The sequence below is a fragment of the Eubalaena glacialis genome, chromosome 1 (assembly GCF_028564815.1).
Source record: "Eubalaena glacialis isolate mEubGla1 chromosome 1, mEubGla1.1.hap2.+ XY, whole genome shotgun sequence".
Classification (NCBI taxonomy): domain Eukaryota; kingdom Metazoa; phylum Chordata; class Mammalia; order Artiodactyla; family Balaenidae; genus Eubalaena; species Eubalaena glacialis.
The window spans coordinates 18,709,308-18,781,396 of NC_083716.1; positions in this window are offsets into that span (position 1 = coordinate 18,709,308).

The following is a 72,089-nucleotide window of genomic DNA, read 5'->3' on the forward strand; positions in this document are numbered from 1 at the left end:
TGGAGTTTTTTTGTTGTTGTTTTTTTGTTGTTTTTTTTTTAAATATGGGGCAGAGCCTTTTAATTTATTTATTTATTTATTTATTTATTTATGGCTGTGTTGGGTCTTCGTTTCTGTGCGAGGGCTTTCTCTAGTTGCGGCGAGCGGGGGCCACTCTTCATCGCGGTGCGCGGGCCTCTCATTATCGCGGCCTCTGTTGTTGCGGAGCACAGGCTCCAGACGCGCAGGCTCAGTAGTTGTGGCTCACGGGCCTAGTTGCTCCGCGGCATGTGGGATCTTCCCAGCCCAGGGCTCGAACCCGTGTCCCCTGCATTGGCAGGCGGATCCTCAACCACTGCGCCACCAGGGAAGCCCAAGGCTGGAGTTTTTGATGGTCTGCGAAGGCCAGCGTGGCCCTCTGCTTTCCAGGATGAGGACAGCACAGCTCACGAGATGAGCCAGGGAAAGCTTTGCTGCAAAACCATCTGTCACTGTGCAGAATCCACTGCCTCCTTGAGAGCTTGGTGTGTGTATCACGGAGGTGTGGTATCTCTCACAGCACTGCAGTTTACAGCAATTTGGCGCATGAAATATTTTAGGATGGCTCTCAGTGGTTTCATGTTTAAATAACGTTTCTAGAAATATACTCCTTTTTGATATGCATTTATAAATGACAGTATAATTATTTCCTCTCTGTTCTCTCCCTGTCTCCACACACTCAAACACACACACACCTTTTTATAAAATCGAAATATTTGGAAAATAAGCGAAAAAAATGCCCCAAGTCCCATCACTCTAATACTCTAATACAGTATTTATTTTTCATTCACCAGGTCTTTTTTAATATGAATTTTTTACAAAGTTATAGGCATGGTTTTGTGTACCCTGATTTTCATAGAACATTCCATCATAAAAAGATGTCATGTTCCCAGACAGACGGTATAGTTCTTACTTTTGTTAGCAGCATAGTATTCCATGAAGTGGATGCCACCACAATTTTCTGCACTGTTCACTCGTGTTGGACATTTAAGTTGCTTCCAAATTGCTTGTTATTGTAAGTACTGTAGCCCTAGGCATCTTTCTCAATGTGGTTTTTCTACCCTTTGGGCTCTTAGGAGAGCTTTCATCAGTTGGATGATAAGACAGAATGTAGGACTGTTTTAGAGGATGGAAACAAAGATGGAATCAGTGAAGGAGACTGAGAAGCAGCAGCCGTGAGTGGGGATGGTGGCCTGAGAGTGTGGAACCCCAGAAGTGGAGTTAGGAAGGGTTTCACAGACAGAGTGGTCATCTGTGTCAAATGGTGCTGAGAGGGAAGGAAAGGAACGCAGAGAACTGACAACTGGGAATTTCAGGCCCTGCGGTAGACACCGGGGTAAGCAACGGGGAGCTCGGACAGCCACGTTCCTACTTTCCTGGAACAGACTGTCTTGTGGGAGACACAGGATTCCAGAACCACCTAGTGAGCATTTAATGACAATATGAGACAGTTGGGCTGATGGAAAGGAATAGAATTCTATGAGAGTATATTGAAAAAAGAATCGGACCTAGACTTGGAATGCAAAGAACATGCTAGACAAAGGAGACAGCATATGCAAAGGCCCTGAGGAGGATGAGAATGTGACACAGTGGAGAACAGACTATCAGTGAGTCCGGAGCCATGCAGAGGGGAGAACCGTGCTTGGTGGGACTAGAGGGGCAGGTGGGGGCCAGACTGCATACAGCCTTGCTGACCTTATTAAGGAGTTTGACCTTTACCCTGGGGAGAGCCACGGTCAGATGTGTATTTTGAAAAGCTGACATTGTTTACAGTGTGGAAGGTGACAGGAAGGTGGGCTCAGGATCCTGTAGTATTTCAGTAGCAATCATAGAAGAACCTGGGTAAAGGTAGTGCCATATATATGTCCCAAAATATCTTCCACAAAGACTAAAGCTGAGGCCACTGGTCGTTTCAATACTATAACGATCATACAGTTGCTGTTACCGGGCAGCACGGGAAAACTGTGTGTAGAATGAGATCTTTGTGGAGAAAGTGCTACATATGCTCACAGGATTCTTCACTTCATCTGAAACTCCAAAGCAAGCATTGAAGCTCATAACCAGCGATTTGCAGCATGTCGATTTGAAGACAGTATTTTTTCTGTCTTTAAGTTTCAATTTAAGTTCAAGAAATTTGGAAACGCAAGCCTTATGTAAATTTTTCTCAATTAGGATCCGCTGACTGCAAGGAAGTAGTCAGGCTGAAATAATGATGAGGAATGTTAGGGATGCCCTGGAGGAGATTGATAGAGACGCTTGACCACTTTGACTTTTCAGATTTCTTTTTACTTAATATTTCTCTTTATATTCAACAAGAGAAGAACCAACCGAAATATTAGATCTTGGGATGGAATAATAGGCAGAACTCCACCTGTTGCAAATAACGCAAATCAACTTAAATGAAAAGGGGGATTCATCATTACATAACAGAAAAGTCTATAAGCTGACTGATTTGACTTTTAGGTGGATTCAGGAACACAAAGAACCTTGCATTGAGATATGTGTGTTGTTTTCTCAGAAATGTACATGTCACACGAGGTGGCAAATGGAACACGTGATGACTACTGCGTTCCCATAAAAGCCTCTGTCCAAAATGGTGTCCCCTTGCTTTTCCAAATTTCTTCCAAAGAGGAAAGAAGGCCCACCCACTGAACCTACCCCAGATGAGATAAGGAGAAGGATTGGACCCCGGCACTGCCAATCATCTTTGCCCCATGGACGATGATGACAAGGAGCCAAAACACCTCCCCCACCCCCCCAGAGTTGTCACTGAAAGGAAAGCAAAACCCTTTGTGTCCACTCCAGAATAGGTGGAAGGTCCATATGTGTTGAGACTTTGACTAAAAGAAAAAAAAAAAAAAAATCTTAGAAGAAGACAGCTGAAACCAGTGAGTGCTATTGCAGATTGCAGAGAAGAGGCAGTGGAGTAAAACCCTTGCTGTCCGTTCTTAGTCTCTCAGACTCATCATTCTGCTTCATTGCTCATCCTGAAGAACCAAAATTGGGCCCAAGCCAAGCGAAGGGAGTGACCTCTGATTTAGGCCAGCCCTAAAGCTGTGTGCTTTTACTCTGATCAGTGAGTGGAGTATTTGTTTAGAGTCACCAACCGGATGGTGCCTTTGTTTATTTTTTTAGCAACATCTTTAGAAAAATCACAAAGGCCCCCATTCCTTCACTGGCCACCACACTGCTGAAACAGCATTTCTCTGTTCACCACTCTCAGAGCAAGCCTAACAGAAGGCAATAGGAGACGTCAGTTAAGCAGGAGGGCCATGACACTGTGGTCTGGTGTTGGTGTTTTGTTCTTTTTGCATGCCTGTGTCATTTTGACCCGATATAGTGCTGCGGCTAAAACCATTCTTGTTCTGGCAAGTTTGCTGCTATCCAGCAAGAGAATAAATTGAAGGTAATGGAAGAGATAAGAAATAATCATACCCTTGACATTCCAGCTTTTGTCTGACTTTTCTTTTTTTTTTTTTTTTTCTGTATTTTATTTTTACAAGAGATAAATAGACTGACACCAAGCATTGTACATGGATGACCACAACAAAAGCAACAATGATTGCAATTATCAAACATGAAACACACTCATACTATGTCATAATATTGACATTCAGTCCAGTAATCCTCCACTGTAACAGCTCCTTTACTTTGCAGTGAAAATTGATTTGTATATTCTTTGCCTCTGAGTCCTTGTTGGATTTTTTCTTTTTTTAAATTCAAACAGAAAGTCACAAAAATTATACTCATCCTCATCAGTTCACTCAGTCCCATGTAATTAATTTTTTTTTTTTCATCTTGATCTTTTGTTAGCACTTTTATGAGCTCATCAGTTTTTCATTAGAGTTCTGAAAATGCTTATTCATTCAGTTCAGCAGTACAGTCAGGTACCAGAAACCTGTACTTGTCAGAGTCTTTTCCATGAATTTCCTGAAGATGAAACCCTTTTATAGGAACATATTTACAAAAGCATCAGAGTACACCCAGAACTGTCTGTAAATGACAAAAGACTTAAAAATGACCATGGTTAAAGATTTGATGAAAGTTCATAATAATGCAGTTGACAAGAAAATTAGTTATTTCTGAGATATACATTTTAAAGTATGTCTGACTTTTCTTAGTAATTTATTTAGCTGAGCATTTCGTGGCTGGTCAAGAGTAAAATTATGTCCCAGCCTCTTCTCATCCATCTTCAGGAACATCTGAAGGAAAGCCTTAGTCTTTGCTTTGTTCAAGAAGTGATTTTGCCTCCTGATGTTTTACAGTCTTGCAAGGTAATTACTTAGATGAAGTAAGGTCTGCTCAAAGTTTGAATAGAAGAGGAAAGGGGAATTGATTAATTGGTCCAGGAGTATCTCTGCAGCCAAATAAATGTTATGGTCATTTAAAAGCAACAGGCTTGCACCCAGTTTCTCATTCCTTTTGGATCCTTGCCCAGTAAACTGCTTTAATTAATGACTGATCTCCATTTTCCAGATCTTTTCATGTCTTTAAAATATCCTAAGTCCAACTGCTGAAATTTATGGTTCACTACAGAGGAAAGAAAAAACCCCATCCTTTAAAACTACCCAAAGTCACAGGGGAGCATGTGTACAGCATCACACATTTCTTCTTATAAACACACATTGAGAAGAATGGTGGAGACTTTATTTTGTGGAATGCAGGATGATATGGTTGTAAACCCATGTGAGTTGCGGCCAGACTAACCTAGGTTCAAATCCCCATTCTACACTTAATGTTTGACAATGAACAAGCTATTTTCACAACTATCTGCAACGTAGTTGTCACCATTGTCATTGTTTCTGATATAAATAAACCTATAAAACCTGGCATATAATAGCTGCTCAACAAGTGGTAGTTGTTATCATATCTTCTAACATTTTATTTATAAAGTGTGATTGACCGAAGACACAATAAGAAAATTCCCAAGTGGTGTTAGGTAATACCCATTCTTTTAATGAGAAGGAGTTTCTCTGGTTATCCCATAGACCTCCATGTCTGAGGTATAGAATCCCTGGAATTGATTACTTGCTTCCTAACACCCCCCAAGACCAGGCATAGAAGTGAAAATCTGTTCTGCTGGTTTACCTAGTACTATCCTTGCTTTCCTTCTCCATAGAAATTTCTTGACCAGTTTAAGAACTTGGCATGCAATCATATATGCAGGAAAACTGAGTAGTCATTAGATTTCTCTGATCATTAGACTCAACCCTTCTCTAGGTTACAACATTCTTCTTTCCCCCTGGTGACTCCCCTGGGAGAGGAATGGTTGAGATGCTGCTTTCTGTTGGTTTTGTTTAAACTGGAAGATAAGGGGTTGGATCCTCAGCCCCACAATCCTCCAGAGTATCTATGTTGCCAGAACCTAACAATGAATATTGGCTAGCACAATAAATATAATCTATTATATGATTATGTCTGTCTGCATTTGTGTCGTTTGTGTGATCTGTCCAACCAAGAAGGAGCTTTGGGATGGGAGGGAGGAGATTAATGGGTAGCCATGTTTTCTGATGGGTCACATGACCTTGGGTGGACCTTTGCTCTTGTGGAGACTGTTTTTGTATCTCAAAAATGGAGATGATGATAGTAATGCCTGCCTTTGACCTGCCACCATGACCCTTAAATAATCACAGATACTTTAGTCTCCTCCGAAACTGCTTGTATGATTCTAGCCATTGGTGTCTTTCATGGTAGTTTTTCAGATTCATATGGCCTGCTTATGACATTTTTGGGGTGGGTTTTTCAAATGTCTCTGTGACTGCTGATAAATGCATGCTGAGGGAATTCCTTGGTGGTCCAGTAGTTAGGACTCGGTGTTTTCACTGCCGTGGGCCCAGGTTTGATCACTGGTCAGGGAACTAAGATACTGCAAGCAGCACAACGAGGTCAAAAAAAAAAAAAAAATGCATGTTGAGTTGAGTTGAAATGAAATCAAACAATTTATCAGGACTCATCTTTCTCTAACACATTGCCTTTGATGTCCTTCAATCATTTCTTGAAAGTCATTTTTAACCCATGTGCATGTCTTCCTCCTTCTGGCACCCTTTCTCCATTAAGTGCTTAAAAAAGATGCCTTTGTGCCACAGTAAAAGATAGTGCTTATTGCTGTGGTAATTTCTGTTCATTTACTTAATTTTGCCAATTAATTGTTAGCTCCCAGAGAGTATTTATAGCTACCATTAGGTTGTCCTGGCTAGGTATGCTGAAGGCTAAGAACTTTCATGATATAAAAAAAGTCCCTTGGGGGACTTTATTTAATGGTCCTTTCTTTCTTTTTCTTTTTTTCTCTTTTATTTTTTCTTCTCAGACTAAGATAAAGTAATGAAAGTTTGTATTTTCATGCTATTTGTCTTGTATCTCTTACCTTAAGCCAGCTCAAAGACACTCCATGACAAGTCTACTGAAAGCTGACAATCCAGAATCAATCAGACTTGGTGTGAAATCCCAGCTCTGCCATTTTCTTCTTTTGAAATATGGAACATGTTACTCAACCTCTCAGGAACTAATCATTTCTTCATCTAAGAGCTGTTTTCAAAAATAAAGCACCAGACATAAAATGTATGGCATCTTGTAAGTGGTCAAGTGACATTGGTTTCTTGAGAAATTTTTCTTGGGAAAAGTTGAAGGTATTTGACTGACTTGATATCTATAGCTTTTGAGGGGTTGATTAAGACATGAAGATCAAATGGCTGTATTTTTTGGGGTCAGAATTTCTCCACCCTCTAATTTTATTTAGGGAGGATTTGTTTTACTTTTTAAAGAAAAGGCTCTTTAGAAAGCTCAAGTATCTTTAGCAGTGATTCTAAAAACTTTGTACTGAATTTTCCTTAAAACATACATGTGATTAAAATTTGAAAAGGAGAGGCTATTTGGCAATAATGTGTTTAGAGATTTGATCAAAACCCCAAATATTTTGAAGCCTAATGCAACCCATACCTAGATTATTTTTAGCTCTCAAAAATCCAGTTATTTAATCTCTTAATCAAACTGCTTGAAGTTTCCATTTCTAAATAAATGAAATGATAATAAATAATGAGCCAAAAAATAAAAGGCACCCATTTAAGGGAAAAAATGGAAATTTGATGGAAAATGAATGTACGTTTGAATAAAATGAAAATATCATTTGTCCCCTTTGATTTTAAGCTCTGATTAAAGGAAGGACTGAAGTAGGAGCCAGCAAAATTGCCTTTTGTCAAATTCCTCAGTGTAGAGTTCTTCATTTGTGTCAAGTAGATTACATTTGTTCAGGGATTAAGGGAGACCTGGAGAATTTAAGGTCTGTTAACCTGACCGTGATTGCCTATATTGGCATAGACTCTCCTCCCAAGGGCCATCCTATTTTATTTCATGCTGCCATTATTTCTTCCTTACATGGTTTAATAAAATGTAATCTGGATAGAGTGTAGAGTAATTGATCGTGGTTGATTGAATCAGCTAGAGGGTGACTATGGAAAAGCCTAGTGTGTATCAGGCCCTGGGTCAGGTAAGGTGTAATCTCTGTCTGGGAGAAGATTGATGTGTTGTAGGGTGACAAGTAACATTTCAGTAGGGAGTGAACAGCAAATCACAGAAATTAAGTAACGACTGTTGCAAGATCATAGAAAAACCCAGTGCAGTGAAGAGAGCACAGACTAGCAATCACAAGAATTGGATTTTAATCTGAGTTTCCATCATTAATTGGCTCTCTGGATTTGATACATTATTTTCCCTTTTGCTCCTCTGTCACCCCATCTTGAAAAATGGATAGCCAGAGGAATGAAAGACCAGGCAATCGCTAAGGTTTTTCCAAGTGTGTTTTTTCTATCTATCATCTATATACCTTTTTTCTTGACGGAAAGAATTCTTAAGTAGCCTGGGAGAGTCAGTGAAAGTGGGATTGAAACTTTTCAAAGGATGGACTGACAAGAAGGGGAGATTGTGCAGGTGTGTCTTGCTCAGAGAGAGACCAGGTCTTCTCAAGTGGTCGGTTTTGATCCTAGCCGTGGCAAACAATCACTGCCCTCATAGATATGGTACAAATGAATTGAAAGTCATGAAGTTAAGCTCCACTAAAGGGAAACACAGTACACTACATTCCCTTTCGTTCCAGGTAACAAATGAATCCACTGAACTCACTCACTAGTCTAACTACTTAGCAGGATACAAGACCCTAGATGGAGATACAATGTGTGCAGTATCTGCCCCTCAAGAGTCTTAACTTTTCTGAGGCAAACAGAAATTTATCCATAGGGTCCTATATTACTTTGTTTATAGGACCAAAATATAACAAACATACTGAAAAGTGCACGAATCATATGTGCATACTTCCATGAATTTTCATAGCGTGCACATCCATGCAACCAGCACCTAGATAAAACATAGGATGTTACCAGCACCCAGAAGTTCTCTCAGGTCCCTCTGAATCTCTGACCTCCACCCAACATCCTGAGTTAACATCAGAGATTGATTTTGTCTGTTTGGGAAGTTTTATATAGATAGAACATACAGTATGTATTCTCTGTGTCTGCCATCTTTCTCTCATTATTATGTTTGTGAAATTCATTCATGTTGTTGCACATGGCAGTAGTTTGTTGTGGGCATATGTACAGGTTTCCGTTAGGTAGATACCTTGAAATGGAATCAATGGATCACAGGTTCAGCGTTAGTAGCTACTGACCCCCAACCAGTCTTCCAAAGACAAGTGTTAGCAGATGCATGGAGCAATTAGAAATTCCACATGCTGCTGATAGGAGGTAAACTAGTTGCTCCAGGTATGTGCTAACACTTGTCTTTTTCATTTTAGCTGTTCAAGTGGGTGTGTAGTGGTATTGCATTGTGATGTTAACTTGCATTTCTCAGATGACTGAACAAGTGAAGCGCTTTTTGATATGTGTATTGGTCTTTTGGAATCCACCTTTTTGAAGTACCTAGATGTATCTTTTACTCATCCCTCCCACACTGGGTTAGCTGTATTTTCCTACTTGCTTTGTGGGAATTTGTATATACTCTTCTTTGTTGGAAAAATACATGGCAAATATCTTCTCTCACTTTCTCATTTGCCTATTTACACTTTTAATGATGTCTTTTGAAGAACAGATTTCTTAATTTTAAAGTAATCTAATGAATATTTTTTGCTTTATGATTAGTGCTGTTATATCCAACTTAAACATTCTTTTCCTAGCCCAAGATCATGTTATATTCTTTCATATTTAGCTTTTCAATCTATCCAGGATTGATTTTTGTGTATCATGTAAGATAAGGGTCAGATTTATTTTTTCCTCATGTATATTCACTTGACTTATTAATTGAAAAGACCATTCTTTCCCCGCTACACTGAAGTTTCATCTTTGTCATAAATAGTTCTGTTCCTAGACTCTTATTTTGGTCCATTGGTCTAATTGTCTGTGTCTATGCCAGTGTATTAATAACTGTAGCTTTATAATGAACAATGGTACCTATCACATAGGTTGCTACTGGAATATAGTGAAACAATCTGTTAAGCGCCTAGCACAAGACCTGGCAGGTTGGGCTTTTGGCTCAGTTAATGTAAGCTATTAGATACAAGACATAAAGGTCATTTGACATCTTACAGTTCTAGGCCCCTTTGCCCTCCTGTTGGCCATACTACTTTCTTTTTTTTTTTTTTAGCTCTTTATTTTTTATTTTTTGTTTTGAATTTTTGAATTTTATTTTATTTACTTTTTTATACAGCAGGTTCTTATGTCATCCATTTTATACACATCAGTGTATACATGTCAATCCCAATCTCCCAATTCATCACACCACCACCCCATACTACTTTCTTTAAAACGTTTCTGATGTTATAGGGTCAGCCAAGAAATAAAATTCACTTAGGTCATGAAAATTTTCCAAGCATACACCCATTCTGACACTAGGTCTGTTGTGGGAAAGAAAAAAGAAAAGCTATCTACAGAGTACTGTAACCTACTTCTCTTTGCTTCTTGTGCTTCAAGTTTATGAAGGAGAGAGAAAAATGTTTTTTAATGTGACTTCTATCTCCTTAGACATCAGTGAATCCTTGTCTCACTCTGGTCCTATTTCCTTCAGTATAGGACTAAGACTTCTTGGCTTTTAATTTCCTCCCTATTTAAATGACAGATATAAGAATTCCCATCAAGAGAGGAGCCTGAAGGTCCCCTACGGCTCACTTCTCTAGTTACCTAACTATTCCTAGCATCAAATGCCTTCATTCTTCAACTTTACTCACCTGGACAGTGTAAATGCATATAAGTAAAGCATATCTGGAGTTTAGCACATCAGAGTTAAATTGTTTCTTAACTGTTACCAATTTCAAGTTTATCATCAGTTCTGATCTATGGGCATGGGATGGGGGAACAATGTATGTAGTATGTATATATATGTAATACATATATACACATATATGTGTGTATATAAGGATATATATGCATATCTGTAACTTTGCTGAAAATTGACGTCTATCAATTTGAAAATCAGCTGTAATAATGTCGTGTAATCACTCACTTTACCTGTTCAACTTCACTCAGAAGGCCCAGTCCACTCATTTTCTGAGCATTTGCTGGATCTGTGGAGGTGTAGCAAAGAACAAAACCAATTATCACCACCCACACTCCTTGCCAAAGTTAAAAAATAAAAAATTTAATTGATTTCTTCCAAACTTGATGCCTACATTCTATACATATATGAAAGGGAATTATACAGACTATGTAGAGAATGCCTTTAGTGAAAAGCAAAATGATAACCCAAGTCGAATTTCCTTTAGGGGACCACTTCCTTTGTACAGCACACACGGGGCCTGTTATAACCTGTCATAACCTTAACTCATTTTTGCCTGAGTTGTAAGTGAACTTGACCAACTATCAAGGGCTTTAGATACAATACAGTGTTAATGCAGAATAACTGAGACTTTGTTTTACAAATCCGGGAAAGGTAAGAGGTTGCAAATTAACCCTGCTAATGACCAGCCTGTGCTAAGGTTGAGAGTAAGCAGATGTACTCTTTTTTAAAAAACAGCTTTATTGAGAAAAATAATTCAGATACCATACAATTCACCTATTTAAAGGGTACAATTTGATGGTTTTTGGTATACTCACAGATTTGTGCAAGTATCACCTCAGTCAGTTTTAGAAAATTTTTATCACGTCAAAAGGAAACACTGAACTCTTTAAATATCACCCCCAATCTAAGCAACAACTAACCTAACTCTATAGATTTCTCAATTCTAGACTTTCCTATGAATTGAATCATATAATATATGGACTTTTGTGACTGGTTTCTTTCACTTAGCATGTTTTGAAGGTTCATTCAAGTCGTAGCGTACATCAGTACTTCATTCCTTTTTATTACTGAATAATGTTCCATTATATGGATATTCCACATTTTGTTTATCCATTGGTAGATATTTGAATTGTTTTCACCTTTGGCTATAATGAATAATGCTGCTCTAAACGTTCGTGTACAAGTTTTTGTGTGGACATAGGTTTTCATTTCTCTTGGGCATATAACTAGGAGTTGAATCAGTGGGTCATATGGTCACTCTGCATTTAATTATTCAAGGGATTGCTATACTGTTTTCCAAAGCCACTGCCGTATCTTACATTGCCAGAAGGTTTACTCTTAAAAAGATCTCAGAAGGCATTTTTCTTTCAAAACCTATAAAAAACATATAACCTATAATGTAGCCGAAATATGCTCTGCAACTTAGAATCAGCCAATCACTGTTTAAATATTATACCTATGAGGAAAGATACGTAAGCTGAGACTCAAAGGGTTGAAACACGGACTTCTGGAATACAACCTGTCTTTATGGGGACTCCCTGTCTGTGAGTGACTTTTCTAAAAATACCGTCTGAGGAAAGCACTCATGGCTGAAATTAGCTCAGAATATTCCAGAACAAATGAATTTTAGGACATGATCTCCCCATTTCATATGGGCCTTGTGGTGGAGGGTGGGAAGCTAACATCTTTTTCAGAGAAATAAACTTTCAATATGAACTGGGGAAACTTTGGGCAAAATGTTGGCCCCATGCTAAGGTTCCACATCTGCTCAATGCTTTTTGAAGTGTGCTTCGGAAGCATTATTTCTTTTGTGTGTAAAGGAAGTAGTTAAATTTTAAAAGTGTGCAGTGAAAAGAGGGTCTGATATAGAACAGTTCCAGTAGGAGGGAACATTACAGCTCAAACTGAGGCTACAACCCTTTCAAGAATCTATGCTCATTATGTTTGACTGGGATGAGGGTAGCGTCTTAACTTTTTCAAGGCACAAAAAAGGGAAGGTTTTGAGATCAGAGGTATTTGTATTGTGCTTGTTTCTCTTTCTATACTTTTTTTAAAATCACAATAATTTGTTCTAGTATATTTTCAGGTCCTACAAGAAGATAAATTAATTATTCTCTTTTCTTCTGTAAATCACCATCTCCCATGATAAGAAAGTTGGTTTCCTTCCTGTTTCATGTTTGGGCTAGAGAAGTAAATGTAATAAATTATTCTAGTCTTTTTTTTGTGTGTGTGTGTGAAGAGTCAATTATGCTCCCGATAAACGTCTCTTCACTATTACTTAAGACTGATTAGAAGTGAAATGCTGCAGGGGAGAGATTTACTCTCATTGCTGTATTAAGTGTAATTTCACTGTTCTCTAAAGCAATTGTTTCTGTCATACTTCTTCAAGAAGCAAGTTGAAAAGTGATGCTGTAAAAAAGATGGAAGCCTTTTCCTATGTCAGAATTTGGATTTCTTCTACCTCTTCTAAAAAGATACGTTTTTTTTTTTTTTTTTAATTATTTATTTATGGCTGTGTTGGGTCTTCGTTTCTGTGCGAGAGCTTTCTCTAGTTGCGGCAAGCGGGGGCCACTCTTCATCGCGGCGCGCGGGCCTCTCACTATCGCGGCCTCTCTTGTTGCGGAGCACAGGCTCCAGACGCGCAGGCTCAGTAATTGTGGCTCACAGGCCTAGTTGCTCCTCGGCATGTGGGATCTTCCCAGCCCAGGGCTCGAACCCGTGTCCCCTGCATTGGCAGGCAGATTCTCAACCACTGCGCCACCAGGGAAGCCCAAAGATATGTTTTAAAGGGTATATTTTCTCATTGTCTAACACCCTCAAGTCATCCAATGCAGAAATCTGCATTTTCAGACAATGTTGTACTAAGTCTAAACTCTTTTTTTTTTTTTTTTTAATTAAGATATTCAAACCCTGTGGTGCTATGACCAGCGACCCTGGAGGGGAAAAGGAGTTTATACTGAACTGTTCTTATGCTGCTCAGTGTCAGCGGGATGATTTTAACAGCTGGCATTTGAAAACCAGCTGGCCTGCTCTCAGACTTCCCAGGTAGTTGTAAAGCGTTCATTGTTAAACTCACAAACCAGAGGGCAGATTCTGGCTGGTGAGGAAAAAACCAGAATACTTTCACTTTTTTCCTACTAACACGTACCTTGTGAAAGGGGACTTGCTCAGAAAAGAGCTCTTCTTTCATTCCCATGTGATATTTCTTTTTAAATTTTTAAAAAAATTTATTTACATATTCAATAAATTAATTTGCTTAAGCAGTGAAAAACTAAAGGAATTTGAAGATGACCGTTCTCCCTCCCCAGCTCCCAAGTACACTCATCCTAGGCTCTGTATTAAGTAGTGCCTGAAGCATATCAAACAACAGGGCTTCTGGCTAAAAGAGTTTATCCTTCATTATATCTTTAGGGACCTTTATAAAATTATACGTCAGTGATAATAGTAATTGCTACAATTTGTTTAATTTGTGGTGTCAAACTCTGTTTATAATCTTATTGAATCCTTAAAGCAGCTCTAAAATATCAATTCTTTATTTCCCCCAATTTCTAGATTATGAAACAGATGATCAGAAAGGTTAGAGTACGTGTTCAAAGTAACACAGCAGTGAATTACAGCATGAGAATCCTGGATTATCTGACTCTGAAATGCATGATCTCCATGATTCTAAAATACTATTGTTAGACAAGTAGCTACCAAAGAAACAAATAGTCCAGCTCCTTTATTCTGTCACTAAGTCCAGAGATGTAGTCCAGACTAGAGTCCAGAGATGGCAAGGTTACACAGCTAGTGAGGGGTGGAATTCAGTCCAGAATCAGGTGTTCTGATCCCAAGACTCATGCCCTTCCCACCCCCAAATCGCTTCCTTATCTTTATCCTTTGCTTGGAGATGCTTGATGTTGATTCTCTCGTTTTAAATCTATAATTAGCATGGAGAAAACCATGCCAAAACTTTGGCGACCTTTTCTTGTTGAGCAATCAACTCTTTATTTTTAAGAATTCTCTTTGGGTTTAATCAGTGAGATGATGGTAAATTGATTTCAAGGCTTCCTCAGTACAGTTCTGGGGGAAGTTGAGCCAGCTCATTCCCAGCATGGACACCAAGGTCTGATGATTACTCTCTTCAAGGATCAGAAGGACTGGGACTTCCCTGGTGGTGCAGTGGTTAAGAATCCACCTGCCAATGCAGAGGACACGGGTTCGAGCCCTGGTCGGGAAGATCCCACATGCCGCGAAGCAACTAAGCCCGTGTGCCACAACTACTGAGCCTGCGCTCTAGAGCCTGCGAGCCACAACTACTGAGCCTGCGTGCCACAACTACTGAAGCCCACGTGCCTAGAGCCCGTGCTCTGCAACAAGAGAAGCCACCGCAATGAGAAGCCCGCGCACGACAACGAAGAGTAGGCCCTGCTCGCCGCAGAGCCCACGCGCAGCAACGAAGACCCAACACAGACCTAAATAAATAAATAAATAAATAAGTTTAAAGAATCAGAAGGACTGCGGCCTCTTCACTCAGATTTCATAATGAAGCAAAAGCCAAGGCAGAGCTGAGTGGCCATAGTTGTTCAAGCCAGAGTTTTCTCAGAATGTAGTGTGAGCATGGGAAACTTGGTTTCAAATAAAAGGTTGCATGTGATTCCCCTACAGTCTTTAGACTTCTTAGAACCAGTGCATCTCACCTTTATTAGGGTCACCCTGGTTTTCACAAAGGGCAGTGGAGGAGTTAATGATGTATTAATCAGGACCCTCTCAGCTGCAAGTGGTGGAAAATGCAATATAAACTCATTTATGCAAAAAGAAATTTGAGAGCCCATTTAGCAGACACCTTCGAGGATAGGGCTTATTATAGGGCATGGCTTGGCAAGTGGCTCATACCATGAGTTTATTTCTTTCTGCCTTTTTCCTTTACCTTTTGCTGTGTTAATTCCATTTTCAGGTGAAATCTTCACTTGAAACAGTAAGATGATAGTAGCAGCTCAAGTTGCAGAACAAGGGGGAAAAGGGGTGTGCTTCCCCAAAAGCAAAAACAAAATCCTGGAATTGAGTCTCATGTGCTTATAATCTGAACCAAATTTCACCATCTGGTCCAGATGGTGAAATGCAGTGAGGAAATGGAGCATTTACTGGAAGGCAACCAGAGTCCTGGACTGGAGTTACTTGATAGTTTTACCATTGTGTGGCCTTGGGTCAGTTAACTTGTCTTTCTAGGCCTAAACTTTGCTCTCTGTAAAATGGGGGACTAAATCACATCTAAGAGATGTTCCAGTTCTCATACGCAATAGTTTTTGATTTGTGGAAGTTCTGTCATTTGGGAGTTAAAGAGAGCCAATTATATAATCCACAAAATAATCTAAGAAGGGTTTTAGGTAGAAGTTGCATGTTTTGACCATGGGACCAAAAAGAGGGAAGGGGAGGTGGCAGCTTGACCATACCCAAAGGAACTTAAAATTAGGGAAAGCTATCTGACCAAATTAGAGACTGTGAACAGAAGTTTAGTGAATGAATCCTGGACAGCTTAACAACAGTAAATTTTCACTTTTAAAAAAAAAATCAGAGGCCAGTATGCACTAGTGACCATGATTAAAATTGGTATTACACTATTATACACTGTCGTAAAGGAACTGGGTTTCCAAAACATTGGGACTTAATCTTTCTTTTTCTTTCTTTCTTTCTTTCTTTCTTTCTTTCTTTCTTTCTTTCTTTCTTCCTTCCTTCCTTCCTTCCTTCCTTCCTTCCTTCCTTCCTTCCTTCCTTCCTTCCTTCCTTCCTTTCCTTCCTTCCTTCCTTTCCTTCCTTTCCTTCCTTTCTTTCTTTCTTCTTTCTTTCTTTCTTTCTTTCTTTCTTTCTTTCTTTCTTTCTTTCTTTCTTTCTTTCTTTCTTTCTGTCTTTCTTTCTTTCTGGCTGTGTTGGGACTTAATCTTTCTTTCTTTCTTATTTATTTATTTGTTTGTTTGTTTGTTTATTTATTTATTTATTTATGGCTGTGTTGGGTCTTCGTTTCTGTGCGAGGGCTTTCTCTAGTTGCGGCAAGTGGGGGCCACTCTTCATCGCGGTGCGTGGGACTCTTACTATCGCGGCCTCTCTTGTTGCGGAGCACAGGCTCCAGACGCGCAGGCTCAGTAATTGTGGCTCACGGGCCCAGTCGCTCCGCGGCATGTGGGATCTTCCCAGACCAGGGCTCGAACCCGTGTCCCCTGCATTGGCAGGAGGACTGCTAACCACTGCGCCACCAGGGAAGCCCAATATCATTATTTAACATAAAGTTTCCTGCAGTTAACTGAACAACGATTTTTCATCAAGAATTAACTCATACCCTACCTCTTCTGGGAAAAAAATACTTCTCTTCAACTTTTAACTGAATAGTGTTCTGCATTTTTGTCACTATAGGCACTGCCTATAGTGTCTGATCCTACTTAAATCATCTCCCCAAAGGCTAGATGTATTTATTTATCAGATTTCTCTACTTGGATCTTTGGTCACCAGTCCAAACTCCAAATATCCAAAATTAAATTAATGAATTCTCCCCAAATCTTCATAACCACACCAACCTGGTTATCTTCATCGAGGCTTTTCTATCTAAGTAAATGCCATCACCATCCAGTCGCCCAAGTAGAAAATCTGGAAGTCATTCTTACTGCTTCTTCCTCTGTTACATCCAATTAATCACCAAGTTGTGCGAATTCCACTTCCTGTATTTCTCTTAAAGTTGTGCTTGTCTGCATTCCTACTACCAATACGCTAATCCAAAGCCACCATCTTCTCTCTCCTGTAGCTCTTCAGGAACCTACCCACTGTTAGCATTCCTCCACGTTATCACTCCTTCCTATCCCCAATTCCCTCAACTATTCTCTTTCCTGCTTCCAGAAAGAGCTTTCACAAATGCAGGAAGGAAAGTAGACTCTGTCTTGCCCCTGCTTAAAAATGATCAATGACTGCCCATTGTTGTTAATATGAAAAAAATATTCTTAAAATAATCTTGCACGGTTTATTTCCCATCCTCCTCTCTGGCATCATTCACAACACTTTCCTGCTTTCTCTCCAAGCTCTGGTTATCCCAGATGTGGGGATCATTTTATAAAAATTGGAAATGCCAAAACAAGCCAGCAGCCAATTTAAACACACCAAAGGAGTTGAGGAAATATTTTTCATTTTTGATCGAAGTTCATAGCACATTTAAAAACCATATTTTAATCAAATTTTATTAAACTATAGCATTTTAAGAGCTATTTTCCTCAAGCCATGATATTATGGCAAGTTACCCTTTTTGACTTGACAATGATTCTCAAAATCTAAGATGTGAAAGAATCAACCAGGAAGTTCCTAAAAATAAAAATAAACACAACCCCTAATATCCAGCCCTATAGATTCTTATTCAGTAGGACCTAGGATTATGGATTTTATTAAGCACCCAAAGAAACTCTGATACAGGGGGTGCAAAGATCACAGTCTGAGACAGTTTCAAGAGAACCAATATCGTCCTGCTGCATCCAGGTGGGTGCCCGCTTCCTGACGGTGCAGGGGGTCACTGAAAAAAAAAACCAACAACTTGTGCTTTAAGCTTCTTTTTATCTAACCCTTTCATGTGTGTTTTAACCGATTTTCTCAACCAGGAGTAAATTCTTTACAAGCCTAGCTTTATCCTTCTTTTTTTTTTTTAAGTCCACTTATTCTATTCTATTCTATTCTATTCATTCATTCATTCATTCATTCATTTATTTATTTATTTATGGGTGTGTTGGGTCTTCGTCTCTGTGCGAGGGCTTTCTCTAGTTGCGGCAAGTGGGGGCCACTCTTCATCGCGGTGCGCAGGCCTCTCACTATCGCGGCCTCTCTTGTTGTGGAGCACAGGCTCCAGATGCGCAGGCTCAGTAATTGTAGCTCACGGGCCTAGCTGCTCCGCGGCATGTGGGATCTTCCCAGACCACGGCTCGAACCCGTGACCCCTGCATTGGCCGGCAGATTCTCAACCACTGCGCCACCAAGGAAGCCCCCTAGCTCTATTCTTGTCTCTTGTTCCAGGGTGATGTTCAGTCAGTATTGGCTGCCCCTGTAAACTGTGGGCTCATACCATTCACTTGTTTTCTTTTCTCAGGATGAGGGGGGTTTTATAAAATGTATTTATATATGCATATAAAATGCATTACATACATATAATTTGTAATATATTAAATTTTCAAATCACATTCTCAGCATTTTTTGAAATGGGCTTCTCCTCCATCCTTCCCACTATCTCTTTCCCTCAGTCATTCATTTAGCAAATATTTAACAAGGGACTGCCTCTAGGGCTCCCAGCTCTGTGATGAGCACAGGTAGATCTGACAGTGAATAAGTCAAACTCTGCCCCAGTTTCCACAGAGCTTCTACTCCACTGGCAGAGGAAAGAAGAGGATTTCACAACAAATCCTATAATTACAGTTATGGAAGTGCTAGTGAAGAAAAAAATACTGTATTCAATAACAGCAAATACCAAGGGGGTCATGCACACAGAAACACACCCACATCCTGTTAGAACCATCTTCTTCTTCAGTTTCGGTAGCCTTGTAGGGAAAAGAGGATCTCTTTGACCTAAACACTGGATGATGTTAGATTTGGCAGTTGATAAGGAATATTGTTAGCTGCATGGGGTTGTCCTGGGTCCTGGATTATCTTTCAGTGTTTAGGGAGAAGTTGAAAATGGTGCATTTTTTTTTTTTTAATTTTTATTGAGGTATAGTTGATTTACAATGTTGTGTTAGTTTCAGGTATAAAGCAAGGTGAATCTGTTATACATATACATATAAACACTTTTTTAGATTCTTTTCCCATATAGGCCATTACAGAGTATTGAATAGAGTTCCCTGTGCTATACAGTAGGGTCTTATTAGTTATCTATTTTATATATAGTAGTGTATATGTGTCAATCCCAATCTTCCAATTTATTCTTCCCCCCCTTACCCCCCAGTAACCATAAGTTTCTACATCTGTAACTCTATTTCTGTTTTGTAGATAACTTCATTTGTAGCCTTTTTTTAGATTCCACGTATAAGCGATATCATATGATATTTTTCTTTCTCTGACTTACTTCACTCAGTATGACAATCTCTAAGGTCCATCCATGTTGCTGCAGATGGCATTATTTCGTTCTTTTTTATGGCTAATAGAAAATGGTACTATTTTTTTCACATTCAATTTAAAAGAAATAATGCCCAGTAAAACAACTTCACTGTTAGAAAATTCTGTAAGACCACAAAAAGAACTTAAACCCATGTAGATATGTGTGCCATTTCCTCAGCCTAGAAAAGAACATTTGTTACCTGCTATGTAACCTACCTCTTCACAGTGTAGAGTTAGAAAAATGACTCAAAACGGTAGATGGAGTGAACGTGTTACACATTTGGGGGGCGCTGTGGATGGGTCTGATGCTTTTATTCCTTTTGGGTGTCTCAGTGTTCAGGCTTCATGATTCATGATGAGCTCTCCTGGAGCTGACCCTCCTTCCTCTACTCCCCTGGGGGGGGGGAAAAAGTTCTATTTTGGGGGTGGGCGACTTAGTAATGTTTGAACCTTTGCAACTGTACAATAATAATAATGGTGATGATGATAAGGAAAATGCCATCTATTGTGCCTGAGTTTTTTTTTTTTTTTTGAAGGAGTTTCAGTAGTATTTAATGAAAAAAATTTTTATTGGAGTATAATTGCTTTACAGTGTGTTAGTTTCTGCTGTACAACAAAGTGAATCAGCTATATGTATACATATATCCCCCCTCTCTTGGACCTCCCTCCAACCCCCCTTCCCATCCCACCCATCTAAGTCTTTTCATGAACATTTTTTACTTTGCTGAAGCCTCTGTGCATTCCGTACAGATGTGCTTCCCACTGAGCAGTACGGTTCCAGCTGGGGCTGCAGAGAGAGGGCATATCAGCCCCTGTGCTTATGGCCTTGTCCAGACCAACGGCTCTTTCTTGTCAGCTGTCTGGCTGCCAGACTCAACCAGAGGGCGTGCTGATTCCCCAGTACAATGCTTTGCTGGGACTGGAATCAAAGCTGTCAGTAATAAAGAGCTCTTTCCTCTTTCTTTTATCTCTTCTTATACATTTAGTGGGGATTCAGCAATGAAAACATGACCAACAAAAGCCAGAAGCCCTGTACCAGTCTTTACAACTCAGAAAGATGGCTTTCAGGTCTTAATTGTCTGAAAATGGCATGCATTATTGATTTAAATATTCGTTTTAGGGCTGCAAATGAGTTACAATAACATTCTTACCTATCTGTTGGGGCTACTGTTTTCTCCCTCTTCAGGATTACAAGTTCTTAGCTGAAAGACTTGTTTGGGACACAAGAGGAATCCCTGATTTTTCTGTGAAATGTATGAGTAGTTTCTAGAAGTTATGAGTCAGCTGTAACAGTGAGTTATAAAATGCAAAAGCTTTTTAAAAAATTAAGCCAGCAGCATTTTGTTGGTCAGGAATCTGTTGGTTGAAAGTGATAGCAGGGATACAGTTTTCAAGGGCAGGAGCTCACTGTGTCCCCCTCTGCCTGGCAAAACGATAAAGCTATCCTCTTCTACTTCACCCAAAAAAAAAAAAAAAAAAAAAAAAAAAAGTGATAGCAAGCCAACTAATGTGGCCTAAACCAAAAGATACATTTATTGGAACATCCGGAAGTTGAACTTGCCATCAGGAATGGCTGGATCCAGGAGTCCAAATCACATAATCAGGGCTTAGTCCTTCTTCTCCCATATCTCCACTTGTCTTTGTTCATTGTTTTTTTTTCATTACTGGACATGTGGTGATCCTAGCAGCTCAGGTTTGCAGATCCTTACAGCTGACAAATGGCAGCTGTAGCTTTTCTGGGCCCTAGGGTTCACTCTGATTAGACTAACTTAGGTGGCATCACCAAACTCTGAGCCAATCACTGTGGTCAAGCAGATGGAATACACTCATTTGCCAGGCCTGGATCACATGACTACCCTTGAAAATGAATGTGGCTATGAGGTTAGCTGATCAGAGCCACCCAAATCACATAGCCATAGGGTTCAGGAGGGATTATTTCTCAAAGGTGGTCATTTTCAAAAGATAGAAAAATGGACCCTGGGCAGACAAAAACAGCCAATGTGCATTGCTTGTATCATAAAACATCCCAGGACCCTTCCTTATAGAGCACCTGTCCCCCTGTTGCCCTTGCCAGCTAGGCTTGAGCCACTGTGCCTTCTTGGAGGGACCTTTAATGTGCTAAGCTTCATCTCACCTAAGTTTCTCCTCACTTGCACTGCATCAGGCAACACCGTGTTTCCTGAACAAGCCCTCATGTTCACATCTCCAAACTCACACTCTGCTCTTTCCTCTCTCTTGTCCACCTTGGTTGTCATTCTCTTCATCTTTCAAGGCCCAGATCAATAGTCACCCTCGCTTCCCCCTGCCCCAAACGTGCGTACCTCAGTGTTCCCTCCTCTACTTTCTCACAGGCCAACTGGAATTATGGTCAAGTTGTATACTAGTTAGGTATTTATGCATTGGTTTCCCCAGCTAGTCTGCATGCTCTTGGAGAGTCTGAGCTGTGTCCTGAGCATCTTTATATAATTAACTGGTAAAATCATATCAAAATAACACTTTAAGAGGTTTTCTTATAGAGGTAACTATTTTCAATATTACCTTAATAAGCCCACTTGGAATGGGTAAATGGACTTAGTGTTTTACATACATTATTTCACTTATGCCTCACAAAATCCTCTAAGGCAGGATTTATTATTATACCACCCTACAGATGAGGAAACTAAGGCTCATAGAAGTTGCGACACTTGCCCATAGTTACCCAGATAATAAGTGGTAAAGCTGGAATTTTAAGCCAGATCTGCTTGATTCCAAAGTCTGAGCTATTTACCACTGTGCAAACTGTCTCTTAGCCTTAAACTGTGTTTTCAAATAGGTGACTGCTCAGATATCAATGGATGCCCCCAAAGAGATGCCACTTTCCCCCTCTGTCCCACCCGATCCTGTCCCCACTGGCAATAAACTCGGCTTTTGGGATATGGAATTCTCCACAGCAGTAGATTAAGTCTTGACGTTATCTTCTGTGCCAGTTTTTTTTTTTTTTTTTTTTTTTGAATTACTATATTGATTCTTTTTTTTTTTTTCACACACACTGTATTTTATTTTTACAAGAGATAAATAGACTGACACCAAGCATTGTACATGGATGACCACAACAAAAGCAACAATGATTGCAATTACCAAACATGAAACACACTCATACTATGTCATAATATTGACATTCATTCCAGTAATCCTCCACTGTAACAGCTCATTTACTTTGCAGTGAAAATTGATTTGTATATTCTTTGCCTCTGAGTCCTTGTTGGATTTTTTCTTTTTTTAAATTCAAACAGAAAGTCACAAAAATTATACTCATCCTCATCAGTTTGTGCCAGTTTTTTTAAGCATCTTTATTTCCTACTTTGCAATTGATTCATCCATGAGCACCCTGTCCTAATGGAATGGAATGTTCTTTCTGTAATAAAAGCGTGCACTGTAGTTGACGAGATTTTTCAAAATGCATGCCATTCGTCGAGATCATGTTTGCTCTTTCTTATGTAAACAAGGCAGTCTGACTTGTATCCAGCAGGTGTCACTAGACTTTCCTCTCCTGGCTAGGGCTGAAACTGACTATGGAGTTGCTCTCTTACTAAGCAGCTGCTGAGAGGGACTTAGGAGTTGCTACATTGCCTCCTAAAAGTTAAATCATCCTGGAAGGAGCAGGGTTCTTCCTCAACTTACACTCACGTTTCTCCCTGCCATAGAGCATGGTCATATAGATCAAATACCAGTACTTGCGTGCATAAGAGGAATGTGCCGCCAGCCCCAAGTCTGGCAGTTTCCACAGACCACTCCTCCAGTTGCTGGTTCTCTGGCACTGTGAGTTGCTTAGAGCTGATGATGGGGAGGTGAAGCTGCAAGTGCATTTCAAGACAGTAGGAGGACAAATACCTCAGCCTCAGAAAAATCTGGATGGGAGCGGTAAGCTGTGCTGGGAAATGTTTTTCTCTGCATAGCAAGGGCAGCAGAATGCTTTGATTAGAGACGGTATCTAGCCATTCAACCAACATTTCCTAAATCTCTTCTAAGAACCTGAATGATTGTAGAAACTAAACAGGGTATAAATGTGGAAATAGCATGGTTCCTATATTCCAGGAGTTTAGCAGCCACTAATACCCACTGATTCAGCCAGTACTGATTGGGCACTTCTGAGGAACTGTGAATAGAGTTCTAGACTACACAGGTGTGATTCCTGCCCTGATGGAGCCTACAGCCTAGGAAAGAATACAGACATTATACAAGGAATGACACAGCACTAGCATGTACTAGTATAATAGTAAATTAACAAACGTTATGGGAACATATAGCAAGGAAGTCTGGGGGATAGTGTGTCATGCAAGGCCTCCTAGGTGAGATTATTTTAAGGTGAGGGGAAATCCAAAAGTGAGTTGGAGTTAAATGGGAAGAATGGAGAAGCGGGAGAAGGAAGAGAATCATGTGAGACAGAGGGAAGACTCTATATGAAGGTGTAAAGGCAGGATGAATGAAGTTCCTTCAAAGACCTGAAAGACAATCTTTCAGGGGCTGGAGCTAAGGAGAAAAGTGGCAGAAGTTAGAGCTGAGAAGATTGATGGGCAGGGCCAGATGACACGGGACCTTGTGTAACACTTTAAGGAATTTTAAATGTATTCAAGAGCAATGGGAGCCACTGATGGATTTTTAAGAGTGTTATAATATGTGTACATTTGTTTATTTATTCAGCAATATTTGTTGCAACCTATATATGCCAGTGTTCCAGGTGCTGGAAACTAATAGAGATATAAACCACAATGAAAAATAAAAAAGTAATTCTGGTTCAGGAAAGAAGGAGATGGGAAAGTCATCTCAGAATGAACAAATCTATTCTTGAAACAAAAAGTTATTGGGCACCCTGGCCTGTCTTAGGATCTGTTCTAAGCTCTGGAGATTCGATAGTGAATCAGATTCAGTCATCATCGTAAGGAATATTCATAATGTGCATTGAAGGTCAGGGCAGAGGATATAGCAAATCAGAGACGAGAACAAAAATTTGCAGTCAACGGAAAGACATGTTCTAGTAGACACTGAGAGTGTGCCATAGTAGAAGCAAATATCAACAAGGATCCATGGACTTTCATGTTTACAGTTTTACATTCATGATCCCATTTTGTGAAAACTGACTGTGCTCCATTAAAAGGAACCAGAACTCCATGGAAGAATGGCCAATACCAGGTCTGAGGCAAGAAATGTATAAGATGAGCCTGGGCCATTTTTTTCGTACCTGATAGCAAAGAAGCAATCAAATACTAATGGAGTCACAACAAAAGGTCATAGGAACCAGCTTAAAGGGTCTCTTGCTGACCAAAGATGAAACAATTTGAACATCAAACAAACTTCTATTGATAAAAACCCAAGTAAATTTACAAAAATCTATAGGTCTGTAATAATAGTTTTAAAAATGTATAGCCCTTCCCCGCCAAAAAAATCCAAAAAGCCTCATTAGTCAACTTTGAAGTAACTCCTCATTCTGAAAATCGGCAAGTAAGGGGAAATAATTAAGCATTTATTCTGCTTTCCTGGATAAGCAGTATTTCAGTGTCATCAAGTAGCCCTAGTTGAACAAGATAAGTACTTCTTTATAGAAGAATTCCAGCTAATAAATGTGGAAGGTTTAAAGAAATGACAGAATTAAGAAATCAACATTTTAAAATTTCTAATGAAATGATTGATTTACATAAAGATTATCAGTAAGTAAAAACATTTTTTAAGCTATATAGGGGATTTTGCGAAGGAGGGATCAGGCTTTTACCACCGGAATCCATGATCAATTTAAGCATTACTCCTAGTGGCAAAACAAGAAATTTTTACCACCTGAGGCAAGATGAAATACATAGCGCTACCCATGAGTTATCAGTAGAAATAAAAGGTCAAACCTGAATATAATTGAACCCTTATAGCTAAATTTTTGTTTACAAAAAATATGGGGTTTAGAGAAACAAATTAAATGCCACCACAAAGAAACAAGCAGAAAAACTGAGAATGTGAAATTTCCTAAATCATTTTCTTCAGTAACACAATAGAATTAAAAAATAAAATGATGGAGGGGCACTGCTCTGGATTAAAAGATTCTGAGAGACATAACCAAATGCAATGTGTAGATCTTATTTGGCTATTGTTTTGAACAATTCAACATCAAAAGACATTTTTGATATAATCATGAAATATGAATATAATGGATCATAAAAGAAATCAAAGAATTATTGTTAATTTTGTTAGGATTGTTAATGGCATTGAAGTTATATAAGAAAATGTCTATATTTTTAGAAATGCATATTGAAGTGTAAAGGGGTGAAATGAAATGAGTTCTGAGATTTGCTTTAAAAAAAAGTAGCTAAAAAAGGAGGGTGTGGTATATAAAGCTAGGGTGGCAAAATCTAAGAAATTGTTGAATCTGGATGTAGTTTATGGGTATTTGATACACTGTTGTCTCTTTTATATATGTCTGAAATTATTCATGAAAAAACACGACCGTGGCCTTGTGAGGTAGGTAAGACAGATTCTCAACACCCAGATGATAGAATTCAAGTATTGGTTTGAGGTCATGTAGCTAATAAGGAACAGAGCTATAATTAGAACTCTAATTCCAAATCTAATGTTCTTTCCATAATATCTCCCACTGTGTTTTTCTAGAATCTGTTCAAAGGCCACTGACTTTGGCTGAGGAATTTACTCTAGTGTTGGAAGCAAAGAGCCACCGTGTGGTTCATAAATCTTGCCCATTTCCTTAGAACTGGGAAAGAAAGCTGTGGTTTAGCAGTTGATACCTGGAGGGAGATGGTTTCCAAATGCTGAGTGAATGAATGATCAGGCATTATTAGTAAGGGATTTGGCTAAAAGTATACAAGGCACTGGTTTCTGGCCTTTCTCAAGCCACAGCCAAATCTCAGAGATGCTCATCAGATGCAAAGGTGTTTCTAGCTGCTCTCAGTTCTGCTCTCAACAACAGCTTCCCTGTCTCCAGTATGAGAATATGAAATTCTTTAATGTGGGTGAAAAGAAACTCACCTAGTCAGTCACGTATGAGCAAATCTGTGGGGAAAAATTCACCTTTAGATGGTGTCTGTAATTTTCTTTCCCTGCATAATTTGGAGAGGTTTCCTCTGGATCAGCAAAGAGGTGGGCATGCTAACACCGTTGAAACATAACTAGCTCTATTTTCAGTAAAAATGACACTAACTGGCATTACTGCCTACTGCATGGCAGGCACCATGTGAATGGCTTTCCAAAAGGTAACTCACTCAATTTAACTTAAGTTTTAGTGAAAAACAGAACAGTCTGGAGAAATGATTTTAGAAAATTCAAGGCTTAAGAGAACATTGAAAGTCTACTGTTTACTTTTCCTTCTCCAGAAACTCCAGGAGAATGGCTGTAGAAACACCATGTACTTGTGATTCTGTAACAATACATTAAATTCCGTGGCTGGCACCCGTGGAGTTTGAATGTTACAGAGTAGTCATAAGGGAGAAATTTCTGTCTGCACTGGATAAAGTGTCTTTGCATAATTTGTGAGGAAATTTGTTACGATGTAGTTTTATAGGCAGTGGATTACCAAGAAGAAAATATGTTCACAGGATGAGTTAATTGAAGATGTTAAGAAATTATCACTGTACTGTAAGCTCCATGAGAAACCATGTCTATCTTGCTTATCATTGTATTACTAGCACCTAACACAATTTCTGGCCCAGAGTAGATACTCAACAAGTATTGAATGAATGAATGAATGAATGAATGAAAGAAAATTTTTCTCTCCTTCAAATGTGGCCAAAACACTTGTTTATTCCTTGCCAAGTAGACCACAGTCAGGCAAGCAGTGATATGGAATTTTGTTGTTTACAAATCATAAATCATAGAAAAACATAGATTCTTCCATTGCTATAAATGCATTGGTCTTACCCAAATCTTGGCAATTGTGGCTAAAATCTGTGCACTGCTCCTCTCATGCATCCTCTGAATTCACTTAGTGCTGCAGGTTTGCCCTTCTTTGAAAATCATCCCGTTCCTAAGCCAGATGCTCACCTGCGAAGCCTGGGCTTTTGAGATCTCCTCCAGTCTTTGCCTGCTCTAGACCTGCTCTGTTTTATGCTGCTCTGTTTCTAGTGTCCTACAGACTGCTCTGCATATTTTTAACCATTTTCTACCCAACTCCAAATTTCCCCAAATTCCTCATTGTCTAGATTTACTCAGAAATGCCCAGGCAGGCTTTGTCATTGGAATCCTCTCTCCCAATCCAATCTGTCTTCCCAATCCACCCCAACAAGAATTTCTGCTCCAACCAAAGTGGTGCTTCGTATTTAGCCCTGGTCCTGGCAGACCATGACCATCAGCAAATACATGCAGGAGGAATGAGGCAGCTGCACTCAGTTCCTTCATTTTCCCAAATGCTTAGGAATTCTGTTTAGCCAGAAACTCCATTTGTGATGAATCACACTTACATATATAGTCTTGACAACTCAAGTTCTTTGCTAACATTTCCATGCTAACTCCAACTATGTGAGTGCGTGTGTGCTTAGAAGGAGGATCTGACTTCCTGAATCCCTTCGTTTCCCAAGCTGCCCTCCCGTGTTAGTCACCACAGCTGCCATAAATACTATCATACTCTGGGTGGTTTCAACAATAGAAATTTATTTTCTTAAAATTTGAAGATGGGAAGTCTGAGATCAGGGTACCAACATTGTTGAGTCTCAGCGAGAACTCTCGTCCTGCCTTGCAGACGGACACGTTCTCCCTGTGTTCTTACATGGCAGAGAAAGCTCTGATGTCTCTTCTTTTAAAGGCACTAGCACTATGGAATTAAGGCACCACCCTTATTACCTCATTTAACCTTCATTACCTCGTAAAGGCCCCATCTCCAAATATAGTCACATTAGGGATGAGAGCATTAACATATGAATTGGGGGGACAGTGCCTCTCTATCACTTCTACCACCCATCATTCTAGTCGTTTGTGTGTCATTTTTGAGCCAAAGCTTAAGCTACAAAAAGCCTCGGGTATTATCATAATCGGTTTAAAACCAGAATGCTCAATATTAGAATTTTCTGATGACTTTAATTTTTCAGACAGCCTTTTACTTTTGTTTCACAAGGACTCAGAGAGACCTGACACTTCTGTAATTCATAGAAATGCTGTCCTACCAGAGCAGCAATTGAGTCCAGTGATTTGAGGAACCAACTATGGCATTAGACTTGGTTTCAGATCATGGCTCATGACTTTGAGTACATTATTCAGTGTCTTTGAAATTTGATTTTCTTATCTGAAAGCGGGAATAATAATGCCTAACTCATTGGACTGTTATGAGAATTGAATAAGAGACATGGTATAAAGTGTTTGGCATGATGCTCAGTACATAAGAAATAATATAAATAGGGTGATGTAAAAAAAGTCAACATTTATTGAGAATTTACTGTGTAATCAACACTCTGCTAAACTCCTTACTTACATTATCTAATTTAATTCTTATAGTATATCCCTATGAGGTAAGGTAAGGTATATGTTATATTCTTATAGTATATCCCTATGAGGTAAGGTAAGGTATATGTTATATTCTTATAGTATATCCCTATGAGGTAAGGTAAGGTATATGTTATATTCTTATAGTATACCCCTATGAGGTAAGGTAAGGTATATGTTATATTCTTATAGTATACCCCTATGAGGTAAGGTAAGGTATATGTTATATTCTTATAGTATACCCCTATGAGGTAAGGTAAGGTATATGTTATATTCTTATAGTACACCCCTATGAGGTAAGGTAAGGTATATGTTATATTCTTATAGTACACCCCTATGAGGTAAGGTAAGGTATATGTTATATTCTTATAGTACACCCCTATGAGGTAAGGTAAGGTATATGTTATATTCTTATAGTATACCCCTATGAGGTAAGGTAAGGTATATGTTATATTCTTATAGTACACCCCTATGAGGTAAGGTAAGGTATATGTTATATTCTTATAGTACACCCCTATGAGGTAAGGTAAGGTATATGTTATATTCTTATAGTATACCCCTATGAGGTAAGGTAAGGTATATGTTATATTCTTATAGTATACCCCTATGAGGTAAGGTAAGGTATATGTTATATTCTTATAGTACACCCCTATGAGGTAAGGTAAGGTATATGTTATATTCTTATAGTACACCCCTATGAGGTAAGGTAAGGTATATGTTATATTCTTATAGTATACCCCTATGAGGTAAGGTAAGGTATATGTTATATTCTTATAGTACACCCCTATGAGGTAAGGTAAGGTATATGTTATATTCTTATAGTATACCCCTATGAGGTAAGGTAAGGTATATGTTATATTCTTATAGTACACCCCTATGAGGTAAGGTAAGGTATATGTTATATTCTTATAGTATACCCCTATGAGGTAAGGTAAGGTATATGTTATATTCTTATAGTACACCCCTATGAGGTAAGGTAAGGTATATGTTATATTCTTATAGTATACCCCTATGAGGTAAGGTAAGGTATATGTTATATTCTTATAGTACACCCCTATGAGGTAAGGTAAGGTATATGTTATATTCTTATAGTATACCCCTATGAGGTAAGGTAAGGTATATGTTATATTCTTATAGTACACCCCTATGAGGTAAGGTAAGGTATATGTTATATTCTTATAGTACACCCCTATGAGGTAAGGTAAGGTATATGTTATATTCTTATAGTATACCCCTATGAGGTAAGGTAAGGTATATGTTATATTCTTATAGTACACCCCTATGAGGTAAGGTAAGGTATATGTTATATTCTTATAGTATACCCCTATGAGGTAAGGTAAGGTATATGTTATATTCTTATAGTACACCCCTATGAGGTAAGGTAAGGTATATGTTATATTCTTATAGTACACCCCTATGAGGTAAGGTAAGGTATATGTTATATTCTTATAGTATACCCCTATGAGGTAAGGTAAGGTATATGTTATATTCTTATAGTACACCCCTATGAGGTAAGGTAAGGTATATGTTATATTCTTATAGTACACCCCTATGAGGTAAGGTAAGGTATATGTTATATTCTTATAGTATACCCCTATGAGGTAAGGTAAGGTATATGTTATATTCTTATAGTACACCCCTATGAGGTAAGGTAAGGTATATGTTATATTCTTATAGTACACCCCTATGAGGTAAGGTAAGGTATATGTTATATTCTTATAGTATACCCCTATGAGGTAAGGTAAGGTATATGTTATATTCTTATAGTATACCCCTATGAGGTAAGGTAAGGTATATGTTATATTCTTATAGTACACCCCTATGAGGTAAGGTAAGGTATATGTTATATTCTTATAGTATACCCCTATGAGGTAAGGTAAGGTATATGTTATATTCTTATAGTATATCCCTATTAATTCCATTTTACAGGATAGATTTGAGCCCAGTATTTTTTACCACTCTATTGTGCTACCTCTCAACTGCACATTGCAGTAAAGTCCTCGAGGACTGCGTGATGTTTGGACTCCATCTGAGGAAATATCTGCACTTGTTATTGATCAAATATTCTTTCCACGCCTTTCTCTCTCCTCTCCTCTGGGTCTCCCCATTATGTATAAGGTGGTACACTTGATGGTGTCCCGGAGATCTCTGAGGCTCTGTTAAATTTTTTAAAACATTCCCTTTTTATTTTTCAGACTGGATAATTTCAAGGGACCTGTCTTCAAGTTTGCCAGTTTTTAATCATGGCTGCTCAAATTTGCTGTTGAATCTGTCCAGCAATTTTTAAATTTCAGTTGTTACACTTTTCGACTCCAGAATTTCTGTTTGATTTTCTTCTTATAATTTCTATCACTTTACTTGCGGTAGGCAGAATGCCTCCTCCCCCCAAAGGGGTCCATGTCTAATATATGTTAGTTACTTCATATGGCAAAAGAGACTTTGCAGGTGTGATTAAGGATTTTGCGATAGGGAGAGTATCCTGGATTATCCAAGTGGGCCCAATGTAATCACAGAGTCCTTATCAGGAGGAGGTAGGAGGTCATAGTCAGAGATGGAGATGTGACAGTAGAAAGAAAGGTCAGCTGATAGATACAGGGCCACGAGCCAAAGAATGGGAGCAGCCTTTAGAAGCTGGAAAAGACAAGGATTCTCCCTACAGGCCTCAGAAGTTCTGTTGACCAGTTTTAGATTTCTGACTTCCAGAGCTATAAGCTAATAAGCTTGTCTTGTTTTAAGCCACTGAGTTTATGGTAATTTGTTACAGAAGCAGTGGGAAACAAATACATTATTGATATTCTCTATTTGGTTAGATATCATTCTTATACTTTCCTTTGATTTGTAGATATGTCTTCCTTTTGTGCTATGAACATATTTACAATAGGTGATTTAAAGTCTCTGTTTTGTAAGTACAACATCTGGTCTTTCTTAAGGGTAGTTTCTATTGACTGCTTTTGTTCTTGTGTTGGGCCATACTTTTCTTTGCATATCTCATAATTATTTTGTTGAAAACTTGACATTTAAAATAATATAATGTGCAACCCTAGAAATTATATTTTCCCCCATCTCATTGTTGCTGTTCTTGCTGATGTTAGTTTGTTTGCTTGTTTAGTGACATCCTTGGACTAATTCTGTGAAGTCTATTTTCCTTATCATGTGTGGCCACTGAAGTCTCTGCTTGGTTAGTTTAGGGGCCAGCTAATGACTGGACAGAGACTTCCTTAAAAGCCTTTAACCAAAAAGTCTGCCATCTGCCACCCTCTTTTGAGACGTTGTATCTGTGTGTGTTGAGATGTGTCTTCACCACTCTGGCAGCTTACAACTCTTCCTTAGCCTTTACTTCTGCTTACATAGGGACTCAAAGTCAGCCAGAAGTGAGAGAGTACATCTTTCTCAGGTCTTTCCTGGGCGTGCACACAGCCATGTCCATGTGCATGGCCTTCAAGATCCCCAGGAATATGTCAGAGCTTTTCAAATCCCCCTAGGGACATCTCATTCCCCAGATTTTCCTTTTAAGTTTTTTTCACCACCTCTTGTTTACCCCAAGCTGATATTCCACCTCAGGTAGATTCAGTGTTAAACAATTGACGCTGATCATTTTTGACACCCTGAGACTAAAAGGCTTTCCTCACTAAGTGACCTCTGAGTCAAGTCAAATAAAAATTAGCCCAGGGCATGGGATTTTCCTGAGGAGCTGCCAGACAGGTCAAATAGTGACAATGCTGTGAGGATGGGACTTTCACTTGTGGGCCCTGTGAGGGGCCCTAACCTGATCTGTCCCCTCCTATGGTTACAAGGCCATTGGTTATCAAGACTAAAAAGGAACTGGGGAGAGAGAGGTGGAAATAGGATAAGGTAAAATGTCACAAAGCTCACTGTTCTTAATGAGATCCAGTCATTTTTCTTGTATAAACATTCCTTGTCTTTTGGAAAATGCTGTATTAATTTCCAGAGTTCTGAAAAATTTGATTTTGATCATTTTTGCCAGTGTTCTTATTGCTTTATAAAAGAGCAGATTTTTGGAGTTCTTTACCATTCCAAAAGTGCTCTAAACATATGTAGTTTTATATATCTAATGAGGCAGTTCTTGCAATGAAATTAAAGGGCCTGGATAAAGGAAGCCCTCCCCACTGATGAGAGTTGACTCCAAGCCCTTTATTCATTAGAAGAAATGCCTCATTAGATATATAAAACTGCATATGTTTAGGGATAATCTATTCCCCATCCAAGTCAAATTTTTTTATTCTCTGCAAAAGAGTGCTGTATGTGTTTGATCACCAAAGTGAGGTGATTTGAAGAAACCACAGATGATGTTCCATCCCCAGAAGCAGTCTATCACTGGGACCTGAAATTCTGTTCCCACTTAATTTTTTTGGTTAAGCATTGTTGAATCTTGCCCTCAATCTAATACAGAAGTAAAAATCTCCCTGAAAAAGAGACCACATTTAAAACAATAGATTTGTGGGAATGATCCCTGAGCTGTAAGAAGATACAAATTGGGACTGTGGAGGAACAAAGTGGTTGGAAGAACTTAACAGAGGCTAAAGGAACAGAGATCAATGTACTTACTTCACAAATTTGCTTGGGTACCCACTTTGCAATTTTATCTGGGACCATAGATCTAATAGAAAATATGGTTTAGATCCACTTTTTTTCTCTCCTCTGTTTCCATTTCAGTTCAAGGCCTGATTATCTCTCTTTTGGGCAACTCAACTTAAGTTTTAATAAAAAATAAAATGGTCTGTAGCACTACTTTTAGAAAACTCAAGGTCTAAAGGGCATTGAAAGTCTACCACTCACTTTTCCTTACCCAGAAACCTGCCTTTTTCTCAGAAATCCAGAGAAAATGATTATAGAAATGCCAGGTACTTCAGATTCTTTAACTGTTGATGAAACCCCAGGCTGATATCTTTAGAGTTTCCTATTATCTCTCATTTTCCTCCCTGCCCTCCCAAACCCTCATCCACCTTCCCCACCTCCATTTAACAACTCAATCAACACACAGCTGTTATTGTAGACTTCATAAAGAGCAGCGCCAACTTTGCAGTCCTCTGCTCCAAAATCTTCAATGACTCTTCATTTATTACACCTTGGGCTATAAACTCCTCCCATTCATGGCTTTAATGATCTGGCTTCACCATATCCTTCTCACCATATTTTTTCTTCTTACCTACTAAACACTGGTTTCCAGACAACACTTGTCTACTTCCAGAATGCTATTCTTCTTCCTCTCTGCCTATTTAATTGCTACATATCCTTCAAGACCCTCCTCTTTTAGGAAGCTTCCCCCAGGCTGCCCAAGCCCAGAGGAATCTCAATTACCTCCAAATTACCTTGTGCTTGTTAACGATATCTCTTTCTTTGCAATTATATGTCTCCATTATAAGTGGCAATTAATTCAGGTATTGATTTGTATGGTCATTTAACTGATAACGTTCTTAAATCCTTTATATCCAAGTTAATGGAGTCTGAGACATTGTCTTACACTACCATATCCATCACAGAATTGTGTACATGGAAGGGGCTTAATAAGATTAACAGATAAAGTGACTTCTGTGTTGTTGATCACAATTCATGAACAGTGGGAAGGCCCTTGTGAAAACTGCCATCAGTATGTCATTCAACTCCAGGTCTAGACCAAGTCAAGCAGGATAGAAGCTTCCCAGACTGCCACAACTTATGAATATCTTGGATCTGTGGACCAAATAGGCATGATGGACTCCAGTCTCTCTTCTATTATTTTCCCCCTCACTCTCTCTGTTCCAGGCACACTCACCACCATAAATAATCAAACATTCTTAACTCTTCATATAAAACTGCTTCTGGGATGTTGCTATTCCTTCTGCCTGGAATGCTCTTCCCCACTTCCTTCAAGTCTTTGATCAAATTTCACCTTCTCCATGGGGCCCTCCCTGACTGTCCTATTTAAAATGGTAAGCCTTTGTCTTCCCCTTACCAGCATTCCCAAGCTCTATTTTTGGTCCTCCCAGCTCTATTTTTTCCCATTACTTTTATTAACTTCTAACATATTATATAATTTATATATTTGTTTTCTTTCTTGCCCCACTAGAGTGTAAACACCAGCCGCACAAGCATTTTTTTCCAACAGTTTTATTCACTGACATAGTCTCCATAATTAAACTGTGCTTGGCACACAGTAGGTACTCAGTAAGTTTTTGTTGCATGAAGAAATATATGACTGAGGACACTGTGACGGTTAATTTTATGTGTCAACTTGACTGACCCACAAGGTACCAGGACATTTGCTGAAACATTATTCTGGTTGCGCCTTGAGAGTGTTTCTGGATGAGGTTCACATTTGAATCAGTAGAATGAGTAGATTTCCCTCCCTAATGTGAGTCAGCCCCATCCAATCAGTTGAAGGCCTATGTAGCCCAAATGGACTAAGACATTCCTTAATTTCCTTTTGTCTCAAGTTCCTCGTCTGTAAAATGGAGACAATGAAATTATAGCACCAACTTTTAGGATGTTGTGAAGATTAGAGTTATTGTAGTATTAAATGATGTATTATTATATGTAGAATGTTTAGAATAGGACCAGGAACATAATAAGCCCCTCATTTTAGCTTTTACTGTTCCTGTCTCAGAGCCTCAGTTTCCTGGACCCCGCAATGGGGAGGTGGCACTAGATGAGCTCTGGGTATCCCTCCCACCTTGAACACTCTAGGATTCAAAGACTCCATTTCGTCCTTGGTACATCTCCCATGGAATTGGGTGGTATGTGGAGCATGGGCTTCAGTGGTCATGTGGCCTTGTCTCCCTAGAAAGCTGTCTGTCTCCACCCAGGCAGGCATCCTTTCCAAGCCCTCTGCTCTCACTTGCTTCTCCTTCCCAGGTGCTGACTCACTGCATTGATTAAACAGTCTGCCACAGCTCAGTCCTTCCCTAGGACTGGATGTCCTAGTGGAAGGCATCCAGGTACCTTTGTTCTCTTGGGCTACAAGCCCCCCTTTCTCTCTTTTCCCCGAGAGAGATTTTAATATAAAGTATAATGTGTGTTGTTTATGCTTTCATTGATGCATGCATTTATTCCAAGACGATGCTTCCTTTGGTTAACTGTTAAAAAAGCGTGATTTTATAGGAGGTTATTTTTGACTGTGCCTACTTAAAGGAACAGAAAAGCAACTCTCTATAATTACTTTCAAATTCAGAAGAGAATTCTACCTTATGAGAAGCTGAAAGAAGTGAGTGCCTTTATTTATGTCCACCTGGCTTTGAATGGGCTCCTTAAAAATTGGTTCATGCTCAGAACCAGTAGAGGGACATGAAAAAAAAATGGAACAAAATGGTTCCTCGTAGGCTTCCTATTTCCCTCTCACTGTTTTTTGGGGGGGTTTTTTTGTTTTTGTTTTTTTTAAGAACATGAAATACAGTTCTGCCTTTGGATGTACTCCCTTTGTTCAGCATTATTGCCTTTGCCACCTGCCTTGAAATGGCCCTTCAAGGGTTGTGATAAATCAGTTGCAAAGGTGTCTGATTTCACTGTAACATCTATAAGTGCCTTTTCTGAAAGGCTCTTTTTATGCCACCTAGAGAAATTCACCTCAGTGAATCTTAGGAGAACCCTAAAATCAGCTATAATATATCAGAAAGGGAGAGGGAATTATTTTTCTCTCCGATCTATACTTCAGAAAGACACTGAGGGCATTTCAGAGGAAGGAAAGCAAGTAATGAAAGGAAAATGATCCTTTTGAAAGAGACTTCTGCAAATGCCTTTTTCTTTTTTTCTTTCTTTTGATTCTATGATGCTAAGAAATTTAAATGTGACCTTGGGGACCTAGCCCAGCATTCTTCATCAGTCATTCACCCCTGCTGAGGTGCTTTCCCTTTTCACTTCAGCCAGGTGAGTGAGTAGATGCTGCAGGGACTTATAGACACTGATCCCCCAAACCCATCAACTGATGCTGGCATTTCTCCCTGTGTGAGCTCACCTCTAGGAACACAGGACAGAGCTGCAGGATAGATGGCCCCTGGCAAGGCTGGAAGGAATGAGGGGCACCATCTTATTCTCCAGGGTTCTTGGGGCATAACGGTATGTATATGCCCACAGATCATTCAGATCAGCTTACAGATCACTGGTGTACAGTAGAGATCCATAGAGCTTTAACCAAGTGACTGGATTATACCAAATTATCTGGACATTCAGAAATCAACCAATCCTGGCTGGTCTGTGATTGATGAGTCTGTGAGGGTAAGACTGTCCAAATAGGTGGAGATGGAATTTTCCCGTGAAGGAAACAGAGATCAACTGTACTAAAAAGACAGTAATTTGGGGCCAGGGAATTAGGTAATCCATGGGACTGGAAGATGGAGAGACTTTCTTCTTTCTCAGGCCAGGCTTCTGAGGTGGGAGAAAGCTTGACCACAGAGGCACATCACAGCCTTCTTGCTCTTAGTAAAACTAGGCAGCACCTCAGCACTAAGCTTGGTGGCCATTTCAAAGAGTAAAATCACCAAAAAAAAAAAACGCACACACACAAAAATGCAAAATACATGTCACTAAATAGATCACAAAAAAGGCACTTGTTTACAGTATAAGAGCCAAAACATGAGAAAGAGCATCATTATGTTTGACCTCAGCTGGGGACGCATGCGTCAGATGACTCAAACATTTTGCCACTCCCTACATGTCTATGAGCTACCATGAAAGTGCCATGAGTGTTGATTTGGGGGTTACAAATTAATTTTACTGAGTAGACGACAGACTTTCAAATATTCACTCTATGAATAATGCGGATCAGCTCTACCTCATCCTGTATTTCAAAGGCTCCAATAACAAGCTCACTTGTTCTCTCTCCAGTATTGTATCCCATTATGTCCCTATACTTCACTCCTGCTAAAGTACTTAATCTTTCTGATTTCACTTCCTGTTTTCTTCCTTCCATATCTCTCCCTGTTAATTTTATCAATTAAGAATCCTTTGGATGCAAGCAATATAAACTGACTTGGACTGACTTAAGAAAAATAAAGGGGGAGTATAGGGTAAGAAAAATAAAGGGGAAGTAGAGGGTATTGCCTGGAAGGGTGGCTCACAGACTCAAAGAAAGAACTTGACAGCCAAGAATTGGGAAGGCTGTGAACCAAGGCAGCTCAAAGATCCAAGCAAAAGGAGCCCATGAACCTTCTAAAAGCCTGTCTTTAAGATGACTCCACACCAATTTACCTCCATAACCCTCTCTATCTTATGTCTCCAAGTTTCTAATTCTTAGGAGAGACATTCTGATTGGCCTAGCTTGAATAAGATGTCCCTTACCCACAAGGTGTCTTAATCCCAGTGGCTAAAGTAAGGTAGAATAATAATTGGCCTCACCTGACTCATTTGCCCCCCACTTGAACCAGTGTGGCAGAGTCTGTTACCAATGTAAGACTGGTATTGACGCTGCCCAGATAAAGACAATAATTGCTACATTTATTTTTCTTCCCCATCTATCTCCATAGCCTGTAACTCTATTCATCCTTCAGTTCTCATCTAAACATCATCCCTTCTATAGGGTCTTTACTGATTCACCCAGCTGAATGTGGTTTTCCTTTTTCCCTCTTTGAACCCAGATAGAACTTGGCATTCATCTTCTGGCTTTCATATTCAGCCCTATCTTATGGCTATATGTGAGTCTATCTTATCATTCATTTACTTATTGTTCAGTAAGTAATTCAGGCATTAAGTATTACTGTGTACAGGGATTATGCTAAGCGTACTCTGGGCTTGTGGGCAGGGACCATGGCCTGCTCATGTTTGAAGCACCTGTAAAGACCAATAATGGGCCCAATAGATTCCACATGGAAATCACCCACACCCAAGGAGGCTGAGTTTATCCAGGAATGAGTCCTCTCATGAGGGCCATCTAGCTTGGTGTAGTTGACTTCGTGGCCAACATTATAATCAATGCTATGAATAAATTTATTGATGTTAATTTACCCAGAAAAACCCTGCTAGAAGGATTAGATACAACACACTACATAGCAGAATAAAAATTTACACACAAACACACATGTATACATAATTTTTAATGACACCAAAGGAAAAATTCTCATAGACCTTCATAAAACATAGCATGAAAGAGATCATAGGATTCAATTCTCCACTTGTGTTAAGTGCCATTCATGAATTAATCAAAAGCTAATCTATTTGTCAGGAATTAGCACACAGCAGCAATGAAGTAAAGGAATAAAATGGTTATACACACAAACATATATATCAGATTATAATCTGAAAAAATAAATACTTAATGAATCTCAATTTTAACAGTAAATAATTCTAATGAAAAGAGGAAACAGATATAACCTAGCCCTTGAGTTAAAGCCACAAAGACAAACAAATTAGAACACAATGGATAAGAACGTATAAAAAGGCAAAACTATAGATATACTATGTAGGTTTGACTTAATTGTGGTAGGAGTTGTAAAATCAGGCGAACATCACCAGGAAATGCTCTCCCCCAATAGAATGTCACACTCTCCTTTACATCTGCCCACACTCTGCATTTCTTCATGGGCCAGAGGATCAAAATTGGGACTCACCACAGAGAATATGTTCAAGTTCTTGAGAATAATCAAAGCTCTTTTCCAAGAAAAAGATATAATCTTTGTCCAGCAAGTCTGTGCTGAAATAAGTTGGTCTCTGGACAAGACAACAATTCCACAGCTTAACCTCCTACCCCAGTGGGCCAGCTCAGCCTCTTTCATGACTGGCCATTCAGACCACATTCTGGCTAATAGTCTTGACTGTCTGCATTCCCTGAGGTTTGTACTTTCCCAAATTGACTGTACATCAATGCCTACCAACAGCTTGCTTGAAGCAGCTGTAATTTGCTAGAAAGGGTCTAAGGGACATAAGAAATGTCTTCTTTCTTCTAGGTCCTTTAAGTGAATTCCCTATCATAAAGCAAAGTACACGGACCACAATACCTCAGCTTCCTACAAAAGTGCCTTTGTGGATTTATACAACTCTTAACTTTTACAGACAGCTGGCCCAAGAAACATTTTTAAAACTGCATTTCTATCTTTCCTTCAAAATTTTTATCGAATGCCTTGTCCATTCGATAACCAATGTCCCTTATACAAATATCTACAGGATAAATTCTTCTTTCAGTGGAGAAGTTTGTCTCTATAGAGTGATTCTGATATTTTCTTGTTATCAGGTAATAAGCATCATGCAACCCACCATTTCCCTTCTTTCCTCAGTTTCCAGAAAATTCAGGGGCAGAATTCAGTCACTGAGTTTATCTGTTGTAAAGTCATTTCCTTCTGAGGGATAAAGAGATTTGTATCCTCTTTTCCCCTCCCTTTATTGCCTTATTTTGTGCAGTATTTAATTTTTGAAGTGGTCTCAAATGCCTTTGTAATAGGTGGAGGATAAACTTTAAATCAACGCAGATCTAATTTCTGATCCTTCTTGCATTAATTCAAACTCCTGTAAAGATACAAAGTCAGGGACGATATCTCCTTGAGTGCTTATTCACTCACTATTCAGAGTTGGGAAAAAGAAAAAAGGTAAACCGTGTTTTACTTTCTTAGAGATGCAGCCAGTAAGACCATTTGTCTGAGCATCAGTAATAATTAGATCTTAATTGTAAGGATACGCTCCAAGAAACATGCTGCTCCCAAAGGAGCAGGTTTGGGTAATTTGAGCCTCAGATTCATTGTGTCATTTGCCATGAAAGTCATGCTGAAGTGAATTCGAATGTTCAAAGTGATGTGGTAAAGGTATAGATCCTGAACTTGCGTCAAACCTTTGAGGGCTCTTCTTGTTAATTAAAACCAGACCTATAGAACAGAAACGTTATGTGCTTCCTGTTTTATTATATTGTTATCACACATAATTATGTGTAATCCATAACTATACAATAATAATTTTGTAAATAAGGCTAGTCAGTAACTCACACAATTTCAGACCCTTTGCTAGCCTCTCTTGGCACTTAGAATAAAGTCTGAACTCCCTATCATGGCCAATAAGCCCGGCGTGATCTAACCCCTGCCTAGCTCTCCAATCTCATTTCTTTCCACTACCTCTGACCCACTCTGCTCATTCATACCGCAGTCCTTTTCTATTCCTTTAACTTCATAATGTCTTTCCCATCGTAGGTCCTTATGTGTTTACTGTTCCCTAGCTTTTCCCTTTTTCTCATATCTGTCTCTTCCAATCTCAGCTAAAACAACATTGCTGCTTCTGAGAAGATGCCTGACCATCATCTATCATCACTCTGTCTTATTTCCTTCCCAGTTCTCATCGCATCTGTTATTTATCATCTCTCACCCCCAGTAGACAGAAAGCTCCATGAAGGCAGTGCCTTATATACACTTATATCCTTGCACCAAGCTCAGACCTTGTTCTTCTCCTTTGATTATTTTGTGGATTGATACAATTTGATCTCCCCAACTCTCAAAGACAGAACAATCCACAGATCAGAAATCACTGCATATTAGAACTGGAACATCACTTAGAGGTAATCAGGTCCCTCATTTCACAAGGAGAGAAATTTAGGCCTCGGGAGGTGAAGTCACAATGGTGAAACTAGACCAGGGCTCTACTTACGTTTCAGTAACTGATCTGTTTCCTTACTCCGTGTCACCATTGGTCTCTCAACAGATGACACTTGGCCCATTTAGGGTGATCCACTTGTGCCGGTTGCCCAGGACTTTCCTGGTTTTAGCTCTGAAAGCTCCATGTCTCAGGAAACCCCTCAGTCCTGGACAAATAATATGGTTGCCCACCCTAAACGGGCCAGGGTGTGTGTTGATACATCCTCTGTCCCCCCGGTGTATGTGTTACTATAAGCAATAAAGAGCAGGGGCCAGCCACACATGCTCAAATTGACTGAGACGGTATGTCCTCAGAAGCTATAACTAGCAACTGATCATTGACAGAAAATCAACATGCCCAATGTCAGCAGACAAGCTTTGAATTCAAAAACATTCCTTTCTTATCAGAAATCTAGTTTCCAACAGTCCATTCTCCTAGGACAAGTATGTCTTAGTCTGCTTAGGCTGCCATAACAAAATATCGTAGACTGTGTGACTTAACAGAAATTAATTTCCTACAGTTTTGGAGGCCAAAAGTCCAAGATCAAGGTTCAGTGTGGTCAGGTTCTGGTGAGGAAACTATTCCTGGCTTGAAGACAGCTGCCTTCTCACTGAGTCCTCACATGCCTTACCTCAGTGCACATGTGTAGAGAGATCCATCTCTCTCTTCCTCTTCTTATAAGGCCGCCAATCCTATCAGATTAGGACCCCACCCTTATGACTTCATTTAACATTAATTACCTCCTTAAAGATCCTATCTCCAAATACAGTTACAGGGGGGTTAGGGCTTCAACATACGAACTGGGGAGGGGGGAACAATTTAGTCCATAGCAAAATGCTACCATATTTCTAAGTGGTGATCATATCAAGCCTGCAACCTATGAATTTACTTGGCTGTGTTAGCTTGTGGCTTCAGGTTCCCCAGCACTGGGAATGGTCCCCCAATAGCAGTGACAACTTGTTTGGTGTTGGGTTTTAAACACAGGCTGGGTGCAGCAACAGGTTGGTGCCCACCTCTTGCAGGCAAGAGAAGCCTGAAGAAGAGGGTTGGAAGGGAGAACAGAGAACTCCATGGAGTCTGCCCCAGTTAGCTGCCCAGAGTGGTATATTTCTGACAACAGCAGCAGTGGCAACCCAGGCACCCTTGCCTCCTACAGTATAGATGCACTATTTACAACTTCAGCGGGTACGTCTGCTGTTGCTAGTGAAGGCTGGCCTGGTGAGGGGTGGGTCTGTGACACCCTCACACCCGTTTCCGTTTCCGTTCTCTCTATCCTTTCCCCTTGGCTTTGTTATTCATGAGGAAAATGAAGGCCTCAAGTGTAGGCTCAAGCCCTGGCAGAATGTTTCAGCCCCCTTTCAACATCCATCTGGCTGAGCAATGCTTTTGTGAAGTGCATCTCAAAATTCCATGGGCATGGAAACTACCTGGGGGTCTTGTTGAAATGCAGCTTCTGATGCCGTGGATCTGGAGGTCTGCCTTTCTGACGAGCTCCCGGGTTTGCCGATGCTGCTGGTCTGAGACCCCACTGTGAGTCGCAAGGCTTCCAAAGATGTTAACACACTGCCTCAGAAACTCTCCTTAGATTGGTTTCTGGAGATGGAAGTAGCCCAGTAATTGCACATGTAGATCTCTCTTCACTAGAGCTGCAAGCCTTGCTGTTGTTCTCTCCTTTGCTTCCTCTTGAGATAACCTTTACCTGCAAACCCGACTTCTCTTCCCCAGGAAGCCTGTGATCCTTGTCCTTTCTCCCCCTCCCTCCCTGATTCTCCAGGGAAAAGCATATTTGGAGTTCAATTGTGACTCACAGGACTTGGGCAGGACTCTGGGGAAAATGTGAAACAGTTAATCCCAAGCAGATCCTAAATGGCTGCTCAGATTCCAGGAGGACCCAATGGAGTCCCAAGGGCATTGCCAACTGCAGAATATCAATTTACTTCTTAAAATTGTTTTGCCCAAAAGCAATCACACAGCAGCTCGCAGGATCCCAACCTGGAATGGCATACCTGAGCACTTTGGGCTTATTTGAACTTCATTTTAACTTTTTCAATAAAACAATACACTCATAATTATACCAACACAGAATTCTTGTTTCCCAGTGGCTATATCAGTTTACATTCCCACCAACACTGCACAATGGTTCCCTTTTCTCTGCATCCTTGCCAGCACTTGTTATTTGTGACCTTTTTGATGATAGCCATTCTGACAGGTGTGAGATGATACCTCATTGTGGTTTTGATTTACATTTCTCTGGTGATTAGTGGTGCTGAGCATCTTTTCATGTGTCTGTTGGCCATCTATGTCTTCCTTGGAAAAATGTCTATTCAGGTCCTCTTCCCATTTTTTTACATTGAATTGTTTCTTTAATATTAAGTTGTGTGAGTCCTTTATATATATTTTAGATATTAACCCTTTATCAGATATATTATTTGCAAATATATTCTCCCATTCAGTAGATTGCCTTTTCATTTTGTTAATGGTTTTCTTTACTATGTCAGAGCTTTTCAGTTTGATGTAGTCCAGTTTGTTTATTTTTGCTTTTGTTGCCCTTGCCTTTGGAGACAGATCCAAAAAAAAAATATTGCTAAGACCAATGTCAAAGAGCAATAGTACCTACTATTTCATGTAATATGAGGATTAAATTAGATAATGGATATAAGTATCAGTGTGCTCTACGGCCAGAAAACAATTCATAAGATGGCATTGGTAAGTCCTTACCTGACAATAATTACTCTAAATGGATTATAATTTCCAGTCAAAAGACATAGAGTGAATGGATGGATAAAAAAACAAGAACCAACTATATGCTGCCTACAAGAGACTCACTTCATCTTTAAAAACACACATAGCCTCAAAATGAAAGAATGGAAAAAGGTATTCTATGCAAATGGAAACCAAAAGAAAGCAGTGGTAGCTATACTTACTTACATCAGACAAAAGAGACTTTAAGCCAAAAAATGTTAACAAGAAACAAAGAAAGTCATTATGTGATGATAAAGGGGTCAGTTCATCAAGAAGATGTAACAATCATAAATATATACACACCCACCATCACTGCACCTGAATATATTTAGCCAAACTAATACATCTGAGGAAAGAGATATACACAAATAAAATAATAGTAGGGGACTTCAACACCCCATTTTCAACAATGGATAGATCATCTGGACAGAAAGTCAACAGGAGATGTTGGTCTTGATCCATACTTTGGACCTAACAGACATATATAGAACATTCTATCCAATAGTACCAGAATACACATTTGCAATTGCACACATAACATTCTCCAGGATAGATCACATGAGAGGTAATAAAACAAATCTTAGCAACTTTAAGATTGAAATCATACCAAGTATCTAAAGGAAAATCAATAAATAAAACAAATGAAATTGAAAGCACAACATACCAAAACCTATGGGATGCTGCAAAACAGCTCTAAAAGGGAAGTTTATAGCAGTAAATGCCTACATTAAGAAAAAAAGATCTCAAATAAACAACCTAACTTTACACCTTAAGGAACTAGAAAAAGAAGAACAAACTAACCCAAAGTTAGTAGAAGGAAGGAAATAAAAAAGATCAGAGCAGAAATAAATGCAATAGAGACTAGAAAAAAAAAAAATAGAAAAGGCCAATGAAACTAAGAGCTGATTTTTCAAAAAGATAAACAAAATTGAGAAATCTTTAGCTAAACTAAGAAATAAAGAGAGAAGACTCAAATCAAATCGAAATTGAAAGCAGAGACATTACAACTGATACCATGGAAATACAAAGGATCGTAAGAGACTATTATAAACGATTATACACCAACAAATTAAATTACCTAAAAGAAATAGACAAACTCCTAAAAAAATACAACCTACCAAGACTGAATCATTAAGAAATAGAACATCTGAACACAGGCAACAAGTAAGGAGATTGAATCAGTGATCAAAAACCTCCCAACACAGAAAGCCCAGGACCAGATGGTTTCACTGGTGAATTTTACCAAACATTTAAGGGAGAATTAATGCCAATACTTATTAAACTCTTCCAAAAATTTGAAGAGGAGGGAACACTCCTAAACTCATTTTACAAGGCCAATGTTACCCTGATAACAAAAGCAGTCAAGGACATCACAAGAAAATAAAATTACAGTTCATCATATCCCTGATGAACATATATTCATATTTTGAATGAAACTGACAGATTATTTTCCAAATAAAAAGCAATATGGTAGAGGTCCAGTTGCTTCCTATCCTCTCCAACACTTGGTGTTGTAAGTCCTTCTAAATTTAACCATTCTTAAGTGTGTATAGTGTGTCTCTACGTATTAGGAGGAGAAAACCTTTTCCAGAGACCTCCTAGCAGACTTGCTGTATTGACCATGGCTGAGTCTCATGCCCATGCCTTAGCAAGTCATGGCACTTTTCAGTCTCTAGAGTGAGAGAGGCTTCTCCAGCAAAACAAAAGGGAAATGGAATGAGTGTTAGTTGGACAACCAACAAACAATGCTTCCTTGGTGTGCCATTGTTCACTGGTTTAATTCTACTTCAAGCTGCTGAATGCAGTGATAAGGACCTGATAACTAAGTTCCTTTGAAAGACGATAAGGAAAAGTCAGAGCAGACCCAAGTTTTGAGCTTGGGTTATTAAAGACAGGTGGCATTGGTGGGAAAGGTACAGAGCCAGGTTTGGTTCACACTGTTTGCAGAACCTGCCTTCTTTGATCTGCTGCCTTTTCAGTGTTCCCTAGGATTTTGAAGTACAGTTCAGTCTTCCTGGGTCTTCCAAGAACTTTGCAAGTCATCCGGAGGCGACAAAATGACCCCTACCTTGGAAAAATTGGAGAAAGTGTGTGGATCAGAATTGGTTGTGATCACAGTGTTAATTCAAGCAAGAGATACAGCAAGAATCCATGCACCCCCTCACCCCACCCCCTTTGAGTACTGATGAACACTTAGGTCTCTTTCCTATGGAGAAAGACTCCTGAAAGCACTGATATTTGATTGAAAACCCCAGGAAAAGCCAGAGTGGGACTCTTTCACCAGTCTCCAGTGTGTTCCCCCAAGTTTTAAGCCAAGGATTTACAGAGAAGGACTACACATACCTTGCTACTATAATACATTTCAAGTCAATCATCTTCTCTCCTTTCAGGATGTTTCAAATGACAGTGACAATGTAATGTAAAAAGCAATCATTACAGTCCATGTCACAACATTAAAAATATGAGCATAATAGGAAATGATCTCTATTAACTAGAGTTTGATCTCCATTTTTATTTATACAGATACAAAGGGCTATTTGGATTAGTAATTATGTTTTTGGCATTTCTGGGGTTTCAAATTACTTACTGGAAACAGCCTGCTGAATTCAAGTACTGGATTCTAAATTTCTTATTCATCTATAAGCCATTGCTCAACACGGATACTGGAAATGCTGTACCAGTAAGTAATGACTTGGAAGGGAAGTAGATCATTGGAATTCAGAGTGGATTTTTAGGATTTTGGTAATAGCTTCTTAAGAAAACTTTAGTGGACTTTCTCTGTAACTGAGATGGACTTGGAAGTTTTAGTTTATTTTTTTTCTTTCTTTCTCACTTCTGTTATTATGAAACTGTTTATCTAGCATTTTTTTCAAGTCTTGCCAAGGATATGTTTGCTTTATATAACTTACCGCAGTATGCCTCAGTTCCGTTTTCAAGTTTCATTGTGCATAGTACCATGTATAGCTCTATGTGTGTGCAGAGAAAGAGACAGACAGTTTCAAAATTGCCTCAAGAAGATACTTAATGTTCAGCCAGATATAAGGTATGAGAGCCAATTTCTTAATAGGGAAATAGATAATTATGAGCATAGCTACAGCACTTTGGGGTTCCCGTCTCTCAAATGCCCTGGAAACATATTGTTCTCAGAGCCCAGGGAGAGATTTTTGTCACCCCCCACTCAGCATGCCCTCTACTAACAGGCTGACTCTGAGATAAGGAAAAGAATCATTCCTCAAGCAATCTTCTCTCTACCTTCCGCTAATGATAATGGCGGCTTGTGTGTGAGTGTGTGTGTGTGCGCGCATGCGCTTGCGCGCACGATACCATCCTCCGCCCAGAAACAGACAAAAAGATGCAATGCTACTCTTTTCCTCCCATTACAACTGGTTTCATGTTCCTGGGTGGGAGAGCGAGGCTTCTTTATCATTGGAGGGTCAGCTCTAGGCAAAATACTAATATCGTTGCATTTTAATTTTTGTCCCTTCTTTCTGCCACTTTCCCTTTCCCAATGTTCTGATCACACACTCTCTTTCCTGATCACAAACATGACTCTCCCTCCTTTCCTCCATCACTAGTGGCTGGGAGGGGGTCTGATTAACACAGCCGGGTAAGGGTCTATTCAGGTAACCCTTCCTGTCATAGGGCTGACTGATTGACTCAAAGCTATGGTACTCCATCTTTTCCCCACACAACACACCTGATGGGTGGCATTCACATATTAGACACACCCTGCTGAGGGTATGAAGGGTTATGAATAATTCACAGCCCACTAGGTAGCTGTAACTCCTCCCTTTTCTCTCACAAGCATAAAAGAAAATCTAAATGCAAGTGAATAAGAGAAAGTTATTGCAGGGATAATGTTGAATCTCTTTAATTTACAAAAGAAAGTAATTTGCAAGCTGTTTTGTGATTAGAGACAAATTATAATACTTCTGTCCCGTGGTACCACTGTAAGCCCTTGTGCTGACCATCTCCATCTGCCTTTCCAGATCCTCTCCCCACCCTTCCCCATCCTGCTTTATGCCCTGGGAGGGGACACTTTTGGACTATTTCACCCATGTAACTTTGTCCACTGGCCAATGGAGACATTAGGTTACTGGAGGGCAGGAGGAGAGGTTGGTGTATTCGTTGTCATTCTTTCTCTGCTGCTTGAGCTCCTCTTCCCAAGGCCACCCAACTTCTGGTGGGCAGCCCTCTTCCATATCTGCAGCCTGAGTTGCAACTATAGGTCTCTCAAGGATCCAGGAATGGTTTCCTCCCCCTCATCCCAGGGGAGCAAAGGGAGGAGGTGGGAAGGAGACCTCCCTGTTACTAATGCCAGGGTATTTAGCCAGCCCTTATTGGTTCCTCTTAACTTTGCTCACAACTTTGTAATAATTCCCAGCTGGGTGTACCACCATACAATCTCTCTCCGGTCAGGATCCCAACTAAGCTTGTGGTTGAGAACTTGTTAAATAAGTTTATTACTACTCCTAAGAGTTCTGAGGCTTACTAGGACAATCTTGTTGTTGATAGCATAAAGACTGAAAACCCTTGATGGCCAAATGGAATAGCTATCAAATGGAGGCCCTGTCAGCTTTTGACAACTAAAGGTGAGCTATTTGGGTGCCAGATATACATTCTTCACTAATACTGCCTATATAGCACACTTCTTCGTAAACTCTTAGGACACTCCAGGAAACACATACATACACAAACAAACAAACACATAACGATTATAATTTTCACATTCTAAAACTATAACTATCACTATTTGCTAGACTTTGGACAATGACTTTGTTCTTGTCCTGACTTTGTGTCTTGTGTAAACTAATATCATAACCCAATACTTAAAAGCGTGACACTGACTTTTAAGTCAGATGGACTTGGTTGGAGGCTTAGATCCAACACTAGCTACTGTCTATGTATACACTGGTATATAACTTTTCCATACCTTAGTTTCCTGAAAGTAACATGGTGATAACAATATTCTCATAGGATGGTTGTAAAAATTAAATGGGATATTTGTCCTGCTTTTTAAGCATAGTGCCTGTTGCATAGTTAATGCTAAATGAATATTAGCTAAACAATCATACAAAGAACAGACTGCATGGATTCCATTAAGCCCCTTGAAGGTAACAGCCTGTCTTCACATCTTTGTGTTTTCCTCAGTATAAGTCCAATACATATTGAGATGAATGAATGATGACTGGATGGGTAGGTGGATGATGGATTGATGATGGATGGATGAGACTGGCCTCAAATAAAAATTTCTTCAGGCTACTTAGACATTACTTGGCCGAGATCACATTTTTAAGATTTCCAATTAGTCCTTTGGTTCTCTGGATATGAGGTTATTTTCTGCTTAATCATTCCAATCCTGTCTGTGCACTCCTGTGTTTACAGGTTATTTTTTCATTTTTCTTTCAGAGAGGAATTTAAATTCCCTCCACCGTGTTGTGAAATCCTCGTTTCAGTTCTTTTGGAGCTTCACACAGGTATCTGTCCCCCTTGAAGATTATTTTTGTGTTCCTTTAAGCAGAAAGGGCGTAGTTTCTGCTAAAGTTAACAGCAGGGGATGGAGGAGATCCTTAGCTGACTAAATATTTCCACAAAAAAGTTGGGAAATTTAACCCTGAGGGTATTGGTCTTTCTAACCATTCGCTATGGATCAACAATTAGGCCAAGTTCACCTATCAGTTATGAAACAGCCCAGAAAGAATTTGGACTTTCATTTTTGCCGAGCAGCAAAATAAACAGAAAAGTATCAAAAATACCACACAAAAGCCCGGATTATTTATTCCTACATCTATTACTATTTTCCCTCTTAACCAGTCAGAAATTACTTAATCCAATTAAATACATTTTTTTGTTACCTACCACGTGACAGGCACTCTGTATATCTGTTAAAATAATTCTTTTGCGACAAAATTTGGTTTAATTAAAACAATCCCTATGATTCATTTGCATTATTTGACATAAGTAAATTTTTTTCCTTTTTTGGAATGATCCTGTCTGGTTGAATGCACCAGTGACAATGGCTTAAGTTTTTGCAAAGTTGGGAGAGTGGACAGTACATGGATTTGAAGTCACTTTTTTAATCCTAGCTGCACAGTTACCAGGTCTATGCTCGAGCAAGTTGTCTTGTCTGTGTGAGTTTCTTTCTTCCACTGAGAAATGGGTATAATAGTATCTCCCTCACTACAAGGAGCTGAGGAATGAGTGCAACAGCATGAGTTTCCCAAAATGTGTCATTTCCCCGATCACTTTGTACTCTTAACACATCTTGCATGGCATCTAGGACAGGCCGGAACAAAAGCAAGCACTATATAGTTTGGTGTTTGCTTATTTAATGACCACAAGAGTAGAAATTTGACCTGATTTATTTTGTGAATCTTCAAGTCCTACGAAAGAAATAACTTGGGCTTTGATATGAGATTACTAGAACTTTTGATGGCAGGAAGAAAAGTGCTTGCTGGGATCTTATATGCATATTTATTTTGGATTAGTGGATTAATAAAAATAGAGTAATGGCCAATGTAACCCCTTAGTGCCAAGAGGTTATAAATATATGAAGTTCGAAGGATTTTTGTCTTTTTCTTCCAGTTGAATAGAAACTCTGACAGCCCCTCTTGGGGGAATGTGCTTTGAGCAGGGATGGCTATATGCACCAGAGCCCAGGCCTCCCTGGTAGACATTGAGCAGTACATCACTCAGGATACTCTGGTGCCAACTCTGGAAACCAAATGAGGCTACCTTAAATCGCACAAGAATTTCCTAGAAAAACTATTAGATAGCTCACAACATTGAGAGCCTGGAGAGCTGAGCTCAGAAAATGGGTAGAAACCAAGGGACGTTGGGCACCATTAAAATCCTGTGACAGGAACAGTCTTTCTGGACTGCTGCCACCAACCTTGACACTGCTGGCTAGGCTCCTGCACAGCTACCATGTTTAATCTCGGACCTCACCTGTATATATGTCACATTCTTGATAGTCAGTGTCCTGACTGGGAGCATCTGATTGGCCAGTTTAGGTCATATGACCATGTGCTACTCATCATGGAGCTAGAAGAGGGACCAAGTTCTGTAATGGAGATGGAGGGAGGAGGGACCCTGATATCAAGCTACCATGATTCTTAAAAACAGGTCAGATGGTACAATGCCTGGCAGCCAAAAATAAAAAGTATCTACTACAGAAAGTTCACCTCATTTTTCCCCTGCTTTGCTGTTTCTCTTTACTACAGTGGCTGGTCCTGGCTGTTTGGGGGCATGGTCCTCTCAAGAACAGACATACGGATACGTACTTTGCAAAGGCTAAGAATGGACATAAACTTTGTAGAATGACCTGGCTATGCAGTCTGCTTTTATCTGAGTCTGACCTCTGAATTCCTGTCATGTGCAGAGACGAGAGTTCTCTGGAACCCAGCAAGATTACCAGTGAGCACATGCCCAGAAGTGAGAACCCCATGATGGAGATATTGCCTACTGACTTGCCCAAAAATGAAAAATGGGATATGAGCTGCTGAAGTACTCCAGGACAGCATGTTAAAAGCTTCTTGTTTGATTCTAGGCACCAAATAATGTTTATTTGTTTCCTTCATTCAGGCCACAGAGGATCAGTTTTGCCAAAGGAGGAGAAGCGGCTAGAGGCAAAATAGCAGCCAAGTGAAAAGTACTTTGAAGAGTAGTGGATAAAACCACTCCTTATATTTGGAGTCAGTCAGGCCTGGGCTGGAATCCCAGCCCCCCAAACACTTCCTAGGACTACAGTCTTGGGCTGGTGACTTCTAACTCCCCGATCCTCAGTTTCTTAATCTATAAAATAGGGATAGAGGGGATCGGCTCAAGATGGTGGAGGAGTAGGACATGGAGCTCACCTTCTCCAACAAATACATAAAAACTACATCTACATGTGAAACGATTCTCACAGAACATCTACTGAACACTGGCAGAAGACCTCAGACTTCCAAAAGGGTAAGAAAATCTCCATGTAACTGGGTAGGACAAGAGAAAAAAAAGAGAGAAAGGAATCGGGATGGGACCTGTACCCCTGGGAGGGAGCCATGAAAGAATAAAGGTTTCCACACCCTGGGAAGTCCCCTCACAGGCAGGGAGATCAGCCAGAGGGGGAACTTCAGAGCCTTGGAGGAGAGCGCAGCAACCCGTCTGCAGAGAGCAAAACGGAGAGAGACCTGCACAGATGGTCAGTGCTACCCGGCACTCCCCAGTCTGAGACCCTCCTCTGCCGGTGCGGGGTGGGGGCTGAGGCTCGGGCTTCAGAGGTCAGACCCGGGGAGAGGACTGGGGTTGGCTGCATAGAGACAGTCTGAGGGGGCTAGGGTGTGGTGCGCCACACCCGACAGAGTACGTGAAGAAGCCTGGGCCTGCCAGAGAGAGAAGGCGCCATTGTTGGGGGGCACACAAGGAGAGGGGCGTGCCCACCGTAGGAGGGTTTCTCTGCTTGCGCGCTCTCAGGTGGCAGGGCACCACCTACACGAGCTCCGGGGATGGGTGCAAACTGCTGCTGCCATCTCAGATTCCAGAGGTGGGCGCAGGCCACTACTGCCACCAAGGGTCCCATGACTGGGCGCCAACCACTGCCCCTGCCTCTCTGGGAGTATGTGCGGGCCACGCACCTGCACACCCCCATCAAGCAGATAACCCCCATCAAGCAGATAACAGCCAGCACACGCGAGGAAGGAGGTGGCAAGCATCCAAACCAAAAACAGCCCTCACGCCAACATTAAACCCACACAGCCTACTCAGGGATGCTCCTGCATATAAATAGCCCTCCAAGACTACAGTAGATAATTACTTCTCCTAAACTCACAGAGTAAGAGGAATATAAGCAAAATGAAGAAGCGGAGGAACCACTCCCAGTTAAAGGACCAAGAGTATTGCCCTGAAGGAACAAACAGTGAAACAGACCTCTTCAGTCTAATAGACACTGAACTCAAAAACGAGGTAATGAAAATACTGAAGGACTTAAGAAAAATCTATGGACAGAAATGTAGATTACTGTAAAAAGGAACCAGAAACTATAAGGAGGAGCCAAGAAAAATTAGAAGATTCATTTGCTGAGACAAAAGCTGAGCTAAAAGCAATGAATAGCAGAATGAATAATGCAGAAGAAAGAATAAGTGCTCTGGAAGATAGAATAATGGAAATTACACAATCAGAACAGCAGACAGAAAGCCAATTAAAAAAAAAAATGAAAGCAATATAAGAGACCTATGGGGTAACATAAAGCATGCCAATCTATGCATAATAGGGATCACAGAAGGAGAAGAAAGAGAAAAGGGGATTGAAAATGGATTTGAAGAAATTATAGCTGAAAACTTCCCAAAAGGAAACAGATTATCCAGAGACAGGAAGCACAGAGGGTCCCAAACAAGATGAACCCAAACAGACCTACACCAAGACATATTATAATAAAAGTGGCAAAAGTTAAAGAGAGGGTTCTAAAGGAAGCAAAAGAAAAACAAAGAGTTAATTACAAGGGAACCCCCCATAAAGCTATCAGCTGATTTCTCTACAGAAACACTGCAGGCCAGAGGGAGTGGCAAAATATATTCAGAGTCTTGAAAGGGAAATCTGCAACCTAGAATACTCTACCCAGCAAGATTTTCATTTAGAATAGTGGGAGAAATAAAGAATTTCTCAGACAAGCAAAAATTAAAAGAATACCGCAATACTAAACCCACCCTAAAAGAAATATTGAAAGGTCTTCTCTAAATGGAAAAGAAGAAAGAAGATATAGGAAGGAGGAAATCACAATTGGAAAGTAAATCACTTAAATTAGCCAACAAATTTATTTGACCTAGAATAAATGGACAACTTTCTAGAAACATAGAGCCTACCAAAATTGAATCAAGAAGAAATGGATAATTTGACAGACTGATCACTAGAAGTGAAATAGAATCTGTAATAAAAAAAACCTCCCTACAAACAAAAGTCCAGGACCAGATGGCTTCACAGGAGAATTCTACCAAACATACAGAGAACTTATACTGGTCCTTCTCAAACTCTTCCAAAAAGTTGAAGAGGAGGGAACACTCCCAAAGATGTTCTATGAAGCCACCATCACCCCGATACCAAAACCAGAGATACCACCAAAAAAGAAAATTACAGGCCAACATCTTTGATGAATACAGATGCAAAAATTCTCAACAAAATATTAGCAAACCAAACCCAACAACACATAGAAGAGATCATACACCACGATCAAGTTGGATTCACCCCAGGCTCACAAGGATGGTTCAACATACACAAATCAATCAATATAACACATTAACAAAAGAAAAATCAAAAACCACATGATCATCTCAATAGATGCAGAAAAAGCGTTTGACAAAACTCAACATCAATTCTTCATAAGAACTCATACAAAAGTGGGTATAGAGGGAACATATCTCAACATAATGAAAGACATTTACGACAAACCCACAGCCACTATAATACTCAATGGTGAAAAGCTGAAAGTCTTCCCACTAAAATCTGGAACAAGACAAGAATGTCCACTCTCACCACTTCTATTCGACACAGTATTGGAAGTCCTAGCCACAGCAATCAGACAGGAGAAGAAATAAACTTATCCAAATTGGAAGGGAAGACGTAAAAATTTCACTATCTGCAGATGACATAATAGAAAACCCTAAGAACTCCACACAAAAACTACTAGATCTAATAAATGAATTCAGCAAAGTAGCAGGATACAAGATACAATACAATACAATATTTGCAAATGACACAACTGACAAGGGCTTAATCTCCAAAACATACAAACAGCTCATACAACTCAAAAAGCAAACAACCCAATAAAGAAATGGGCAGAACACCTTAATAGACATTTCTCCAAAGAAGACATACAGATAGCCAGTAGGCACATGAAAGATGCTCAACATCACTAATTATTAGAGAAATGCAAATCAAAACTACAATGAGGTACCACCTCACACTGGTCAGAAAAAAATCTACAAACAACAAATGCTGGACAGGGTGTGGAGAAAAGGGAACCCTCCTACACTGTTGGTGGGAATGTAAGTTGGTGCAGCCACTATGGAAAACAGTATGGAGGTTCCTCAGAAAACTAAAAATAGAGTTGCCACATGATCCAGCAATTCCCACTCCTGGGCATATATCCAGAGAAAACTATAATTCAAAAAGATACATGCACCCCTATGTTCATAGCAGCACTATTCACAATAGCCAAGACATGGAAACAACCTAAGTGTTCATCGACAGATGAATGGATAAAGAAGATGTGGTATATTTATACAATGGAATACTACTCAGCCATAAAAAAGAATGAAATAACGCCATTTGCAGCAACATGGATGGACCTGGAGATTATCATACTAAGTGAAGTAAGTCAGAAAGAGAAAGACAGATACCATATGATTTCACTTATATGTGGAATCTAAAATATGGCACAAATGAACCCATCTACAAAACAGAAACAGACTCACAGACATAGAGATCAGACTTGTGGTTGCCAAGGAGGGGGGGGGGGAGGGAGAGGGATGGACTGGAAGTTTGGCTTGGTAGATGCAAACTATTACATTTAGAATGGATAAACAACAAGGTCTTACTGTATAGCACAGGGAACTATATCCAATCTCCTGGGATAAACCATAAAGGAAAAGAATATTTTAAAAAAGAATGTATATATGTGTATAACTGAGTCACTTTGCTGTATAGTAGAAATTAGCACAACACTGTAAATCAACTATACTTCAATTAAAAAAAAAAAACCACTATTGTACATCCATACAGTGGATTTCTATTCAAGAATAAAAAGAAATGAACTACATACCTGCTCCGACATGGATGAACATCAAGCACGTTATTCTAAGCAGAAGAAGCCAGGTGCAAAATTCCATTTATATGACATTTTTAAAGTGACACAATTACAAAGGCAGAGATCAGATCAGAGGTTGCCAGGGGCTACGAATCAAAGGAGAGGATAAAGGATTGACCACAAAGGTGCACATGGAAATATTTTGGGGTGATGGTAGTTACATAAGTGATTGTTTGTCCAACTTGTCTGATGAGGCCCATGAGTGATGTTGCACAAGCAGATGACAGGTTCCCCAGCGAAGGCAGAATCAGACTAATAGGCAACTTCTGGAACTATGCTGTTAAGTACAATGCCTGGTACAATAATTATTCATTGAGTAAATTAATACACTTATCCTTCAAGGAAAAAAAAATGCTTGTCAAAACTTATGTAACTGTCCACCCCAAATTTTGATTTTTGCCTTTATAAATTTCACTTCAATAAACTTGACTTTGGGGGAAACAAAATAAAATAGGGATAACATATGCCTAAAAGTGGGTGGTTGTGAGGATTAGAAATAATCTATTTAAAGCATTCAGCCCAACTCCTGCTCAGCCAATGCTTGGTCCTCTCTGCTCTTCCTCACTCACAGAAGAAAATAGAGAAGTCAGCTTAGTTACTCAACTGTAAAGCACGAAGTTACAAGAAGCAGTTTAAGTAAAGTCAAAGGTTAGATTTCAATGGTGAAATAAAACATCAGTGTCAAGAAGAAAGGGCACTGAGGAGGGAGGCAGGGCTGTGGTATCAGCATAACTTCTGTATCAATACTAAAGCTATTTAGCACTGGAGTCACCTGGAGAAGGCAAGACTAGGAGAGGAATCAAAGACAAGAGAAGTCATTTTTACAGTGCACATACGCTGCTTTAAGCTGGATGCTTTACCCACATTATCATACTAAACTACATCCCAGGAAGTAGGTCCGTTATTACCCCCACTGTGTGGATAGTGAAACGGAGGCACAGAGAGGCAGTGAGTAGGTTTCTTCTAACCTTTGTTTTCCTGTTGAGGTGGCAGAAGATTGCTGCATCCATCAGCTCCAGAGTTTATATCTCTTCCCCTCAAGAAAGCAACCAGCCTGGGGTAGGAGCCACTTAGTCCCATTTCAGTTTTGGAGATTGGGTCAGGTGCCAACCATGGTCTAGACAACACGGATGAGGATGGGCAGGGGGAGAATGGGGTCCACCTGAATAAGCATAAGGGCTCTGGTGTATCCACACAGATGGCCGGGGTGGGTGGGAACACTGCATCAGCAAGTCCAGGAGGTCCCGTTCACATTTTAATGCTGTTAAGAAAAATGAGCCAAAAATTAGAGACAAAGCAATAGGATACCTGCATGTGCCCTCAATGTCACCCTTAGCCATTGTTTAACTGGCTCATCAAGTATTATTTAATCATCTAGGACAGGAGTTGGCAAAACTGTGAGCCTCGGCCATACGCGTTTGTAAATGAAGGCTTATTGGAACAGCCATGTCCATTTGTTTATGTATTAGCTACGGTTTTTGTGTTACACTGTCAGAGTTCAAAAGAGCTCATATGATCTAGAAAGCCAAAAATATTTCCTACCTAGCCCTTTAAAAAATTTGCTGCATCCCTAACCTGGGAGAATGTGCCTGTATTTGAATTTGCTATTTACTAGTATTTGATTAGAGCCCAGATACTCTGAAGTTATATGTCCACTGACTGGTCAGTTTCTGTAAGGTAGAAAACATAACCAGAAGTCTACAGCTTTATTGCTCTGTAAGACTTTAAGCAGTTTTATAATCTATTAACAAATTCATTTCAGTATCCCTTTGACTGACTGACTCTATAAATTCCCTTCCTCTGATTCTCCTTTGAACCAGATTTGCCATCCTAATGATCTCCTCATGAATTGATAAAGTGAATAGATTTTTGATTCATGTTCATTCTATTTCATATAAGTCATGTTTTTACCTTTGGGAACATTATACTTTAACAACTCCAAGGGATGGCACGGAATACAACATGAATGGTGATAATTCTTAAAATAGGGATGGTAGTACTGGATAGCCAACCCTGTTGGTACCCACTACTATACTGTAGCTCATTTAATCCATGCAACAGTCCTATAAAGTATGTTAACTTACAAAATGGAGAAATTAAGGTAATAGCAAAAGCCACCTCGTAGGGTGGTTTTGGTCGTCAAAAAAGATAGTGCAAGTGTTTAGCAAAATACTTAGTGCCTAATACTTATTCATTAAATGCTAGCTATGATTATTAGTATTAATGGTATTATCCTATGTATGAGTTGTTTCTTTGGTTGAAAGGAACAGATGTTTGACTCCTCCCAGCTTTAGCAAATAACAAGAAGAAGAAAATAATTGGAACAAACATCTTGAATGCACAGAATCAAAGGAAGGGCTAAGCAGCTGATCCGCAGGGCTCTCTTCTCTCCACAAGACTCTGAGAGACAAAGAGCCTGCCATGTCTAAAGATGCAAGTGACTTGGTCTGGTAGGACTGTAAACCCTGATCAGGTAGGGAGTTGGCCTCATTTCTTCTACCCTGTAAAGTGAAGCAAAGACTATAATGTCCTCACCTTTGTGTCCCCGTGTTTCTCAGCACGGTGCCTGCCACGTGGTACATGCTCGATAAAAGTCTATGGAGCTAAATTACCAGCAGGTAGATGGGGATGACAAGCAGATACGACTGGCAAAAAAAGTCAAGATCTTCTACAGAAAGAGTAATATATCTGATCTGGTAGTGCAGATGGAGGCCAGGTTAGGGTGGAAGGGGGCTTAAGTGGTAGCCTAAGGCTACATTTCCTCTTCACAACTATAAAGTGAAATGAAGATACCATTCCCAACACGGTCTGAGCATGCAGAATTCACTTTTGTGTTCTCCGCTTTGCCACTGGAATCCTCCTCTGCTTTTGGGAGGGGCTGGGAGATAAGACCTGTTCCCCTTAACCCCTCAGGGCACCAAGCCGGCCAGTTTCATTGCACTGTGGGAGCTGTCTGCCTCCAATGCACTGACAAGACATGCCAGGCCTTTGCACACATCGTGATCCTTCTAATCCCTTTAGTTCCATCACCTGGACATTTTATTTGAAATTGATTTTTAAATGTCTGAGGAATGGAGGTTTATGTGTAGTTGCCTCTCAGCCACTGTGGTAAGCTGAGGCTGTTTATATCCTCCTTAAACGCTGATTAAAAGTGATTGCATTACTGGAGGCCCCAATTGATGTCACTGCTCAGGGCTCCCATGTAAGAACAGCTTCCATACTTGGCAGACGTGAGCGTCTGGAGAGCAGAAATAGTACAGAGTTGGGCTTTGCATCCCCTGAGTGTCTTTGGCAGATGACCAGCTCTAACAGGAGGCTATCTTCCAGGCCGCCCATGGGTTCCATCTCTGGGACGTGTATAAACCATCAGGTTCTGGTAAAGGCAAAATATCCACTTTTTTTCCCAGAAACATGGGACTCTCCCTGGAGTCAATCTTACGACCAAAGTTTTGAGGTAGGAAGTCTAATGTCCTTTGGTGCTGATCTTTTAACCTTAGGCAAGTCCTAGAGCCTCTCTTTCCCTCTTTCCTCTTTTTTTTTTTTTTTTCTGCCCAGTGTCCCACTCACTGTGTCTGTGTGTGACCCTGGGCTTGTTCTTTACCAAACAAATTGCCTTCAGATTTGGCACAGACCAGGGAACAAAAGAGACTAATAGGAAGGGTTGTGATCTTAAAAATATCCTCTGTCTTCCATGCTCTTGAGAGTAGCTTTGCCACCGCCCATTCCAGGAGGAACAGAGTTTCGGGGTTGGAAGTGGAGAGACAAGCTCCGATGCTGAAGTCAGAAAGACCCGGGTTTGAATCATGGCTCAACCATTGATAGTGATTGGCAAAATCCTGAATGTCTCTTGGTTCATTCTCTTCATCTGAGAAATGGGGATAGCAAAGCCTACTTCATAGGGTGAGTGTGAAGACATAATGAAATAAGGTGTATAAAGGACTGGGCATAAAAAAAGAGTTCACTCAATGTGAGTTTGTTTTTCCCTGAAGGGATTGTAGAGGTCATCTAAATAATAATAATAGTACCCCACCGCCTGGCCCCTGCAGATCTTTTTTTTAAACTCTTGCATTCTCCACTATGGATCATGACCTCTAAGTTCTATGAAAGAACGTTAACAAAATTCTGAAGAAAAGAGGAAGGCTGAAAAGCCAGGACTCTTGAGATCTCCAACCTTCATTAGAACATACACTACCTGCAGCAGCTCATTTTTTATCTATTTATATATTGAGATTCTATGTAATTTTTACATCGAAAAATTTACACTGCTTTGAAAAGAAGAATCGACTACCGTTAGAAAATTCATAGAGTCCACAAGGTAAAGTAAAAACTCCCATTTCCCATCACACTGTAATGCCCTCTCACCACACCAGGTGGCAGAAGCTCCTTGGCATGTATGTGAGGAAATCTCACAACCTGTCTGGACTAGTGTATCACTAAAGCTTTTGCAACAGAGAAAGGAAGATGCACACAGATCCAGATAATAAGGGTTAAGTCTCTAGGACTTAAAGTTCCTCTCCTTCTTCTAAGCCAAACCTAAAGCAGCAGAGGTCTCACTGTGTTTGGTCTTTTCAAAGTTGGCCCTATAACATTGTTAGTCTCTATTCCAGCACTTTGCACAGAGCTAGGCATTTGGTAGGAATTCAACTTGTGTTAGTCAACAGAAGAGTCTCCATTCCACGTAGATCAGACCTCTGTCCTCGTGGCCTGTGCTGCTCTGTCCTGAAAGACCCAGGAAGTGTATGTTTTGCACTGAATGTATGCCAACAGAACTAAGTCAGGAGAAGCTGCCAGAGGCGGGAGGTAGCAGGGATGACCTCACAGAGGGGGCGAGAGTGAAATGGGCCCTGCCAGAGGGTTAGGACCTGGAAGGGCAGAGAGAAGGCAAACGATTCTTGGTAGGATGCAGAGTCAGAGCGAAAGTGAGATGCAGGACTGAGCAGAGTATGTGAGTAAGAAAAAGATGACCAGGCTATGAGTGAATGGGATTCAAGAGAAATGGAAACATGTGTCTCCCTGGATGACGCTAGAAAATGTTGGGTCCCTGTCCTCAATTTTGATCAGAGACTTCACAGTTACCATTGAGCAGTGCAAATAGAGATCTTCTCTCCCGGTATTTAACCAGAATCTGTGCCACTTCTGCAGCTGAAATGAGTTAAGTAGGGGCAAAAGGTTAATCCAATAAATTTATTGGATCTTTTTATGCAGACACAAAAAAAGTGGGTTCATTTAACCCAAAGGGCAACCCTATTTACACATTTATTATTCATTCAACATAAATGTATGCAGTGTTAAATTGTTCTGGGCTCTGGGGATACAGCAGTATATAAAACACCCCAAGTCCCCGTCCTTGTGGAGCTTATATTTACAGGGGAGAAAAGAATAGTAAATAAATAACATTTGGTAGCATGAAGAAATATGACGTCGGCGTGCTTATCCTTCCCTTGGAGAGAGGAGACTGAGGCACAGAGCGCTTACACAAAATGCCCAGGGTCACCACCCCCCTCCACCCGGGTCCACAGCACACCCAGACATAGATGTCTTTCAGTTCTGTCTTTTTAACCACATGGCTATTCTTCTCATCCTCTGGACATCACTGGAAAATTACTAGCCTTTTCCCTTGAAATGCTTTCATCCTTTAAGCCAAAGGAACTAGCCAACATCCACCTAACGCCTTCGAGAAACAGGTCAGGCCCGTGCCTGCCCCCAGGATGATTTTGAGCCTACAGAGCTTACTTCTTTCGGGAGCCCTGAACACTACTTCATTGTCCCTCTTTAGATCAGATCACATCATTGCTTTTAACCCATCTCAGCTCAGCTTGAGGTATTAATTTACAGATTGCCCTGATTTCACAGTTTTTCTGGTTCAGTCACTTCTTTGAGCCTTTGAGTGTTCCGCCCCTCGCCCACTTCTTAAATAGTCCAAAGCAGACATAAACACTTTAGAGGTGGAATCTATACAACTAGGGACAAAGGGTTCCCCCTGCAGGCTCTGTCCTGGGAGTCAGCTTCCCAGTCCAGCATCTTTAATGAGGGTTCAATCTGAGACCAAGGCAGGATTTCCTATGAAAGTGAAAAGCCTCCAACCCCAGAACAGAGCAAGTGGCATATAGTGTTTCTCAAAATGCTTTCAAATTACTTACGTATTACTTATATATGCATCTCTCTCTTTCTCTCAACATAAACAAATGTCACTGAAAGAAAACAATTTGGGGTCAGCCAGATGGTAGGTACAATGGGAGTGTGTGGGAACCTATGTGCACTGGGGAGCAAGAGGAGGTTTGCATTCCCCCTCAGTTGTAATTTTCCTTTGTTCATGGAAACATGGCATGCACATTAAAGGGGTCCCCTTCCAGAAGAGAAATCTTTAAAATAAACAAGACAGAAAAATCCTCCCTTCTCTTTAGCATTCTTTTTTACGGAATAAAACCATGCTAAGACACGCAATATTTTTAGAGAACAAACCTTGTGTTAGACCTAACATAGAACATTCAAAAATCTTGTCTCTGTCTGCAAAGACTGGTCTCCTAGCAGACCTGCAAATTCTATAGAAAATATCAAGGAAGAGGGTTGAGTACAGAAACTGAAAGCAAACAGAATGTCCACAGCATCTCCCAGCTACTGTACACACGTCTTAGCATAACTGTAAGTGGTCCCAAAGAGGACACAGACCCATCGAGAGCCACTCCCTCAAGCCCCACCCAGGCACACCCTCGGAGCCACCAAAGTGGCCAACCCTGTCCCCTTCAATGAGTCTCAACTGCAGATGGAATAAAAGCTCAGCTCCTCCTCCCAACCTTTAAAGCTTCCAAGGTTGAAATCCTACCTCCCTTCCTCCTTTCTGGACTTCCCCTTCCTCCTTTCTGGACTTCCCCTTCCTAAAATGCACCCTCAGTCTGTCCTGTAACTCAGGCTTTAACCACCCCCAAGGATATCACTGTCTTGCAGATTCTTTGTATATTTTCCTACCTCTGTACTCCTCCCATTATTCCCACTCCTGAAATATCTTCCCTCTTCAACTGTCCCCCCTTTCCACCTATCAAGTTCACATGCATTCACCATGATCCAACATTCAGACCTCCCAGAACTTTCAATGAAATCTCTTATTCTACCCTGTCTGACTCTATAGTGAGGTGCCTTTGCAGCATTTAGCAAATTCTGCTCTCTGTGACTCTGTCTCCACAGTGTGAACTCACAAAGGACAGGCACATTTCTTACACAGATTGGCATCTCTCATAGTATCTAGCACATTTCTCACTACATGAAAACCTAAAAGATATTGGCTTAACTGAATTCTGGAGGTCAAGGACAAGCTCAGAAGGATAGCTGTATTTATGACAGTAATATTATTGACCCAAATATCCATCAGTGGAAGAATGGATGAATAAACATCCTATAATCACTCAATGAAATATAATACAGCAGTGAAAAGACGTACAGTTGCAAGCAGTAATCTGGATGAATCATAGGAATGTAATATTAATAAAAAGAAAGCCCCAGATTACAAACAATGTGACACACTTTATATAAACTTAAAAACCAACTAAATAAAATACATGCTTTTATGCATGCATAAGGATTTAACAGAACAACATAGAAAGGAAAGCAAAAGAAAGACGAACACAAAATTTGGATTGGAGTTGGCCTGGCATGAACCAACAATGAGAGTGTGTTGTGAGTTCTGATGAATCCAATGCACCTGAGGTCTGTTTAAACAGCAACGACAAAAGAAAGATAAACTCTTGGCACTTAGCCACCCATGACCCTTTGGAATAGAGACTTTCCTATCCACCTGTGGAACATCATCTTTTTTTGTTATCAGGAGAAAGAGGAAGAAGAGATGTGGTTTTTCTCAGATTTTCTTCCAAAATGATCTTCACTAATCCTCACATGGCACACACGTAACATCCCTTCATCTACTTCAGATTCTTGCATATTCTTAAGACACACGTGGGCACAAGATTCTCAATAAGAGCAAAGAAATTAATTGAGTCACACAAGACTACACTCATGCATTTTTCATTCAACAAATATTTATGTATCAGGCACAGAGCTACACACTGCAAGAGAATGGTCTTCAGAATCGGTATGAACCCTCTCCTCCTAGAACTTAGAGACTAATGGAGAAGACAGGTGATGCACACAGAAACACATGAATTGACGACATAATTACAGGCTGAACAGTTCAGTGAAGAAGAAGAGAACTGGGGGCCAAGAGAGAACAAAAAGAGCTTTGTCCTTTTTGTTGTTTGAAACAGTGTTTTTAAGAAAGGATAAAGGGAAAGTGATGTTGCTGGGGTGGCCTGCAGCTGACCATCTGTGCCCCTGCCTGAACGCACACATCTGTCAATGTAAAGAGTGTGTGTCAGAAGGGGTGTAGCTGAAGCATCACGATGGGCTTATGAAGTTCTCTCACCACCCTTGCCAATGTGGCTGATGTTCCTGATCTCCAACATTCAGATTCCTGCTCAGTGTGGCTGGGGAGGAGAAAGGTAGGATACCAGGACACAAAGGTAGGTCAGAGTAATGAACCTGGATTTATTATGGATTTGATGGAGGAGCCATTTCAGGGGGGGTGGCTTAAGCAAGAAAGTGAAATGTTCTCATTTATATTCTTAAAATTTTTACCCTGGCTGTGGTAGGAAAGATGAAGTGACTAGGGGAAGAGGTAGAAGCAGGAAATCCAGTTGGGAGTGCAGAAATAAATCTGGAGAAGAAAGGCAGTGCCAGCAGCTAGGATGGTATCTGTGGTGATGGAAAAAAGAGGGCAGGATTGGGGTATGTTTTGGAGATAGAGTCAATAAATCTTACTAAAGGATGGAAAGTGAGAGTTAAGGGAAAAAAGAGAAACCAAAGATGATTCCTAAATTTGGGGCTTAAGAAATTGGATATTTTACGGTAGTATTTACCGAAATTTGAAAGAACTGGGTAAAAAGGATTTGGGGGGAGAGGACACTGAAAAGTTGTATTCTGCTTTTGATGAGTTAAAATTTGAGATACTCATTAAACATTTAAATGTAAATTCAGGTAGGAGGTTGAAATTTTAACTCAGGAATTTTGAAGAAATCAGGGCTAAAAGACAGAGATTTGGGAGTTAACTGTATAGATGGTATTTAAAGCCATGGGCTAGAGATTAGCTAAGCACAGAGGGCAAAAGAAAAGAGGAGACCCAGGATGAAGCTCTAAATACTGACCACTCCAGTATTCAGAGGTCAGTCATAGCAGAAGTCAGAAAAGAGACTGAGGAAGAGCTATGCCTGAAATGAGAGGAAATATAGGACAGTATGGATCCCAGAAACCAAGAGAAGAGAGGGTTTCAAGAAGTAGAGATGGTCAGCTGTCAAATGATGCTGAGACATCAAGTGAGGAAAGAGACATGCCTATTGGTTGTGTTAACATGTACCTCACGGAGTTGTCTTCATGGAATGTGGGAGCAGGAAACCCAATGAGGGAGTTCAAGAGAAAAGAGCAGATGAGGGAGTGGAGTTCTCTTAGGAATTACACTACGTGGGGCATTTTACAAGACAACCAACCTATATCATTAATAAGTGCATGGCATAGAGAAAATATATATATATGTTCTAGACTGAACTCTATTTAAGACTGAATTCTATTTAAAAGATAAAAATCAAATGCAGTGTAGGAACCTTGTTTGGGTTGTTATTCAACTAAACCAACAGAACAAGATATTTTGGGAATAATTGAGGAAGTACAAATCTAAACTGGATATTAGTTGATAGTAAGGAATTTTTGTTAATTGTGTTAGGTATGATCATGTAATCATGGTTATGTAAGAAAATGCACTTAAGAGATGCACTGAAATATCTACAAATGAAATGTCATAAGGTCTGATATTTGTTTTAAAGTGTCAAAGCAAAAAATAATGAAGGAAATATGACCAAAAATTAATAATTTTTAAATCTGTATGGAGAGCACATAGGGGTTAATTTTATAGTTCTACTTTTATGTATATTTGAAATTTTTCATAATACAAGGTACAAAACAGTTGTACTGTGAAGGAAAACAGAGAACTAGGACAGTAGCTAGAGGAGAATGTAGGTGGAGGAAGTTTTAGATTTTTTTAAATGATTTTTTTTTTTTTAAGAGCAGTTTTTGGCTCACAATAAAATGGAGAGGAAGATACAGAGATTTCCCAAATCCCCTGCCCCTCACACACACAGCCTCCCCCATTATCAACATCCCCCACCAGAGTGGTACCTGATAAACATACAGTGACACATCATAATTGCCCAAAGTCTGTAGTTTACCTTTGATGGTGTACGTTCTATAGGTTTGGACAAGTATAGAATGACATGTCCATCACTATATCGTACAAAATATTTTCACTGCCCTAAAAGTCCTATGTGCTCTGCCTATTTGTCCTTCTCCCCACCACTGCCCCTGCCCAACCTGTGGCAACCACGGATCTTTTTACTGCCTCCATAGTTTTGCTTTTCCAGAATGTCATATAGTTGGAATCATATTGTATATAGCCTTTTCAGGTTGGCTTCTTTCGCTTAGTAATATGTATTGAAGATCCCTCCATATCTTTCATGGTTTGATAAGCTCATTTCTTTTTAGTGCTAAAAACATTTCATTGAATGGATGTACCAGTTTATCCATTCACCTACTGAAGGACGTTTTGGTTGCTTCCACTCTTTGTCAGTTATGAATAAAGCTACTATAAACATCCATGTGCCGGTTTTTTGTGTGGACATAAATTTTCAACCTTTTTGGGTAAGAAGCACAATTGCTGGACCATAGGGTAAAAGTGTGTTTGGTTTTCTAAGAAACCACAAACGATCTGAAGTGGCTGTACTATTTTGCCTTTCCACCAGCAATGAATAAGAGTTCATGCTGATCCACACCCTTGTCAGCATTTGGTGGTGTCAACATTTGGGTTTGGGCCATTCTAATAGGTATGTAGTGATATCTCATTGTTGTTTCTTTTCTTGTCTTGTCTTGTCTAATTGCATTAGCAAGGACTTCCAGTATGATTTAGGGGACAAGCTTGCCTTGTACCACATCTTAGTGGGAAATCTTCAAGTTCCTCACCATTAAGTATAGTGTTAGCTGTAGGGTTTTTGTAGATAATCTTTATCAAGTTGAAGAAGTTCATTTCTATTCCTAATTTACTGAAATTCTTTTTTTAATATTTTAATTTTATTAGAGTATAGTTGATTTTTTTAATATTTTAATTTTATTGGAGTATAGTTGGTCTGAAAGTTCTTATCATGAATCAGTGTTAGATTTTGTCAAATGCTTTTTCTGCACCTATTGATATGATCATGTGATTCTTTGTCTTTAGCCTGTTGATATGATTGGATACATTAACTGACTCTTGAAAAGTTGAAACAGCCTTGTATACCTGGGATAAATTCCACTTGCTCATGGTGTATAATTCTTTTTACACAATGTTGGATGTGATTTGCTAATATTTTGTTGAGGATTTTTGCATCTATGCTCTTGAGAGATATTGGTCTGTAGTTTTCTTTCTTGTAATGTCTTTTTCCAGTTTTGATATTAGGGTAATGTTGGCCTCCTAGAATGAGTTAGGAAGTGTTCCCTGTCCTTCTATCTTCTGAAGGAGAGTGTAGAGAATTGGTATAATTCCTTCCTTTAATATTTGGTAGAGGTCACCAGGAAACCCATCTGGGACTTTGAGGGAAGTTTTTAAACTGTTCTTTAAAGAAGAAACACTAGACCATTTCCATGATGACAATGATCCAAGAGAAAGAAACTGATGATATAGGAAAGACAGGGAACCATTACGGTTCCAAGTGCCTAAGGAGACCAGAGTGGGGTCAATCAAGCTGAAGTGCCAAAGTTGGCCTCTGAATCTTGAGAACAGAAAAGAGAGAGTATAAGTACAGAAGCAAGTGAAGCAGTGGATTTGGTAGTGGAAAAGAAGATGCAGTTCCCTTGGGTGGAGGGAACTTTCACAGTGATCCATGAAGTGAGGTCATCAGCCAAGGAATAGTCCATGGTAGCAATGGAAGGTGAGAGGAGAAAGGAGCATGTATGACATAGATAATTTGGAAACAGGAAAGTGCAGTTAGATTGCCAAGTGGTGTTAAGGATTCATTAGAGATGTTGGGTCATGAACTGCAGTTGAATAGAGTCAGCACTCTTGGTGGTTTCCACCAGCAATCCAGTTTGTTCAAGTGAAGTCATAAAGTAAGTTGGTAGTTGGTTCTAACCAGCTTGGGGCTTTGCTACATATGTACATATATATTAGGAATAATAGAATGAGGGAATTAAGATGTTTGGAAACAACCAATTATAAAGATGGACAATGGGATTTACACTATTTAAGGAGGAAAGTAAGGACATGCAGGAGGGAGGTTATGGGGAGTGAGAAGTATCAGTTAGCTCCATGGATTGGCGAGCTTGATGTGGCCTCCACATTTATTGAGCAAATGCCTCATGCCTGGCACTGTTTGAAGCATTCTGTATGAATTAACGTATTGAATCATTACAATAACCCTGAGAGGTAGTTATTATTGTTTACTCTTAAAGGTGAGTAAAGTGAAGGAAAGAAAGGTTAAGGAACGTGTATACACACCCACTGCTGTTCAGTGCTGGAATTTGAAGCCTAACAGACCAGGTCCAAAGCCCACATGGTACCACTAATAACACAGGCTCATTTACAATTTTTGGAGTCAGTGTTATGAAGTAGGCAAGCTGGAAGGCTAGGAGGTGACGGTCAGAGAATGACATGCTTGAAATAGGGAGTTAAAGAGTTTAAACATGAGAAAATGAGGCAGAGTAGAAAAAAAAACCCACTAGAGATTTGAAGGTTAAGAAACTAAAGAGGGACTTTCCTGGTGACGCAGTGGTTAAGAATCCGCCTGCCAATGCAGGGGACACAGGTTCGATCCCTGGTCCGGGAAGATCCCACATGCCATGGAGCAACTAAGCCCGTGCGCCGCAACTACTGAGCCTGCTCTCTAGAGCCCGCGAGCCACAACTACTGAGCCCACACACCACAACTTCTGGAGCCCGTGTGCCTACAGCCTGTGCTCTGCAACAAGAGAAGCCACCACAGTGAGAAGCCCGTGCACCACAACGAAGAGTAGCCCCCGCTCGCCACAACTAGAGAAAGCCCATGCGCAGCAACAAAGACCCAACACAGCCAAAAATTAAAAAAAAAAAAAAAAGGAAAGAAACTGAAGAGCCCAGGTATTAGGTGAAAGATCATCACAGATATTGGGGCCTTCAGGAAGGGTGACAAGAAGTAAGGGAACAGATTTCTTTACTGCAGGACTTCTGAAAGAGAGCCTTATGTGCCAACTTATTTTATGACAGGCCAAAAAAGAGAAGTTTGGAGCTTGTTTCTCATATTTATTCACCATGATATCCTTTCTCTCAAAACACATACTAATATATTCATAGGAATTGGATCCAAGAAACAATGCAGAGAAACAAGCTCCAGGGCAAAGCCCAGATCATATCCCCACACACCTAACCCTTATCCCCCTGAAAATTAACCAAGAAACAGCTATGAAAATATTCATACCCCACTGAGGGGCAAACAGGTGCCTCTGAAGAATTATTCATTACAAGACTCTGAAATTTTTTATCTTCCTTCAACTGAGCAACCTCTCTGTCTAAATGGTCAAATGAACTGCAGTGCTGATTGCCAGAAAAATCTCAGCTGCAAGCCATTCTTCCAAAGCAATCCTGGCCTGCTTTCCAGGCTTCAGAGTTTGAGATGAGGCAAATAATCCGCAAAGTCAGCATCTGACCTTCTCCCTTAACAAAGCCAACCTGAATACTTGCTTTTTGAGATTCACTCAGCATCAGCCATTTACAACTACAGAACTCTGTACTGCCCTGTACTTGGAGACCTGAGCAAATATTTCAAATAATAAACAAAAAGCAACCCGCTTTTTCCTCCCATTTCCTCTCTTAACGGAAACCTTTTAAACTGAACTTTTTATTGGTTGTTACTGTCATTTGCCATTGTCTGTTCCCAAGATGATGGATCTGTCACTAAATCCACTTCTCCCTAAGCCTTGGTGGGAATTGAATTGACATTCAAGTGCAAACAGCCCAGCCACTGACCACAGGACAATTCCAGCCACCATGATTAATTTCAATCATTTGGAAACAAAAGGTGAGTGGTAAAATTAAAGTCAATGAACAAAGAGGATAATATAGACATTATCAGGAATCAATAACTCCCTCAAGCCACTCCCAACCTGCCCCCCACCTCCTGTTACATATCACTTCACCAACTAGAACACATCTTGCCTCCATAGTTTCTTGTGGTATCAAATTAGCTTACAAGGGCCATTTTTCATATTGCTGTGGGCTATATTACAATCACGGTATAACTCTATGCTATGACTACATTTTTATTGGAATTTCTAGAACACAATTATCTCTCTTTTCTGTTTCCACCAAAGAGAAGCCATAGAAAACATCTAATAAAAAGTATTAAACTGCATTTCACAGCACTGGGTCAATATAAATGCTTATCAATAATTTCTAGCAAATAAACACAGTGCCACTGGGTTCTTCACAATGTTTTGTTTTTCTAACAGTGAACCACTGTAAATCTGTCTTTCTATTATTTTGTTAACAGTCATTGACAGTGTGTTGGGAAAACTACACTGAACACAGAATTCAGCTCAATGATCTCAATGAATTCTGGTGTCAATATAGGATGGACTTAGAAGTGTCAAAAAGCTTTGCGGAAAGAAAGTCCGCTTATATTCCTCCACAGGGAACTTTCTAAATCAGCTTTTTAAAATCAACATTACTGAGATGCAACTTACAACAATAAAAAGCCTATATTTGAAATATACAATTCGGTGAGCTTTGACAAATATATAAATCTATGCAACCACTAGCAAAATCAGGATACAAAATATTTCCACATCATCTCAGAAAACCTCCTGGTGTCCTTTTCTGGTCAATGCCTACTACCACCATAGGCAACTGCTATTCTAAATTGTCTCCACTGAATGTTTAGCCTGTTGTTTTGCCTGTTACTCATTTTATATAAATGAAACAATATAATATGTACTGTCTTATATCATGATTCATCATACTTTTGAACTTTATCTATTTTGTTGTTTAGCTTTTACATTTAAGTCCATGTTCCATTCTTTTTTTTTTTTTTAAGATTTTTTTTGATGTGGACCATTTTTAAAGTCTTTACTGAATTTGTTACAATATTGCTTCTGTTTTATGTTTTGGTTTTTTGGCCTCTAGGCATGTGGGATCTTAGCTCCCCAACCAGGGATCGAACCCACAACCCCTGCATTGGAAGATGAAGTCTTAACTACTGGACCGCCAGGGAAGTCCCCATGTTCCATTCTGAATAAATCTTTTTATATGGTGTGAGGGCATGTTTGAGGTTCATTTTCTTCCCATAGGAATAAAAAGTTTTCTTTCTGTGTAGAATTATATTAGTGCCTTTGTTGAAAATCAACTAACCATATATATGGGTGTATTTCTAGAATATCTGTTATGTTCCACTGATCTAAATGTGTATTTTGTTTTTTTTGTAGATCATTGCAATAATGATTTTATTGACTCTCATAATACAAACCATGCTTTTATATTTTGTTCTGTTTTTAAAGTACTAAAATCACAACGGAATTTTTTTCCTTCTTCCCTATCCATTGGTCACTCCTAACTGGTCTTTGCTTCTTCCCAACCCAAAAAGAGCAATCTTACATTCCAAAGATTTCATGTATGGAATGCAAAGCCTACACTGTCAGAATTCACAAATTCTAAATTTGTTCATGATTTATATTAGAGAAAGGAACTAATTTTCTAGATTTCTATATGTATCTCATGAGCTGTTTGATTACCTATTCTTTTTTTAATTTTACTACTTTTTTTTTTTTTTTTACTAAATGTGCATGTTTACCGAGTATTACACTGCCTTGATTACTGTAGATCTGTAGTGAGTCTTAAAATCAGATAATGTAGGCACTCCAATTCCTTCTTCCTTCTCAAGGTCATTTTAGCTATTCTAGCTCTTTTGCATTGCTATATAAATTTTGGAATTAGCTTGTCAATTAAAAAAAAAAGGCTGGTAGAATTATGATTGTGATTTTGCTGAATCTACACAACAATATGTAGAGAATTGACAACAATACTGTATTGTCCAATCTGTGAGTATGATATATTTCTCTACTTATTT